We start from the raw sequence: 72,089 nt of genomic DNA on the forward strand, positions 1-72,089 counted from the left end.
AACTTCCACCTTTTGGTTCACATCCAAAATAAACCTTCAATACATGAATGAAAACTTGGTTTTCTGCTCCTATGAATAATCTTGGCGGCTTGTTTTGGCTCAGCTACGATTATGGCCTTTTCAATCATGACTTTTGAGTTATTCCCTTCGTTTCTTTTCTCTCGCAATAACTATGACATTAAAAATCCAAATGAATTGTATTCATCTTGACTTTCTTCCACGTTACCTTCTCTCTACTTTCAAATCGTAACTCTCTAATTTCAATGTGTTAATAAAACTTCTCCCTTCTCCTCTCATTATTTTCTCTTACAAATCAATATCTCCAATCTTTTTATTTGTTTTGTTAAAAAAATGAAAATAACTCATTACTTTCTCCTTTTCTCTCTCATTTCTTTATCTTTGAAATCAATTTCTGCAATCTTCTCATATGTTTCGGAAAACTGAATGAAAGTTCTCTCTTTCTTTCTCAGTACATCTCAGACTAACTAAACTTTCTCTCTTCTATTAAAATGTGAAAAGCATTTGTTTATCCTGTAATTTTGGAATTTTTGGGAATTGAAATTTCTCCCTTACTGATTTTGTATTCAGATGGGTTATTTCCCAAATGGCCCCCAACTTTGTGACCAGCTTCCTGCCTAGCCAGTTTAGCAAAAATACCCATATGGCCCCCTTTTTCAGTTACTGTTATAACACCGTTATCTAGTCATCACCTTCTCTCCTCCATCTCATCATCTCTCTCTGCCACCTCACCTTCTCGCCACTTCATCGTCTTCTCCGGCGAGTGCCTCCGGCAGACCAATTTTCCGACCGGCGACCTTCAAACATAAATTTTTTTTTTTTCTCTCTCTCTCTAACACTTCGGCGAAGGGAGACCTTCGCCGGAGGTCTAGTCCGTTCATGGACAGACCTTTATCCGGTCTGTCCATGAACAAACCTTCTAGGTTTGTCCACGAACAGACCGGATTTGTTCGTGGACAGACCTTTATCTGGTCTATCCATGAACAAACCTTCAAGGTCTGTCCACGAACAGACCTGATCTGTTCGTGGACAGACCTTTATCCGGTCTGTCCATGAACAAACCGTCAAGGTTTGTCCACGAACATACCAGATCTTTTCGTGGACAGACCTTGAAGGTCTGTCAAAGTCTGTCCATGAACATACAGATCTGGTCTGTTCATGGACAGACCAGACCTCCGGCGAAGGTCTCCCTTCACCGGAGTGTTAGAGAGAGAGGGGGATAGAGGAAGAGAGAAACTTTTTTTTTTAATGTTTGAAGGTCGCCGGTCGGAAAATTTGTCGGCCGGCGACACTCGCCGGAGTAGACGATGAAGTGGCGAGAAAGTGAGGTGCAAGAAAGAGATGATGAGATGGAGGAGAGAAGGTGATGACAAGATAATTGTGTTATAACGGTAACTGAAAAATGGGGACATATGGGTATTTTTGCTAAAGTATGGGGCTAGGCAGGAAGTTGGTCACAAAGTTGGGGGCCATTTGGGAAATAACCCTATTCAGATATAGTACTAAATTCTTCCTATGCATCTGTATTGTTCGACCTAATATCTATTATGGGTTGAATTGATATTGTATTACTCAATGCATGACTATCATGAGAGATTAAAGAAGGTCCAACTAATGTATTGGAGATTAAAGAACCGAACAATAGTCAATTTATTTAATAATAAATATAATAAATATGTATCTCAACCACATTTTAGCTTGCTGTTATGCTTATAGCAGAGAGTATGTGTCTCCTTTTTAGAGAAGATAATATTTTCTTGTCATTTTTATTTCAAATGGCTAAAAGTCAACGAAATTATCCGTGCCAAAGGCACGGGTTATACCTAGTCTATATAATAGGGAATTTCCCCCTCCTCCCAATGGCTAAGATTTGCTATCCCATTATGTCTCTAATGGTTAGGATTTACTCTATCAAAATTTGAGGGTTCAGATTTGATTAAAAATCAACCAAGGGTTGAGATTATAAGAAAGATCATCTTTTCAAAGATCCCATTTTTCTTTGTAAGACTTACAAACACCCATTGTTGTAGGCGCCTCATTTTACATATAGATCCCTTAAAATATTAGCTTTTGAAGGGCGCAAAGTGGGGCACGTATAGATCACTTCATGTGAGGCATGTGAAAAACGCCCGCGGGCACGGGTTATACCCACGTAACATAGAAGGGGTAATTTGTTGAATGTAATACTACAAATTAGGGGTTAGTAAAAAAAAAAAAAGGTCAACTTGCTGGGGCCCGGCGGGTGGGGAGTCAAAGTAAGAGAAGACCGAATTCCAGTCTTCCAGTTGTATCTTGGCGTTCGTAGTCACAACTCCCGAATCAAGAGAGAGAAACAAAAGTTCTGATAAAACGATCAAGTGTTTCTCGTTCCCTGATTCCCCCTTTTCATTTCCCTCTGAATCGAAACCCTCAAAATTTCGCAGCAAAATTATTAGATCCTTCCCATATCTATCAACGAAGAGGAAGAAGATATTTCTGTTTCTCCCTCATTTGTCCAAACCCTAGATCTGGTTTTTCTATACCTACTATAGCTTCTTGTTCATACATGAATTCCTGATTCAGTTTCTTGTTTAGATCTTTAAATCTTTGAATTATCTTGACAATTTCTGATTCTAAGGATTTATTAGCTTTCGATCCACTGGATTAGAGATGCCGGTGGCGGCTTCAGCTATATATTTCCTGAATCTCAGAGGAGATGTTCTCATCAATCGCCTTTACCGTGACGATGTCGGGTAATCTTCAATTCCAAGATTAATTCTTTCATTTACATCTATCTGTTGTTACAAGTTGGCAAATTTCAATTTTTTTATGTTATTAGTAGGTTTTCTTTACATTTATCCTTACTTTATGGTTCGAACACTTCAAATCAATCGAACTCTTACTTATAGACAAACTAATGAATAATCCCTTTTCTTACTGGATCTGGGATGAATATAATTTATTCAAAATGTTGACAATTTAGCCCTATATATTGTATATGCATGGTTGTTAGTTGAAATAATTCATGATCAATAACATCTGAGTTGAGGTGGACACTGAATGGCTTATAAGTGTAATGTGCCACACCATAGTATCCCTTGTCGAGTATTTTATAGGTGGTTTGATGTAAAGTTTGGTCGGATTTTTTGTAGACTGACCTGATAATTTCAATCCATTTTCCTCTGAGTTGATATGAATATTTCAAATCTTTGTTGTCGAAAAACAGAATGTTCGAAAGGATAGATAACCAAAACTGGTAGTTCCCAAAGCAGAGCTATTTAAATCTTCTCTAAACTTGTGTATTTTTAATAATATGCAGTCATGTCTTCAAAGTCGTTGTAAATCTACATTAATTGAGTTAAGTTACACATATGTGGAGTAGCCTCACAGCCAAAAATATCCTGTAATCACCTTATTTTATCCTCTCAACTATCAATTATATTATTTAATATTTATCTCTAATAATTTGAGATTGTATTAATCCATATGACCATATCGTCATCCCTCGTCTTTTTTCTTATCATACTTGCAGTGGAACACATCTCTCTCTCTATTACAATGCACAACATTGTAATTTAGTGAACGTAACCATCTACCCAGTTGAGCCATAGAAAATCATATTAAAGTTGTCTAATTACAATCCTACCTGGGCACCTAGTTTTCAAGTGGGGTACCATGCTACCATGTGTCTGTAAATGGGAGAAAGTAGATTCCAGTTCTCCGTATGAATGTACAAACAAGTGGATCAGCATTGCTTCTTTTGCCAGTTATTATTACAAACAAGCCACCCTTACCCTTAACAATTTATATATGCCTTTCTATACATGTTTCACACCACTGAGTTTCAAAATTTCATTTGTGCCATTGGGTTTTACCTAAGTAAGTGCTTGTAAGTCAGTGTTCTTGTTATCTTGTTTGCTGGATTATATGATTTTCATTTGACCTCTCTTTCTGGAACATACATACTTAATTTGTTGATCCTGATATTTTTTTTATCAGTGGCAATATGGTGGACGCGTTCCGAACGCATATAATGCAGACAAAAGAGCTTGGTACATGCCCTGTTCGACAGATTGGCGGTTGTTCTTTCTTTTACATGAGAATCAGCAATGTCTACATTGTGATTGTTGTCAGCAGCAATGCTAATGTTGCTTGTGCATTCAAGTTTGTCGTTGAGGTGCGCAATATTCTCTAATTCAATGTCTTGTTACTTTTGTATTGGTGTATGGGACTCCTTCCTTCCTTGCTGATTTCATGACCTACATTATTCTAATGCACATCTCTTTGCTTCTGTAAGCCATCTAAATGTCATAAGTAGATCTTAAATATTTTTTTCGTCTACAATGAACTTGTATTTCGAAGGCTCTATAGTGCACACAGTCTAAAGTGGCATGTGGAAACATGACATGTTTCTTTCATACTAATTTGTAGACGTGTAGGGTTTGATGTAAGGTTGCCATACTGTGGCAGAGGGGTAATAAAACACCTTAAGAATCTTATTATATTAGTAAAGGATCTTTTATTCTCTGTGCAGGCTGTTGCACTATTTAAATCTTATTTTGGTGGAGCGTTCGATGAAGATGCTATTCGTAATAACTTTGTCTTGATTTATGAGCTTTTGGATGGTAAGTATTTTAATCCACATTTTGTTTTGATCAGTACCACTATAGTTAGTCAAGGCTATCCTTTCCACGTTTGTAATAAAACGTAATTAACCTTCACTATTGGTGATTCTTTGTTAAATTGCACGGTTTCATGCTTTTATTTGTGTGTTGGCAATTTGGCATAGTAATAACTATTCGTGGAGTAGCTATGTGCTTTCTTTCTGCTTATGATATTGAGTCATTATGTTGCATAAGGTATTCACTTTCGACTTAGGTCTATATTTTGGTCGGTATGGAGATGAAAATATAGTAACTACAAATTTATAGAAATGATAAAAACATTAAGCAAATGATGAGATAATAATGTAATTCTATGAGACAAGATTAATGAACAAGAAGGAAGACAAAATGTATGTTACTTTACTCTAACCATAACTAGTGAAGGGTAATAAAGAATATTAGTAGCATTTTGTTAAGATTTGTTTTGTTATGATTATATATTTATCGTCTCTATCTGTGTATTACACTTTGGAATTGTTCCTTCAATATGCAGAAATCATGGACTTTGGCTACCCTCAAAATCTTTCTCCTGAAATTTTAAAGCTCTACATCACTCAGGAAGGCGTGCGCTCACCATTCTCATCAAAGGTTAGACTTGAGGCCAATGTTGTCAAATCGTAAATCGTATCGTAAATCGTTTTTCAATTTATTAAATCGTATCGTATCTGTAAATCGAAAATCGTAAGACTTATATATATATATATATTATAGAAAAGAAAGAAAAAACAATAGAAAACAACAAAAATATGTCAAATATAATAACAGAAAACAAAAACTATTATTGTAGTATTGATTTATAAAATTATATCACAAGAACAGTGACATTATTATAATAATAAAAATATAAATTTATTGTTAACATCAAACTTATAGTAGTTTTATTATAACATTACGATTTATATTATTATAATAATAAAATTAAAAAACAATAAACTGAATTTAACTATTAAGAGTAAGAGAGAGTCAGAGAACTCTAGAGAGAGAGAGAGCGAGAGAGAGAGAGGGAGAGAGTCATTCTATAGATAAGATTATCAGTGTAGTAGTACCCTTTATAATATTATAATAAAAAACTAAAAGAGAAGAACACTGGTTCTATAGAGGGAGAGAGAGAGTCGTTCTTGGCTTCTTGAGAACGAGAGAGTGAGTCGTTTCTAGAGAGAGAGAGAAGAAGAAGACAAACAAAGACCAGAAAATAAAAAAAGACTGAAGTGCTAGGGTTTTGAGAGAGAGAGAAGAAGAAAAAAGATGAAAAAATCGTACTTTTGTTGCTTGAAAGAAGATAAAATTGAAGGTAAGTCATCGATTTCTCTCTAACCCTTCAAGTTTTGGGTTGAAATTTGGATCGTGGGATTCATTGTGAATCCCACGATTCACAATTCCATAACTGATTTGGAATAAAATCCCACGATTCAAGCCTATTTCCTATTTCAGTTACGATTTGAATCGATTTTGGCACGATTCGATTAAATCCTACGGTTTGAATCGTAAATCCTACGATTTTAACATCACTGCTTGAGGCTTTCATATTATAAATTTCTAAATTCATAAGTCACCATTTTTAGCAAAGGGTGCACATTGTAGACGTCATGAGCTAAGTTTCTGATGCATGTGTTTAGTTGGTAAGTTTAGTTATCCGAGTCACACTTATGTTTATATTTGACTGATTTCAATTTTCTTTAACAATTGCAATGTCGTAAAATGGTAATTTAACAGCCTACGGATAAACCAGTTCCAAATGCAACTTTACAAGTTACAGGTGCTGTTGGCTGGAGAAGAGAAGGCCTTGTGTATAAGAAGAATGAGGTAGATTGAGCTGCCCATTTGTTGTGAATTTATCACGGCTCTTCTCAAATTCTGACCTCAAGTCATTACAGGTTTTTCTGGATATTGTGGAAAGTGTTAATCTTCTTATGTCGTCCAAAGGTTGGTAATTATACCACCATCTTTACTTGTGATGCTACAGAAATTTATTTTTTTTGTTTCTGATTCTCTTGAGTAATATGTGGTGACTGCAGGTAGTGTTTTGCGATGTGATGTGACTGGGAAAGTTCTCATGAAGTGCTTTCTCTCCGGAATGCCTGATCTAAAATTGGGCTTGAATGATAAAATCGGTCTTGAGAAAGAATCTCAGCTTAAGTCGCGCCCTACCAAAAGGTAGCTTCTGCGTGCGAGTAATACTTCCTTGAGCATTTCTTTGCTGGTCGATTATATCTTTACACCTGCAGATTGCATATCCTTTCTGGGGTTATGTAAGTTTTTAATTATGTTATATACAAAAGTGAGTACGCCCACCATGGAACTAGATCCGCTTTGCTTCAGCCGAGGCTACCCTACTTAGGGTTACGCTGGGGGGGGGGGGGGGGGGGGCGGCGGGGGGGATATTTATGTGACACATGGCTTAGCTTTCCATTCGCCCTATTGTTTTCCCTGTTTCTCTGCGTCCTATACTGTAAATCACCCCCATTTTTTAATATTAATTCAAGGTTTTCAAAGAAAAAAGGGGGAGGGGGTATCTAGTTCAAATATTTCCATTCTGCACTAGCTAGCCAGGGTTTGCTTTTATTACAAAGTCATAAACCTGCCCCCTCTACAAAAGTTCTGGTTCTGCGTCATGCATAACTTTCTGATTGTGTATATGTTTATCAAGACTTCTGCTTAATTTCCATTAGTGTTTGTTTATGTAAGGAGGAGAGTCAGATCACCTTGTTGGTAATGGTTGTAACTAATATCTTTCACTTATACCACCGTTTGGAGATTTTCATTTACAAGTTGCACTTTTTAATATTAATTCAAGGTTTTCAAAGAAAAAAGGGGGAGGGGGTATCTAGTTCAAATATTTCCATTCTGCACTAGCTAGCCAGGGTTTGCTTTTATTACAAAGTCATAAACCTGCCCCTCTACGAAAGTTCTGGTTCTGCGTCATGCATAACTTTCTGATTGTGTATATGTTTATCAAGACTTCTGCTTAATTTCCATTAGTGTTTGTTTATGTAAGGAGAAGAGTCAGATCACCTTGTTGGTAATGGTTGTAACTAATATCTTTCACTTATACCACCGTTTGGAGATTTTCATTTACAAGTTGCACTTTTGTTCTACTGGTCGACCTGCTTTATTTATGAAAGGCTTCTCTAGTTGCTTAGTGTCCAGATTGCTTGCTGAGGGATCACTTCAAAACTCATATCAGTCAGATGAGTCAGACTCCTTTACCTATTCTCTAACAATTTTTTTTAACTTATCACAGTGGAAAGACTATCGAGCTTGACGATGTCACTTTTCACCAGTGTGTAAACTTGACGAGGTTCAACTCAGAAAAGACTGTCAGCTTTGTGCCCCCTGACGGTGAATTTGAATTGATGAAGTAAGCTTGCCTCTTACCCTTTGAATGCTATTGAATTTCTTTCCATCCATCATTATTTAAGTTATTGATAGCTTCCGTTTTATAAGTTTCCAATTTAAAAGTTCACTTGTAGGTTAACAGCATATAATATTGATGTTTGCATCACTAATAGACATATCAGTTGTCGCATATTGAGTTTTCGCGTCAAATACTTTGCTGCCTCTTGAAATTTCCATACATGAACTGCTATCGTTGCACTTAGGTGTCAGTGTCAGCTATAAATCTATAACATTGTTTAAGAATTCTAAACGAATCTGGCTCATTTAGGAGCACAAAGTTATGATCCTTTATGGTTTTATGTTTCGTTTGACATATGCTTGTGCGTAGATACCATATCTGGTGGTTAATTTATGAATTCTTGAAAATATCTCGTTGATTAAGAAGTATGTTTTAAACAAAGTAAACCATAGGTTTTAGGGGAGAGTTGGCCGAGAAGTACTTTTAATGTACTATGTTGTGTTAAATAAACTTCACTATCAATACCTAGAATTTGTACCAATTTTAGTTGTTGAGATAACTTTATATATGGGGAATAATCAAGAAGAAACAGAACTTCTTGCAAAGAGGAATGACGATTCAAGTCCTTGGTGAAGAAGTCCTCACTTTAAATCATATAATTGTGGCCTTCACCTTGACATTAGAAGTATAACAATTGCATTGTTGATGCCATCTATGTTTATCACTTCACTCAATTTCGGGCTTGGAGGGTTGGTGGTGGAGTGTTGTTCTAGAAGGAATTTCAGGATTTGCATTTATCAGATTGTCTCGAATTTATTTGGCAGGAACTTCAATTGTATAATGGTCGCTTCTATTTTCTTAGCATTTAAGCTTTCGATTCCCATCTCCTTCCTCTCTAATGCAAAACTTTAATCTACAGGTACCGGATAACTGAGGGTGTAAACCTCCCATTTCGGGTATTGCCTACCATCAAAGAGCTGGGCAGAACGCGGATGGAAGTAAATGTTAAGGTTCATCTCCTCTCCGAAGAATGTAATTTGTAAGTAATCTTTGATTTTCAGTTATCTTACAGCCTTGATTCAATCAGGTGAAGAGTGTCTTTGGAGCAAAAATGTTTGCACTTGGAGTTGTGATCAAGATCCCAGTACCGAAGCAAACAGCAAAGACAAGTTTTCAGGTTACGTCTGGTCGAGCCAAGTATAATGCTTCTATCGATTGCTTGGTCTGGAAGTAAGTACTTAAGAGTTTCATGTTCAAAAGCACTTCATATCATACAGTTTTCTTATATTTTCTCATGCTACATCATCATTTTTGGTCATTGCTGTTGATTAAAAGAAATCCTACTTTTACAACTTTTCAGGATAAGAAAATTTCCTGGACAAACTGAGCCAACGATGAGTGCAGAGATTGAGTTGATTTCCACGATGGCCGAAAAGAAGTCTTGGACTAGACCACCAATTGAAATGGAATTCCAGGTTCTACTTGTAATCCCGAGTCACTGCGACTGCTGTTATTACCTTCAATATAGTTTTGGGTCAAAGTTTCGCATTTGAATATTATTTCCGGGCGGAACTGTAATTTCACAGGAAGTTTTGGAGTCCCATAATCACCTTTTTAAGTATGCCATTAACGATTGCTTATATACCCTTGATGTGAAGTCAATGGTTGAAGCTTCACCAGGAGTTTACTTCAAGACAACATAGATCAATTTTCAACTAATAATCTCTCTAAAACATAGTCACTAACAGCAAAAGATTAATCATTTAAAGCAACAATTAATTGGAGGCGGGCCTTTAGCCTGGCCCGTGGACCTGATGTTAAATTCACTTTGTGGTACCTTACAGACTAGTACTACTTTGCCATTGACACGATATCAATTGCGTTCCTTTGCAGGTTCCAATGTTTACAGCATCTGGTTTACGAGTCCGTTTTCTTAAGGTACCTAACTAACCATTTCCTCTTATATTACTGAGCTCTAAGCATTTGGAGGGGGTGGGGGTGGGATTGGCTCAGTGTCGTACAGGCCAGATCCCCGATCCATAACAAACATATCCACGAGTTACTCGGGCGAACATGTCAACCCCACCTGAACTGATTGAGCTACAAAATCTTATAAATGTACCTGAACGCCATAATACCCTTATGCAGGTGTGGGAGAAGAGTGGATATAACACTGTCGAGTGGGTTCGTTATATTACAAAAGCTGGGTCCTACGAGGTTAGATGCTAGAGAAGATCATTGTTTTTCTTCGTCTATCCAAAAATCTATTGTTTTGAAGTATACTTATCCAAATATGCAGCTTCTCTGTTTATGTGTATTATCATAGCAATTTTTTTTCTCTGGTTGTGCTTGGTTGTTTTTCATTTCTTTAGAGAAGGCTAGTCCTCTGTTTTAGGACTTAGAAAATGTGAGTGCAATTTCTATCCCGAGCATAATTGATTCATACGTCTGATTTTCGTAATTCTTTTTTCTGCTTTTTGTTTAGACAAATTTTTACTGACAGTATTGTTTAAATTCATGTGCTTCGAATTGATGTGGGCTAAGTTGTAGGATGATGCTAGACAAACAGGAAGAAGTAACCAGTGACCTCAGTGTCTCCGATGTCAATTTGGTTATATATCGCTGACCTTTATCTCATAATACGGTGTTCAACTGATTTAAAGATGGTGGGTGTTTTGGGGAAACAAATATTTCTGGGGAAAGGAAGACCATTTTGCGCAGAATATTTGCTTTCCCCTTTTCTTTTTCCTGATCTTCTCTCCTCTACCTACAACCACGACAGTGGCTGATGACATTCAGAAAACTTCTCTGCTACCTCTTCTCATCTTGCCCCCCTCTCTCTATCTTCAGTTGAAGGGGAGACTTGTCGTCCGAATCCTTGGTCTGGAAAACTGAAGGAAAGTTGTCTGTAAAAACTAGATGAATGTCTTCTTTATCTCCACAATCTAGATCTAGATGAAAGTTGCTCCGCCTAGATCTGGAACCCCCAATCGAGTTGAAGCTTTGTTTAGAAAACTAAACGAGGGTTATTATGAAGAGGCCTTCCCCTTCACCTGACAAGTGAAGAGAGAAGGGAAAAGAGAGAATAAGGAGAAGAGAGGAAGTGGAGAAGAGAGCAAAGAAGAGAGGAGAGAGAGGTTGGTGATGGTGGGGTCGGTGGTGATGGGAAGGGAGGAAGGAAGAATGAAAAAAGAGGAAGGGTGATTGATGGCTGTTTGGGAGAAACAAGAGGGAGTAGGTAGCAAAATTTCTTTTTTGCATTAATAGGTAGCTAATTTTGTCAGTTCAACAAAAAAAAAAAAAGAGAAAAACAGCAAATTTTGTCACCTCAAACTGTCTTTAGACTTGGAATGGATTGGAGTTCGGATATTTTAAAAGCATGTGGAATGTACTATTTTCAGCGTATGTTCAAGAATATACCTCTCTCTCTAGATCTGATTAGAGAGAGAGGACTCTCTAGATCTGATTAGAGAGAGAGGAGAAAAAAAAATTTAGAGAGAGAGAGAGAGAGAGGAGAGAAAAAAAAAATTAATGTTTGAAGGTCGTCGGCCGGAAAATTTGCCGGCCGATGACCCTCGCCGGTGAAGACGATGAGGTGGCAGAGAGAGAAGATGAGATGGAGGAGAGAAGGTGATGACTAGTTAACGGTGTGCTAGCGGTAACTGAAAAAAGGGGCCATATGAGAATACTTGATAAAGTTATGGGCTAGGCAGGAAGCTGGTCACAAAGTTAGGGGTTATTTGGGAAATAATCCCTATTTTCATTTGTGGGGTTACTGACATCCCAAATGCTTGACTTATTAGCTACTAAAGCAAATATTGATGTTGGTTAAATCTATCGCCAAGGGACTTACAATGCAATTTGGAGTCTCATAAGTTTTCATAGTTTGATTTAACTTAAGCTTGAAATTAAACTTTGCTATTGAATAAGCAACATTATTTGCCTAAGAAAAACAATACTTGAATTCCACTTTTTGAAGTTCCGCCTAATCATCTTGAATATCAGTAATAATAGCTCGAATTCTCCATGGTGCATTATCTGGGTGATTTGAACAAGATTTAATAACAGTTATGGCATATACTTCAATGATGCATCCATACTCAGGTATCCTTTTCGCCATGTATACCACCAACTGTGTTGCCCTAGCTTCAGCTTCCACTGTCGTTGAAGCTACACAACTTCTCACAGCAGCCATTATAAACTCTCCTTTGCCATTCCGACATGTAGTTGCCAACCGTGCTGCTCCATTCTCAAGAGCTGCATCACAATTTATTTTAAGTAAATCTAAGTTAGAAGCAGACGAAATCCCGCCCATGTTGTCTTGGTAAATTCTCTTCCTGTGTAGTTGTACTTGTGTTATAACCCGAGAATTCATGAAGCATTGTTTGAGCATCTTGTATTATTCTATAACTGTTCGGTTGTATCTTCTCAAAAGTACATCTACATCTGTTTCGCGCTTTCCATAAAGCCCATGTAACATATATTCTCAATACGATAACCTTCTCATCTTCATTACTTATCAGCCACTTGCATATTAGTGTTTTGAAATCTTCATCTCCATCAACCCTCATATATAATGGAGAACACATCCATGTCTCCCTAGCCCTACATGTACCGATTAAGTGATCAATATTTTCATCCTTCTCCTCACAAATTGAGCATTTCATGGATACTTGTGGGTTAAGCTTTAAGGTTCGCATTTTTGTTGGTAAGCCACCGTGTAAAATTCTCCAAATAAAGGTTCGGACTCGTGGAACTAATCGAAATTTAGTCCACATTCATTCATGATAATTCCTGCCGGTTAAATGAACTCGGTTTCTCTTTGTGAATAGTAGTATATAACGATTTAGTCGAGAAAGTTCCTTTGTCTGTATGTACCCAAATCAACTTATCATCCACTCTCTTCACATTCAATGGAATTTTAAGAATTTCTCTAGTAAATAATTCATTGGAAATATCTTCTATCACCCTGTTATTCCATTGTCCGTCGCACCAATAAGATCTTTAACAAAGAATAGATTTTGCACTCCGCGATCTTTCAAATTTGGTTTGAACCCCCCCTTAAGGTTGGTACGGTCGTCCCAAATTCGAATTGTATTTCCTTTTCGTACTTGATAACAAACCCCTTTTTCTAAGAATTTCCTCATCTCTAGTATGCTTCTCCATGTGGTTGCCGAGTCCGTATTTAATTCATAAATTCCATAGGCTACCTGTTTTAAGGTATTTCGCCTTCATTACCCGAACCCGCAAAGTGTCGTTGGTTCATTAATAAATCTCCAAGTGAGTTTGCCTACCAAAGATTGGTTTACTATTCCCATATCCCAAATACCCAAACCTCCTTCTTTCTTACTTGCTTGCTTGCATCTTCTTCCAACTAAGATTATGCATTTTCGGTTTCTCCATAATATGCCCCCACCAAATTTCTTTTTTAATTTTTGAGTTTATAGTCCAAAAAACGGGTCCTAATAGGAGATATAGTCCTCTATAATCCTATAAAGGGTTTCAAAACCAAAATAATAATATAAATGGATATCTAGTCCATTTGGTCTCATCTAGAGAGAAAACACAAATCCCTAGAATACCAAATAAATCATAATTCCTAATCTAACCTTACTCATATATTATAACTGATTTATCTTCAAAATCCATAAAGATCTTTTTCCATTTTTATTTCCCACATTCTCTCTCCAATCACGTTTCTAAACACAAAAAAATATATATTATAACTGATTTATCTTCAAAATCCATAAAGATCTTCTTCCATTTTTATCTCCCACATTCTCTCTCTAATCACGTTTCTAAACAAAAAAAATATATACTATAACTGATTTATCTTCAAAATCCATAAAGATCTTCTTCCATTTTTATCTCCCACACTCCCTCTCCAATCACGTTTCTAAACAAAGAAACGTGATTCATTATTTTCAGTAACCGAAACTTCCTTATTCTCTCTTTCTAAATCCGATTTCACATAACAAAACCTCCGTTAAACTCAGAAATCTTGTTTCATCTTCATTAGATTGTTTTTTAAACATTCGTCTTCTAATCCAATACACAAGCTCAGAACTCCATTTCCATTTATATCTCTTCATATCAAGTTTATTTTCAAGATCTACAGTTTCATCTTATTATAAGGTAAGGAACCATCTTTCAAATTTATATTTTCGCTTAACATCTTCTAACATTTATATGATTTTGTTTATAAATGGTTGTAATCACTTTATCATTGAATCATCATGTCATATTTCATTAGATTTAGTTTTCCTATTAATAATAAATCGTTTTAATTATTTTGTTTACAAACCAGATTTTAATCTCTTTCTAAAACCGAAACATCTTTCATTCTCTTTTTCATACAGACTTGATTTTCTGATATTAGGTTTTTTATTTTCTGACATTTCTTCACATCAGAACTTTGCATCCGTACAATTTTCTATCAAAATATTATTCCGTACGGTTTCTCCTAACATAATGTACATTATAAGTAATTCGTATTAAATTTTTCATACTTTAAAGTACATTACGCCAATTTCGGCCGTATTGCAATTGTATAACAGAATGTAAAATATATGTAATCTGTTAACAGCTATACATACTTTAGCAGCCTTATTTAAAAAGAATGTTTAATTATTCATAAAGTACGTATAATTGAGTAATATCTGAAACAGTACATGTAATTTATAGCAAATTACACATATTTGTGTTATATTACAGTGTCAATGTGATTCAAACTAAAATACTATTTATCTCCAACACATGTTGAAGTTTATCAAACATTATGGATAATTTATTCATTATTTAATGTCGTTTATGATAAATTATAAGTTTTTTTAACTAATGTACATATTTTTTTTCTTGTAGTAAACCAGCATTGATGGAATTTCCAACAGAATCATCATAAAAACTATAGAAGTATAAATTACGATGAAGAAGATTGTTTCTATGATCCTGTTTGGATAACGGAGTCTTATGTGAAGACTTACAAGGAACATATAAGTCCCGCCCCTAACTTTGATGAACCACGTACATTTAATGAAGAGTCAAATACACTACCATGTTTGATTCGCCGTAGACCTGGAAGACCAAAGACAGTAAGGATTGAGAGATCGGGCAACATTCCAACGGAGTTTGTTTTTAAGTTACCTAGTCTACTATGTTATTTTCATTTACAATAAAACACAGATTATTGTTCAATAAAATTTCATTTCAGATGTACAAAGGTTGTGTTATTTACTATACAGTATACATAATTTATATATACGTAATTTATGATAAATCACATACTTTATTACAAATAACATGATTTCAGATTTACATTTCCTAACATGTTACCATAATTTATGGTACATAACGGACATGTACGCGTAAAAAACAAGTAATTTATGTTAGAAAATAATCTGAGTATTCAATAGTACATAATGGACATGCCACACATACATATGATAAATTACGTTGTATACATGACAAACGATGGTTTCCTCGTCATAAATAACACATAATTTATGAACTTGTTTCATAATTTGTATTCGATGTGTATTTATGTATAAGTAAAAACGAAAGTTAAGTGAGAGAAAGTTGATATATATGTTTTGAATATTAACCCACAAATCACGCAAATTGATCTCAGAAAATATACTCTTTCCAAATCTGAAAGTTAAGTGAGAGAAAGTGATATATAGATTTGGTTTCCAAATCTGAAAGGATGAGAGAGAAAATCTGTTTTGGAAAATATCCATTTTCCAAATCTGTTTTGGAAAATCTGTTTTGGAAAATATCCTATCCGTTACTTCCTATAAAAACCCCCAAATCACGTCCAAATCTTGCTTTTCCAGATTCTTTCTGCCCCCAAACTAAAAACCCGTGAAATATGAAGGTGGGACATTGACGGGACTATGTTTTAGAAAGTGAGGGTTTTTATGTCTAAATGGTAAAAGGACTAAAAATCCATTTTTTGAGAAGATTGGATCCTAAACCCTTTTTGAACATTATTTTGGACTATACACCCATGGACTCTTTCTTTTTTGGTATTTTTCAATTTTTTCTATAACACCTTTGGGGACAATATTGGTAGATAGAAAATAAATGGCTATTAAGGCAAGTTCACTCTTCAAAAGTACCGTTTTGCCTGCATGCGATAATGAGTTCCTCTTTCAACCTGCTAGCCTTTTCTCTATCTTTTTAACAATAAAATCATAAGAGGTGATTTTATGTTTCGGTTGTAATAGATAGTTCCCCAAATACACATAATTTTTCTTCATCTTTTGAACGCATAAGATACTCAATAAATAATTCCTTTTTTCCGTCATGCAATTTGCACTAAAGTGAATCGATGATTTTTTGCAGTTGATAAGTTGTCCCGAACAACTCGCATAAGAATCCAAAATAATTTTTAGTTGCTCCACATTGAATTCAGATGCGTTCCCAAAGAAGAATAAATCATCATCAAATAAGAGGTGACTTACACTTGGTGCATATCTATTTACTCGAAATCCATTATATAAACTGTTTGTTTCTGCATAACCTATCAATTTGGTAAGTGTCTCTAAACAAAGAATAAATAAGTATGGACTACGCGGACATCCTTGTCGAAGTCCTCTTTTACTGTAAGAAACCTTTCGGTCTCCCATTTAATAAAATTGAAAAAGAGGTTGTCGACAGACAATTCATAATCAATGAATAAGTATTATCAGTAATGCCACACCTCTTGAGAACCTCACTCAGAAAATTCCAATCTACTCTATCACAGGCCTTGGCCATATCCACCTTCAATGCAAAATAACCCTCTTTTGCTGAAATATGTACAATTGAATGGAAAAGTTCTTGAGCCACTATTATATTGTTAAATATCTAACGTTCGAGTACAAAAGCATTTTGAACTGAAGAGATCAATCTATCTAGTAGAGGTCGAATTCTATTTGTCAGAATCTTCGTTATTATACGGTATATGACATTGCATAACGAAATCGGCCTGTAATCAACTGGTGTTTCTGGTGCATGCACTTTAGAAATTAAAGCAATAAATGTATGATTCAATTTACCTGGGAGCTTTCCTGATTCGAAAATTAATTTAATCTGATTTGTAACATCATCTCGAATAATATCCCAACATCTTTTGTAGAAAATGGCAGGAAAGCCATCTGGTCCAGGAGCCTTACATGCCTTCATCTCTTTAATTATCTGCCAAATCTCTTCCTTCAATGGTACCCTACTAAGCATTCAGTTTTCATTAGGAAGTATCGGTTTGTCTGACATAACGATATTACCTGGTAATTCTGTTACATGTTCTGCTCGAGATGACCTGTAATAGTGATTGGAAAAGAGGTTAGTAATAATATTTGGGTCCGAAGGCCAACTCTGAACATCTAGTTTGACTGCATCGATGTTATTTTTCCTCCTTCTATTTAACACCGATAAGTGAAAATATCTTGTGCTTCTATCATTCTCTTCTGCCTAGTGTTTTTCAGCTCTTTGTCTCCAAAAGCTTTCCTCCACTTTCCTCCACTCTTCCAATTTTCTAACCAACCGACTTTCTTCTTCCATACTATCCCTTGAAGGGGGTCGGTTTTGAACGGTCAGTAGCTCCTCTTCTAATTGTTTAATTTGATTAAAAATTTGGTCTACCTTAAGTTTACTCCATCTCTGTAATTTACCTGACAATTGGAATAATTTACTAGTAATTAAAGATCCACTTAATTGTTCCCATCCCTCAGATATAATTTCCGTGAACTCTTCATGTGTCGTCCAATGTGGTTTGAATCTGAATGGAATTTTACCTTTGATTTTTGCTTTCACGATATTCAAGATAGTTGAAGCATGATTACTATTTATTCCCGGTAAATGTTTTACTAATGCATCCGGAAATCGTAGTTTCCATTGAGGGTATAAAATTTTGGTTGGAAAATTCTGCCTAAACCTTTTGTTATCCTTGTGTTTCCCTGAACCTGGCGCCACCGTTTCTACTTCCACACAGGAAAGGTTCAACAGTAAATTGTCATTACCGACGGTCTTTAATATCTTTTGTTGAGAACTATCTCTAACTACCACACTTCGGTCCACCATTTCCATCTTTTTTTTGGTGGATTCTTTTGGGCATAAAGAAAAGTCTCTGGGACATAAAGACTTAGTCAATCAAGATTGACTTAGGGAGCATATTTTTGGCTGCTGTTTTGGGGAATAAAGAAACAATTTCGGAGAAGTTTTTTTTTCTACAAAATTGGTCAACTAAGATTGACTTTTTTATTTCTATTTGTTGCTATAGGGCTACCAATTTTTGGAGTTAAAAAAAATGAATTTTTAGAAAATCTAATAAAAGAATTTAGAATGAACTTTTATAAACTTAAACAAAATCTTTCTAGGATCTAAACCCTAAACTCTTTTCAAGTGTGTCTTCTTTTCTCCATCTTCTTCTCCAAAGCTTTGTTTTTTCTAATCACTAAATCCTAAAAACATGAGATCAAACCTAATATGTTTAGAAGTGATGAAAAGTATTAGGGATCAAAATTAACTGATTTCTAGGGTTTAGAATGTGTTTACCTCTGTTAGGGAGAATTACTGGATGAAGAAACTTGCTTTGGACATCCCATGGAAGATGTATTAAGAGCTCCAAGAGATTTTGTTTGATGATTTCTAAGGTTTAGGATGCTTTTTCCCTCTTTATCTTTCTAACATTATTTCTTATTTTAGAGAAGTAGGGGTATTAGGGGTTGGAAATTTTAGGGAAGATATAGAGAAGGAAGAAAAAAAGTTTAACTAGAATTTATGGAGGAGATGAGATGGATGAGTTTTCTTCCATAGAAGAAGAAAGAGTGGGAAAAGACTTAAAATAAAAAATTAAAATTTCTTACTTAAAGTTAATTTTGTAATTTGTAATATTTTTTTTTGTATTTCCCATAGAATGCCCAAGAGATTTTACAAAGAAACATGAAGTTCCCGGAGAATTTATTCCCCACAGATTTTTCATTATTCCCTAAAGTTACGGCCATTTTTTAGCCAAAAAATTCACATGAATGTTTTTAGCCTACTACTCTTCATCTCACATATCTTTCTCTCTCCCTCTTTCTCTCTCTTGCTGCTCATGATTCCCACTGTGTTATCTCTCAGTCTCGTTCTCTCTCTCTTTCTTTCCCTCCTAATGAGTATAATTTTTTGATATCCTTGTATGATTTTTGAATATAAATTCCAAATCGTTTTCTTTTTTAGTTTATCGAAAGCAATATCAAGTTCTTGGTGGAACACAAAACCTAGTTATCCCAGTCCACAAACCAATAACAGAATGAAAAAACTCCATAAATTATCATTGTGGAAGATAGATCTGAGTATAGTAGCACCTCGAACCAGAAACAATAGGTGGCCAATACGTGGACAACTGTTTTTTTATATGGACAACTATTTTCGGGTCCGGTGCGAGTCAATTATGCTTGACTTAGTTGACTTTAATTGAATAAGGTTCCTTAAAGTCTTAAATACTAATAGTTACTAACTTGTGGACCGTTAACAAAATAATAGTTCAAAATTGAAAACTTAAGTTGTCTTCTTCTTCTTCATCATCTTCTTCATCATCATCTTCTTCTTCTTCCTTCTTCCTTCTTCCTTCTATTTATTCTTGTACTGCTACTAAAAGTAAACTATAGTTTCTACCACTTCCTTTTGTTTTATATCAAACCCTAGATGAATGAAGAAGATAAAACTCATCAATCTTCACTTCCCTTATTTTTTAGTAAACTATAGTTTCTACCACTTCTCTTTGTTTTTTAGTGAATTATAGTTTCTACTACTTCCCTTTGGTTTTTTATCAAACCCTAGATGAGTTTTAATCAAACCCTACATTGATGAGGTAAAACTCTAACTTTTTTACATTTGGGTAGTTTGAAAGAATACAAAACGATTTCAAGGCAAAGAGTCGAAGTGAAGAAGAAATTTCCAGAATTTAGTGGGAAATCTAAGAAAATATGCTAGATTTTCGTGGCAAGTTTCCTTCTGTCTTGCCAAATTTTCGTAGGAAATCTACGAAATTGGCAAGTCAGTTTTTTTTTTACAAAAACTCAAAAATTAAGATCTCTCGTGTTTGTCGATTTTCCACGAAGCACGAGCAACTCTACTTGTTTGTAAAAAAATCTAGGGTTTTGAAATTTTTGATTTCTAGGTTTTAGGGTTTTTAGATCTGATCTTTCTGGTTAGGAATATCCTTCAACAATTCCCTTCCCTTTGTTTGATGTCATAATCTTCTCCAAAAAATTCTCTCTCTAGAAGTTTGGGTTGATGATGAAGATGAAGTAGTGGAAGAAGACCAAACTTACTTAGGGTTTACGAGAAAAGAGGGAGGTGTTAAAATAATACATCTAATTTTAAGAGGACTTCAGTGAAAATAATAGAGAGTTGTCCCCTTAGAAACTGGTGTCCATATAAAAAAATTAATGATTTTGGTTGTCCACATAAGATAGTCGTCCATATAAGAAAAACAGTTGTCCACGTATTGGCCACCAAACAATACCGACATATTTTCTCACCCACTCTCACCTACTTATTCAGATCTATCTTCTTCTAGTAAATCATTTTTTTAAGATGGGAAATTTGGTATTGGCAAGATTACTTGGAGATAAAAACATCACTTTTCAAGGGAAATACGTTTTCACTCATTGAAGTTCTTAAAGAGATTAGTGTCGCAGTTTGGAAGAACAATACCTTAACCTATAATGACCTATTTGGCTGTGGGAAGTAAATTTCTCAAAACCCTAACTTTTGTTTTCATCTTTGTAACTCTTTCTTTACTTCTGCTCCAAAAAGTTCTTTCCCGGGGTTTTGATGATGCACTATGGACATTAAAAACTAAAAGTTGGAGAGGGAAGGAGAGAAGACATGAGGAGACGAAGATCAGAGGGTTAAGAAAAATCATGTAAATTTTTAGGTTAAAAAAGTGTTTCCTAAGTTAATCTTCATTGACTAAGTCTTTATGCGCCCAAAGAATTTTCTTTATGTTCCAAAGTCATTGCCTTTTTAACTTCCTCTTCTCCATTTTTTTCCTACTCTCTCCAACTGTTTTGACGAAAGGGGAAGGCCCTCTTCAACGTAACATCGATCTAGTTCGTAAGATTTCCCTAAAACGATCGGCAGCTGGTTTGGTGAAAATTCTCCCATATTCTTCTTGGAGGAAATCTTCCTAAATCAATCCGTTTACTGGTTTGGAGGAATTCCACCCTAAAATTAGTGCGAACTGATTCTGGAGATTTAACTAGTGTTTGCTTTCCGACAAAGGGGACCCTTTCGTCGAGACAAATAAATAGAGGAGAGACAGTGGGAGGAAGAGAGAGAGAGGAAGGAGAAGATAAAGAAAAAGGAAGGAGGAGAGATACCCTAATGGTGGTGGCAGAAATTGGTGGTAGGAGATGTGTGAGGAGATGAGGAATAAGATAAAGTTTTGTTGCCTCTGAAAGAGTCAAAATCCACCAATTCCTTAAATAATTTGTATTTCGTTTTTTCTATAATGTTGCTAGCATTCACTTCTAATTCTTATTTATTCACCTCCTTTCTTGTCACTGTTGCAAGAGGCAACAACACGAAATTTTACTTTATTAAAAGAAAGGTACTTCTACTGCAAGAAAAAATACTTGTAGCTTTGGCTGTCAAACACTTAAAGTCTTGAAAGCCTCAACCTCAGTTAAATAGTTTCCCACATTCTTAAACCATTATTTAGACGATTCCCTCGATAATGTGTAACTAAGATAGTGTTTATTTTTTTCGAAGTCAAGTCTAAAATTTGACTAGAGGTGATGCTATGCCTGGCTGCTCTCCCGGCGGGATACAGTCGGGAGAGCGGCAGGGCCAGATTTAGAGAGAGGGTTTTTCACTTTCTCTCTCTAAATCTGGCCCGACCACGTCACACGACCGGGATTCAACCGGGAGAGTGGCCGGGCATAGCATCATTTTTGTAACAAAATTCCATTTACTAATAGAAATTATAAAAAAATCTAGACGTACAGACTCCCTGTCTATAAATATATTCTAGACCAGCGTTGGTTTGTAATCCGCACGACTTTCATAGGGACATGAATGAGGTAAAAAAAGAAACACAAAAACATTCTAGCCCAAAATATTTGTATGTGTAAAGAATTCATGCTTATAGCTTGCAAAGATAAAAAAGGAAGTCATGATTATAGCACTCCTCAAAGTAAAGTAGCACCCCAAGGAGATCATACAGTGTTCTGTAGGTTCTTTAACTCCTTTGCTTGTCTAGAAAGAATTAGATTGATTCTGCCTCTTCAGCCATCTATCTCTCTCACCTCTCTTTATCTATTTGTTCTTTTCTCCTGCAAAACTTGCCTTCTTATTTACTCAAAGTCATGGATCTTTCTATACAGGAAGCAATTAAACCGATTCAACTTGACCTCTTGATATATTAGCTTCATCAGCAATTCAGACTAATACGAGACTCATAAAGGAGACTCAAATTAGACAGTTCCCACCGAATAAAATTCGTCACATTGGTTATGGGTCCCATCATGTTTACATTAATGAGTTAAGTATCAGACTTCACTTTTAACTTGTTATAAGAATGGAATGAAAAATGAATGCAGGTCCAAATGAACTCTCTCTCTTTCTAGTTTAACTAGTATCTGTAAGATCAGTAATGAGGATGTTGGATGAAAAAAAATATGGGCGTATAAACTCAATACATGAGGAAGTATACAACTTAATCCGAGAGGATGACTGGAGAAAGATTATGGAATGGCTAAAAACATCACCTATGATGATCGAGATAATTATACAAGCGCCGAAAGAACTGATAAAAGAACCATTTCTAAATATGTTAATAGAATATGAATATACGGACCTAGTTCTCAATGTTATAGCAGAATTAGCCGAAGACGGTCTAAAAATGAAGAACTTCAATGGCGATACAGCTCTTCACGTAGCAGCTTCTAAAGGAAACATAGTAGTTGCAAATGCTTTGCTTGATATTAGCGCTGACCTTCGCGCTGACCTTCTTCAAGTTATAAATAAAGATGGTGAGACTGCACTTCATAGAGCTGCTCTTAACGGCCATTCAGCAATGTTCTGGAACCTACTCCAAGGAAGTAGTCCGAAGATAAGAAGAGCTGATGGAGCTACCGTTTTACACTGCGCAATCATGGCCTACCACTTTAGTAAGTTTATCCCTTTTCTAAGCATTTGGGATCGTTCGATCCATTCGAGGAACTAAGGGATCAGTTGTGTCTTGGGGGTAGCCCCAGTCGATCCCAAGGACAACCTCTTGAGTTACTTGGTATGTTGGAAACTTTGGGCTGTGGAGCTCAATTTCATTTCTTATAGTAAAATTTGTCGCCTATATATACATGTAAGAGTTAGTGAAAAGTCAGCCTCATTACTCATCTTGGGTCAGTGAGGATCAGGTTCAGCAAATTAACTTTTAGAGTAGAACTCGTCGCCTATGCATGCATATTTACATATATATATATATATATATATATATTAACTTTTAGAGTAGAACTCGTCGCCTATGCATGCATATTTACATATATATACATTATATACATTATATAAAATTAGTTAGTGACGCAGTGGAAATCTCTAAAAGAGTCTTAGATCTTCGTCTAAAGACTAAAGAACCGAAACTAAGAAGAATTAACTAAAAAGCTGAACTTTATTGATTAAAACTAAATGAAGAAAACAACTCTTAGGTCCCCCTTTAAATAGCCTTAGGGCTTCCTTAACCTAATCGAATTCAAATAGCAACTCCTAAGAAAATAAAACACTAAAATCTCAAGAAAATAAGAGAATACCTAAATTAAAAACACTTACTAAAAATAGTAAAAAAAAAACTACTAAAAGTCTGTTTTGAGGACCTAAATGATTGGAATTTGACCCTCAAAGTGGGCCCTGTTGTGGCGAAGCAACAACGAATGAGCGGAAGGTTATTTTGCACCATCCCTCAAAATTTCGTTCAATTCCGACACCCGTAGCTTCGGTTTTGTCCGTTTTAGTCTGTCACCTTTATACTTGGCCGCATCAATTTCTTCCATGTATTTTTCGGCCAATTCCTCTACATCAGTTAGTCAAAACTTGGCCGAATAAATCGTTTTGGATGAGTGGGAAAAAACTGACCCCTTGCTTGCTCCACACCTCAATTGATACTTGCTAGTATATATATATAATATATATAAAGCAATGGTGTTGTTTGAGTTCGGTCGTAGATTTATCGCTGGATATCGTGTCTGTCCAATCTTCATCTATAATTTTACAATCTAACGACTCAAATTGAGTTGGAAAACCACTGAACTAACTTCCTTCATTTTAACTCTCAAAAAAGAAAACTCCCTTCATTTTCTCTTTCGGAATACGTTTAAATTTAAATATGCAAGACTGCAACTTACGAAAACTACATGTGGATTTTAATTCCCTAAATTGTCTAAGAAATTACAGGTTAGGTTAACTTCAATATATATATAGTATATAATAGCTTGTTTTATCTTTCCAGATTAGTGGTTCAGAACTTCAGATATGACTTAAGCAAAGACGTTAGATAGTTCAAATTTATCTATCGCCAACTTATGGGTAAGATACTTTCGCTGTAACTTATCTTCGACGGTTCAAATTACAAGGAAAGAGGTATGGAGGGATGACGGAGATATTAAACGCAATTTGGAGGGTGTAAAGTAAATTATTAGAAAAATTGAGGGACCTAACCTACGAAATTTATTTCAAATCTAACCACAGCAGAGAATCCTCTTTTGAGTTAAATTCCTTTTTTGCCCCCTATAGATGACCAGCTAATCAAAATAGCCCCCAAAAAGATGACTAGATTCCAACTCCTAATTGAATAATCCACTAGGTAACTTAAACTTTTGAACTTTTCTTTGGTTTTATTTCTCCTTCTTTACACTTTCCTTCTTCAAAAGTAATTTTCAAAAATGACTCACCAGAAGGGGTAGGTAAGCCGTCATCTGTTGGCAAGTCTCTCTCTCTCTCTCTTTTACGGCGAAGGGGGGAAGACGAGAGCAAAACTGACTCGATACTTACTAATAGCTTGCTTTCCTTTAGTGTCATGTGACCCGTCGAGGTAGTTGCACACTCCTGTAATGCACTCAAGGGAGATTATACACACAAACGTAGAACTTGTTTTGACTTCCATAAATGTCATTACTGTAACGGGTAAGATGATACAGGTTACAACTACAATATATATTATGTCGTACATCCATAAGCAATTAGTTCTAACTTCTAACAAGGATTGGTTCAAAGGTTGATCTTTCTAATCTCAAATATATTGGTGTTGCAGCCCTGGCAGTTGAGATGATTGAAGATAAGCAGACGGCAGACCTAATATTCGCGCGAGACCAACTAGGATTTACTCCTCTTCACCACATGGTCTCTCTTCCAGATGCATTCTCAAGTGGGTGTGACCTAGGCTCCCTTGATTTACTAATTTACAAATGTAAGGATCTCTCTGTTGATAACTACTCTCAAAATTCTACTTCCTAGCTTCCTCTATCTTCATGACAGTTTAACTTCATTGAAACAGAAAGTCGTCGGTCGTCCAATAACCAAATATTATCGATTCTGAAATGATAACAAAATATTCCAGTACGAACTAGCCGAAGTCCTAATTGAATAATAATTCCTCTATGAAACACCTTATACTCTGGTTTCAGAAACTCATTAGATCATCTGACTAACTCGAGGACAATTTAACCTTAGTTACATATTTATCGTAAGTTCAGCCTACACAATACAGGCACAAAATGGCTTTAAACCATAAGTTATTATCACGAGTCGGATTCAGCAAGTAGCATATGAAAAAACAGACGGTTTAGTATCTTGCTCGAGTTGACTCCGACCGTATGTCAGAGTTCAGCCTACACAATACAGGCACAAAATGGCTTTAAACCATAAGTTATTATCACGAGTCGGACTCAGCAAGTAAAATATGCAAAAACAGAGGGTTTAGTATCTTGCTCGAGTTGACTCCGACCGTATGTCAGATTTCAGATATGAATCCTAAAAAGATACTAAACTAGACCTGGCAGAACTAACCTACCTGCACAAAGGTAAATAACATAGAAAAATATGGTGTAGCGAAACTGACCTCTCAAATAAATGATTCTTTTTCAGGTCTTCCTGCCGAGAAATTCCTTTCTTCTCAACAGAAAAAGAACCGGTCAAATGATAAAGATTCGGTGAAGTTCTCCATCTTTCATAATATCAGCATTTTGCAGAATGCAGCATTAAACTGTACAAGTAAAAAGCTATCAACAATCTAAAATAACGAAATATGTATAAAAGAGTTAAACAGCACGCAGTAGATACAGAAACATGGCAAGTCAAGTAGCAAGTGGCTACGAAAATAGAAGTCCTTTTTGATTCAAGTATCTGCCAAATGATCATGTTAAACTAAGAGCTCATAAAGTAACCATTATATATATATTCCTAAATCCTAACCTGTTATTCTGGATATCCTGAAGGCACCCAGACGGCCAATGGATGATGAACTTTTCGGTACCGATGAAGAATACAACCCTCCAGATGATGAAGAAGAAAACAAGACCTCGAGATCTCTAGGTAAACTGCACTAATACATTTTTCTGCAGGGATTATCAAGTGTGGTACACACGTAATAGTTGCCGAATGACCCATATCAAATATATGCATTTTGTGTGGTTTTACGTACCCACTTTATTATTATTTTTTTATTCACATTACAGTTCAGAAGCTACCCTTTAAATGGTTATAGAAAACATAGAATCAAAATATAAATTATTTACTCATAAAGGGTGGGTTTCTTATTGATTGAAGTACAACATTCACATGTTCATTTACTATAGCAGATTGGGGTTATCATCTAGATTAACAACTGGGAATCATCAATTAATAAACAATATGGCAAAAGACATAAGCAACCAAGTAACTGATTCTTCACGAGCAAATAAAGATGAAGCGTAGCTCGTAGTGGTTCTGACCTAAGCTTCCTACTCAACAAAGAAAACCGTAGATAATGATTACTAGCTAATAAGACTCGGACTTGCAAAATCAACTATGCTTACTTTGAGAGTCTGACTTTAAAACAGAAATTATCTAAGTGTGGGTCATTGGGCAAGCTTATATAGCTATTATGGGGAAACCTGATGCCATTAGATGTTAGTACATCCTTTTACTCCTGCTTAATCTATTTTTCGATCTAACAGTAATGACTCACTATTAGTAAAATTGTGTTTTGTAAGGTTGAATTACGTAGATACATTATTTACGTTTCAGTCTTCAACACGAATATATATATATATATATATATATATATATATATATATATATATATATATATATTAGTAACTTAGTAAGTAAATGAGTTAGATATGTTTGCGAGTTACAAATTTGTGCGTTTAAATTTGTTTGCAGGGCAATGCTTAGGAGCACTCGTTAACACCATCTATGAAAGTGAGACCTCTCTCTCTCTTACAAAAAAGATGGAACCATCTGATTCTTCACGAATAACTAAATGTTTGTGACACACCATTGTAACATATTTCAAAGGTATGCCAAAGTGGAAAAAAAATAGGGCAGCTCCATCCGATCCCGAAGAAGGTGAAGAGGACCAGTTGTTCGCATCCATCAGTTTCAAGGTAAACACTGAGAACTATGTTTAAGCTTCTACTTGGTGTTTTCCTAATTCAAAATTTTCTGAGGATGTAAGTGGCCGGCCCCAACTAAAGAAGCAACTGCTAATAATATTATCATCTCAGAAAAAGGATGGACAAAGGGTCAAAGCTTTGGTCAAGCTGGCTCAAGCGATTACTCAAAACGTAATATAGATGAGCCTGACTAGCTTGACCTACCCCGTCTTACCTCCCTATTTCTGAACAGTTAAACATTCCATGACGTATCATGATGATAAATATTGTTGGATGATCTTCACGAAGGGCACGTGAACATGAAAGCATTAAAACCAAAACAATAATGGGTAATATATTATACACAGCCACGAACCCAGACACATTCACGCATGATACATCAGTAGAACTTCTTTTCCATATTTCTGCTTGCAGAGACAACGAAGGCTTTTTGTGAGTGATGTCAAAGGTCATGAGACACAGGGGAAGAGCTACAAATTCTTTAGCTTTTTAGGTATAACAACAATCAATTATTCTTTTATTTTCTTTCTTTTAACTTAAATAAATTTCTTTTATTAGTTATCGTAGATTAACCAAAAGTCTATGCTTCTTATGTGTTCTCGTTTTGCAGTTAGGTCGATGCAAAATGAAATCTATGAATTCATGAACAGAAGTGAGCACTTATCAATGTGAATTCTATACTCTATATGTACTTGATGTAATCAGTTCTGATTTTGCCTAAAGGGCTCAAGTGCAACAGTTCAAACATTTTAAATAAATACGCAAAAAAAAAAAAAAAAATTCAAACCATACAAACACAATCTACTTAGGAAAACCTCCGAAGGTAAGAAACAAAAAAGCATAGGCGACGAAACCTAGCTTTTCATAAAAGCAACAGTTCTATTTATTGAATATGCTTGAAGCAAAATGATACCTTTATGCTAAGAGGTGACAAATACAACTATAACTCAACTGTAGAAAAAGACACTAGTACCTTTTTTTTTAAGTCAGATCTGACTCATCGGAGTGGTCTGATTCGGGTTGATTTCAGCATTGTTGTTTTTTGTCTAGCTTGTGTGTTTGAATGGCTGACTTGGGGCTGATTTAAAGTAGTTTGAGTCAGACATAAAATATGTCTAGATTAAAAGTCCATTAACTGAAATATCCTAAAATGACTATAGTAAACCTGACCATAACAAGTCAGGTTAGGACTAGTCAGATTCAGACGATTCATATCCAGACAAAAAACAAATACCACCCTTAGTTACATTCTCATAGTAGTAGTGGTTCCTAAACAGAAATCAAATCTTTAACTATTTTCCAAGATTGTTCATCTATTGCAGTAGAACCCCCTAAATCATCTCCTTATGGTTAACAACAAAACCACAAGACATTAAATGTACACAAAAGGTATTGATGTATCTCGTGGTACGCAATATTGAACATGGCATCTTAATTTATTGTGGCATGAATATATGTATGCATACTTGATGTGATCAGTTCTGATTTTGACTAAAGGGCTCAAGGGCTCAAGTGCAATAGTTCAAAAATTGAAATAAATATGCAAAAAGAAAAGAAAAGAAAAAGATTTGAACCATACAAACACAATTTACTGAGGAAAACCTCCGAGGTAAGAAACAGAAAAGCATAGGCGACGAAACCTGACTATCTTTTTATAGAAGCAACAGTTCTTTTTACCGAATATGCTTGAATCAAAATGAAGCAACATAGGTATTAATCATGGCATCTTCATTTATTGTGGCATGAATATATGTATGCATACTTGCTGTACACGTAGGTTTAATGTAACTCTTCATACGCAATATTAAGCAAGTGATTGTAATTTTATCGTGGCATGGATATATGTATGCAGAAAAATACAGGCAAGACCTTATTCATCTAAAGAAGAAACATGTAAGTGCGATTCACTTACTGTCTTCCATAGCTATGAACCGAGAATATTGGTGGTCTCTCTCTCTCGGAGGCATCCCTGAGAATCCCTCTGTATCAAGGCAACGAAATCAAGACAATGTGATGGATAGATGGATGGAGACTCCTCTAACTCTGGCTGCTTCATTGCGGCTCAATGACTTGGTTATAAGGATCCTAAAAAAACATCCTGCGGCTGCAACGTATCCCGGAAAAGAGGGAAAGAATGTACTCCATGTAGCAGTCGAGAAACGTGATGAGAATATTGTCAACTTCTTAAAACAAATTGGCAACGAGGATCCGCGGCTTCCCTCTCGCTTAAAATCATCAAAGGACGACAACGGTAATACAATACTGCATTTGGCTGCCATCTGCAACAATCAACTAAGCTCTCCATTGCAGATGTCTGAAGAATTCAAATGGTTTGAGGTACATATACATATATATATATATATATAAATTTATCATTTCTATCTCTTTCACGTTTTGAAAATCCAGCGTATTTTTGTTTTTAACAAAATATTTCTTTAAATAAAACAAGGTTCTAGAACTCCGTTATAATCCAATCGAGCACCCTCAACCGTTTCACTAAGAAGTTGCATAGACATACACATAGGTGCCTCCCAATCCAAAATAATATCTCTACAAAATTGATGCCGTCCAATATTTCCTCTTAGCCCTAAAGTACAACAACCTTAATATTTTTTTTAATACTATTGAACTCAATCCTAATTTACAACGGGTACTTATTTAAGTTGGGGAACTAACCTTGCCATCACTAATATGATATCCACGTTGACCACCGTCTGTGGTGCAAGATTTTATCTTAAAATGCATCTGGACTTCAAAAGTATGGGCGAGAATTATCAGAAAGCACTCGATACAAGATAGGAGATGATATAGCTTTATCATGCCTCCCTCTGCTCCATCAAAAATACAATCTCTTCAGGATCTTGTCTCCCTTGTAAACCTTTCTTTTCCTTTTAATTGAACCAAATCGTTAACAAAAACATCTCATAAGAGTTAAGTTATGTAGCTAGTCCGCCAAGTTGAAGACCTAAATTAAGTCAAAGATACTAAAATCATTTTGAGAACCTAGGAGTCTGTCTAGGAGATTCCGTACAGCTAATCGAGTCGGTCAAGTCGGGACTAAAGATAGCAATTAACTCAGAAGTATCAGATATAGCTCAAAAATTAGTTTTCAAATTTGGATTCCTAAGTCCTAACTGAAGCTTAATCTAAAGATAGCATTTAACTCAGAAGTATCAGATATAGCACCTATAAAACCTAAAACTGTTTGGCGTTTATTGATGCAGCAAGTGAAGGAACTTTTACCTAAAGATCTGGTGAACTACCGCAATAAGGACGGTAAGACAGCGAGAGAAGTGTTCACTGAGAGCCACATGAAGATGGTGGAGAGCGCAAAGACACAGTTAACAAACACTGCAAGCAGTTGCTGTTCTGCATTGGTAACTGCTGTCACATTTGCAGCCGGTTTCTCAATTGCAAAAGATAATGATAAGAAAGGGACAACCGCAAATGATCGTACTACGATTGTCTTAAATATCTTCTCCCACGCCTACATATTTGGGTTATCATGTACAGCTATTGCACTAGTCCAATTTATGGCTCTACTCATGGCTTCCTATAAAGAGGAGGATTTCAGACGATCATTACCTACACAGTATAGACTTGCCTTAGCCACTTTATTCACAGCTATGATGGCTATGGTTGTGGCTTTCGGTTGTAACACCTATATTAGTCTATCGACTAATCTTACTCCTAACTGGAAAGACTACCTACTTGTTGGTGTTGAAGTCCTTATCGTCCCACTTGCAATTTTACTACTGATGCGTTGTGGAGGCGTTAAATTTCGAATGAGGAAGATATAGTTCTTCGATAATGTACCCTGAAATAATTTCCATCATTATATACACAATGATTATGGTAATTTTCTAATTTGGCATTCCCTTTTTATGTTTATTTGGATGCATTATTACCGCCGCAGTACGGAAATGTGAAACAAAGCAGGTAAAGGATATTTCGTACATGAAACAGAGCATAATGGGTGTAGTAAAATTTTAGAATACCAAATGCAATTGCAACAATATCATCATGGTGTTCAAATGCAGGAGCATCATACCTGACATTACGATACCCTAAATGTTGTTCCATGTAAATGATGTTTTGATGTCCTCTTAAATGTCTATGGACTTTATCAATTTTTGAAAGGATAAATTCATAGACGTTTGAACTCGCTTAAAACCGGAAGACCCCATGTATCTCTCTCGCAACCTCGATCAACTGAAACCAACAAATAACTCGAACCCACTATTTCACAAATCCTGAGCAAAGCAGAACTCCACCACTAAACGCCTTAAAACGCACTTCCGTTCCATTATTAATTTCATAAGTCACAAGACATGACTATGTATATGTCAAACAAGGAACCCGTAACATGAACAACTACCATCCATGATAAAATTTAGAGGAGTTGGGCAAAACACCCAAAAACAAACCCACAATCGGAGGCCAGCCCAAGTCAAAGAAAAAATTAGGGGCAGGTCCTAGGAGTCAGAGTGGATGCTGAAAAGACGGAAAAGGGCATACTTTTTTGGCGAAATCACGAAAAAACCATCACAAAAATCTGACGCCCCTCCATTTTCTTCTGAATCTTACACTCAACCCGTCAACCGTCCCATCTCATCAATTCAAAATCCGAACCACTTTCTCTTTACCAGTTGTTTTTTTCTTTCTCTCTCCAAAAACGTCTCTTCTTCCCACATCTCTTCTTGACTGCCATTACTGCAAGAGTAAAAGCTTCACAAAAAATTTCAATGAAGTTGATCTCCTTCAATGCTACCTGGATTTGGGGAAGAAACACACAAAACTGTAATTATCCACTAAGATCTTAAACATCTTGTTTTTTTTCATAACCGAAAAAGAAAATCTTTTGTTGATTTGGGGAAGAAACTTTCGGATGGGGGTTTGAGTTTCTTAAAATGGTTTTTCCTTCTGTCTCATCAACATAACTTAAAGGGTTATTTCCCTAATAGCACCCAACTTTGTGACCGGTTTCCTGCCTATCCCCCTACTTCATCAAAAATACCTAGATGACCCCCTTTTTTAGATTCCGTTATAACACCGTTACCTAGTCATCATTTCTCTCTCTTCCATCTCATTACCTCTCTCTGCCACCTCATCATCTTCACCGGCATAGGTCGTCGGCCGGCCAATTTTCCGGCCGACGACCTTCATTAAAAAAAAAAATCTTTTTTTTTTCTTCTCTCCTCTCTCCCTCAAAAAAATATTTTTTAATGAAGGTCGCCAACCGACAACTTTCGCCGGTGAAGATGATGAGGTGGCGATAAGGTGAGGTGGCAGAGAGAGGTAATGAGATGGAAGAGAGAGAAATGATGACTAGGTAACGGTGTTATAACGGAATCTAAAAAAGGGGGCCATCTGGGTATTTTTGATAAAGTAGGGGGCTAGGCAGGAAACCGGTCACAAAGTTGGGGGCTATTAGGGAAATAACCCTAACTTAAATCACATTAACTTTCTTTAATGCTTTTGAGAATCTTTTCCGGGTTGATTTTTACTTCAAAACCCTAAATCGAAGAAATTTTTTGTTTGATTTTATTTAAGAACCCTAGGATCCATGAACACCAAAAGCCCCACTAATTTTTACGTATTATTATAACACACCAACATAATTTATCTCCTTATGAAATACTCAACAAATTTTCTTTTTACCTATTTTTTCACAACTAATCAAGTCACCTCAAACCATAACAATTTAACCCAAAATATCTAAAAAATTTATATTCATACTCTAAATAGGAAATTTACATACAACTTAGTCAAAATAAACATACTAAATTGATCACTCTCCCCCTAGTAGTTGTTTATAGTGCAATCTCATATCCTATGTGACCTTGTCTCCAAAATAAAGTGCATGCATCAAAAGAAAACCCCTCCATTACTAATCTATCACAGAAAACTCAAACTTAAAGAGAGAAACTAAAATTTTCCTCACCTAAATCTTCAAAAATCCATGTTGATTCCATTTCCCAAGGTTGCTTCTTCAACAAAAACCTACCTACTTTCCTTCAATTTCCTCATCTTCCATCCTTATTCCACCTTTTCTCTCACAACAAAAAGCCCTAGACTGAGGTGAGATGCTTAGTGCAGTTGCTTTGATTGAAAGACACGTAGCCTCTCCCGCGTTCTCCATTACATCCACTGTCCATTGAAAAGTTTAGAGTTAATTCCTATTTGGCCCCCTACTTTGTGACCAGATTCTTTTATGGTCCCCTATTTTCTGTAAACTCAAATACGACCCCCTTTTTTAATGTAATTGTCTTAAGAGCATCCCAACGGCCCTGGGTATCACCAAAATTTGGTGATACCCAGGGCAGTTGGTACCCAATGGCACGGGAGATCACCAAAGATCTCCCGTGCCATGAACAGTAGCCGGCCATATCTGGCCGGCTACTGTTCCCCTTCACCAATTTGGTGATATGGTGGGTCCCATAGTTTTTCATATATAATTCATCCTCTTTTGAATTATTCTTTCCCATTTAGTCCCTTTATTTATCTTAATGTTTGTATTTGGTCCCATATAATATTTCTGTTTGGTCCCCTTAAAACAATAAAATGTCGTAATGATCATAATATGTAATTTAAATCTTATAATTCTAATTACTATTTTGATATATTATTTTTCATCTTATTTTATTTAAAAAATGAGTATTAAAAATGATAAAAATAAAATCTAGTGTAATGAATAGTGATTTGGTGGGAGTTTTAGTGTTTGCCTTTGGGTTCAAGAATTTGAAAACACCAAATAATTTGGTGAAGATTCTTTTTTGGTGACTAATTTGGTGCTAACCATTGGGGATGCTCTAACTACCCTTCCTTTAAATAGTTGTTCAAAATTAAAATTAAAAATAAAATCTTAATTCCACCTCAATTCCCTCTCAAGTCTCAACCAGACATCTATCTCCACCTCACCTCTCTTCCCAACTCACCCCTCTCTCTCTCTCCAACTCATCCCTCTCTCTCTACAACTCACCTTCATCTTCTCCGATTAAAATCGCCGCCCGGCGACCTTAAAAAAAAAAAAATTTCCCTCATCTCTCTCTCTCCCTCTCTAAAAACTCCGGCGAAAAGGGTTTCCTTTGCCGGAGTCGGTCTATTCTTGAACAGACCTGAAGGTCTGCTCGTGAACAGACTTGAAGGTCTGTTCTTGAACAGACCTAAAGGTCTGCTCGTGAACAGACTTGAAGGTCTGTTCTTGAACAGACCGACCCCGGCGAAGGAAAACCCCCTTCGCCGGAGTTTTTAGAAAGAGAGAGAGATGAGAGAAAAAAAAAATTTGAAGGTCGCCGGCCAGAAAATTCCGGCCGGCGACTTTAATCGGAGAAGATGAAGGTGAGTTGGAGAGAGAGAGAGGGGTGAGTTGGAGAGAGAGCGGGGTGAGTTGGAGAGAGAGGTGAGTTGGGAAGAGAGGTGAGGTGGAGAGAGAGAGAGGTGAGGTGGAGAGAGAGAGAGGTGAGGTGGAGAGAGAGAGAGGTGAGGTGGAGAGAGAGAGAGAGAGGTGAGGTGGAGAGAGAGAGGTGAGGTGGAGAGAGAGAGAGGTGAGGTGGAGAGAGAGAGAGGTGAGGTGGAGAGAGAGAGAGAGGTGAGGTGGAGAGAGAGAGGTGAGGTGGAGAGAGAGGTGAGGTGGAGAGAGAGGTGAGGTGGAGAGAGAGGTGAGGTGGAGAGAGAGAGAGGTGAGGTGGAGAGAGAGAGGTGACGTGGAGAGAGAGAGGTGACGTGAAGAGATAGAGGTGACGTGGAGACAGAGAAAGGTGACGTGGAGACAGAGAGATGTGTGGTGGAGAGGAACATGAGGTGGAATTAAGATTTTATTTTTAATTTTAATTTTGAAAAAGGATTTAAAAGAAGGGTAGTTAGGGCATTAACTTAAAAAGAAGGGTTATATTTGAATTTACAGAAAATAGGGGGCCATAAAAGAAGTTGGTCACAAAGTAGGGGGCCAAATAGGAATTAACTCAAAAGTTTATGGTGCCGTTTGGCAACCAAAAGTAGACTTTCTTTCACTTGTAGTAGAAGTTTAAAACTATTTACAGAGCCATTTTGGCTTTTTGGAGAGCCCAAAAGCTGGAATCTTTTCACTTTCTCTGTAAATAAGATTTTGCTATTTACAAAGCACATAGAGACTAAACTCAAATTTTGATAAGGATCAAACTGAATATATATTATATATATATATATATATATATATATATATATATATATATATATATATTGATTATAGAGTAGAATATATTTTGTCTCTTTCATTCCTAAACCCCACCACCAATCGAGAGTATGGGTGTCCCTGGTCCGGACCAATGGCGAAGCTAGAAACTTTTCTTTGTGGGGGCACAGTTAAACAGTAAAAAAACGAACACCATCATTAATGACGAATTGCGAGCTTCATTACTAACCTCTATCAAAATTAGTTATAAGACTAAATTACAAAAAAAATCATATGTTGTTCAAACCAATGACTTCTATATATCATAACAACACTATAGTCTATCAACTAATTAGGCTACAACTAACCGTGACTTATTTTGACTAAAATCTAAATATAAATAAATAACATTTGCAATTAAATTAAATAATGTTAGGAAATATACATAAAAACGAAGAATTAATAGGACATAAGGGTAATACGGGAGTGCAAATAACTCTATCGAAAGTTGGATGAGTTTACAAAGAAATAGGAACATAAGAAATTTGATAAAAAATAAGAGTTCAAAAGAAAATTTGATGTATCAATTAGATAACTACAGAGATAGTAGAGGCAAGAATAAATTGGAAAGTTTAGAAAAGCCCCTTATAAGTATTAATGGTGCCTCCCTCAAGACAAACATGAGAGAAAGTCTGTGAAGGAAGGAAGCGCTTTTAACACAAAAGCAAGGCACCTTTAAAACTTCTCACAATAAAATACTCAAGAAAATCTGAAAAAATATAAGGAGGTGGGATTCAACCCATGACTTGCCGAGTGCACAACTAGTGCCGAAACCACTAAGCCATCTACAGCTTTGTGACATAATATAGCAATCAGTTCTATTTCACTTAAACTCGGTCCTGAAATTCTCATACCTGCAAAGGCTTTTGGCACGGAGTCGTGGGGGCATTCACCCCCACGGGCCCCTACGTGGCTCCGTCCCTGGTCCAGACGACCTCCCTATTTCCTTTTTCTCTAAATGTTGGGATATCATTCGAGAGGATCTTATGTTGATGATTGAAGAATTCTTAGATACCGCGCAGATGGATTGGAGGCTAAACCAGACCTTGATAGTCTTAATCCCTATGAGGTCTAATGCCGAGCACCTCGCGGATTTCAGACCCATAAGTTTGGGGTGGATGCTACAAAATAGTTTGTAAGATGTTGGCTTCTAGACTCAAGTTGGTGTTGGATGATCTTATTTCGCCGTATCAAGGAGCCTTCATAGCCGGTAGGCAAATCCTTAATGGGGTCCTTATAGCGAACGAGATTATTGATTCCAGAAGACAATCGGGACAGCAGGGCCTGGTAGTTAAGATCGGCCTGGGGAAGGCATACGATAGAGTTTCTGGGGACTTTCTATATCAAGCCATGGATAGGATGGGGTTCAGATACAAATGGAGATCCTGGACTGACGGTTGTATTAGCTCAGCCTCCTTTTCTATTATGATCAATGTCGTCCCGACGAAGCCCTTCCAGAGTTCGAGGGGGATTAGGTAAGGGGACCCATTGTCTCCTATGCTTTTCCTTTTAGTCGCGGGAATTCTTAGTCACTGTATGAGAGTGGCGAAGGATAATCGATGGATTAGTGGCTTCACGGTGATGGAGGGTGGTACCCCAGTCAACCACCTTCAGTTTGTAGACGACACCTTATTCTTTCTCGAAGATTCCACGGTGCAACTTAGGAAACTCAAGGAGGTGTTCATCTGGTTCGAACTTTCATCGGGTCTTAAAGTCAATTACTCCAAGTCAACCATATTCCCAGCCCTGAAGGATTTGATGGCAAGAGGGTTATGGTCGAAACCTCCATTATTGGATGTAAGGTGGGAGAGTTTCCCACGACGTATCTCGGTCTTTCGTTGGGTTAGATTACATAACCCTTGTAGAGAGCAACAATACTTTCAACCTATTATTGTGTCGGTGCGACTAGACTTACAAGTAGAAGACTTTCAGACACTACCCTATCTTGGATGCATATTGATTGTAGAAGTTGTAAGCTTCATCAGGAGATTCAAATTTCATGCTAACATACAAACTAAATTCATTTATCTCATTTTGAATATAATCATATTCTTCTTCTTCTACATATCTATTTAATTCTTCATGTTCTTCGTTGATTCTATGACTTAATTTACATTCGTCATCTCTCTAATGTGTACCTTAAATTTCATAAATTTCATCATTTTTCTCACTGTCAATATTTATATGTGAGATACGATAGCAACGGTGAGATACCGTAGAGAAGAAATATTTTTTTGTATAGTTAAAGTTTAAAATTGTTTTGCAATTAAATCTGATGTGATTTTTTTGTTAAAAAAACTCCCTAAAATAATGAAAAAGAAGAAAAAAAATTCTTTAAATTAAAGAGACAATAAAATCTCAAGGTTCTATATAGGAAAATACTTCATATTTTACAAAATAAAAACTAAAAGCGTAATAAAAATCTCAATATCTTCCCCCAAAAACTATCTCTCTCCTGCTGTGACTAGCCAAAAGCAATTCAACCGCAAAAACAATTTCCCGCGAAAGTGAGGCATGGAATTGGGTGGGTGAGAGTTGTTTACATAATTTAGTTTCAAAGGAATGTATTAGGTTCAATTGCTATAATGTTGGGAGAAATTAAAGGACATGTGTTGTCCTCAGGGGCGAGGCCACATAGGGGCATGTGCCCCCACTAGGGATGTCAACGGGGAGGGTTTGGGATGGTTCATCCCCTTCCCAACTCCGTCCCGTTAGTAACGGGTTTTACCATAACCGTCCCAATAATTAATTGGGGTGGATATTCAATTACCATAACCGTCCCAATTAAAAATTGCTAAACCATTACCGCCCCGCCCCGTTTAATATAAAACGAGTCGGGTCGGGTTCAAAGTATTTTGTTTCACAAAAGTTATTTTAGTTTGAAGTAACATAACAATTGTTAACAAAATTTTGTAAGACTTTGAGTTTATCAATCATAAACACTACAACTACTTAAATAATATAAAACCTAAAATAATTAAATTGATAATATAAGATTAAAATTTTAAAAACATAACCTTAAATAATACATATATTTAATATATAACACACTAATCGGTTCGGGACGGAGTTTACTATCTAATACCAAACCAGCCCCGAACCCGATTAGTTTTTTTAACTTCATACCAAACCCGAACTGTTTAATTAACGGGGCGGTAAAACCCGTCCTATTAGGGACGAGTTTGGGAAAAAACCCACCGGTTCGGACCAAATTGCCACCCCTAGCCCCCACACGCCCAAATGAGGTATCCCTTTATGATTACACCCAACCAAGTTAATTTACTAATAGTTTAAACATCCCTCTTAAGATTCAAGCCAGGCCACATAACAAAAGCCTCATGTCTGCCCAACTAACCACAATTACTTTTTCCAGACCAAAAGCAATTTTGATCTTAAACTTGGTCAATGCACAACTCTTCGGACCAACAACAAAAAAAGTAAATAAAAAATGAACAATCGCGAGGTAAATCTTTTTCCAGCAACACAGATAATGATCAAAAGAAATAAAAGGAGAGTGAAATCAATAAGCATGGACGAAGGGGGAAATTGTCAGATTAAAGATAGAGATCGTCGGATTTAGGAAAAAAACGAAAGAGTAAAAGAGAGAGAGAGAGATATAGAGAGAGAGAGAGATGGAGAAGACACGTTTGTAGAGAACCCCTTTGTCACATGCAACAAAGAAATCGAGAGTTAATCTCTTTCTCACTCTTTATCTGTCCATACCTGATCTCTGTGGCAGGCGAGGAATCCCCTTGTTGACGACATTCTTTTATTTTTATTTTTGTTATGTTATGAGTACAAGTAATGCATGTGTACCAAATATTAAATGATTTTTCTTATGGGTTCCTTATAAATGAGTAGGTTTGTTTATGTATATAACTTTCCGTTCCACTAACCCCAATGATCGTAGAATAATTTTTTTGACATATAGTTATGTTTATTTACTATCACTAAGACGTGCCCTGACATAGAAAGATTTCTGGCCTCCTCACTGGTTGTCATGTCCTCCTTAAGACGTGGGAAAAGATCTTGTTAAGATCTAATAGTTACAAGCTGGAGCTCACACCTTGGGCTATGAGCTGGAGCTCATTAAATCATCACTCTTAAACAAAGTAGTATCTTTTAAATTTGTGAAGTTTATTCCAAATCCTTTTGCTTAGAAAAGCTGAATCCTTTGTAATCAAAATCTAAAACGAAAAGCCGTATAGGTAATTAGATGGCCTTTGTTATTTCCACGCTCGTCTGAATTTGACTCACCCGACTCGTCTGACTAATGGACCTAAAACAAGCCCACACACACTATTGAGACAAAACAGACATCACTGTCTAAAAGAAACAATCATTTTGAAATCTAATTCGAGTAAATTATTAGCTGGAGTTAGATTTCAAATGTGACTTTTTTTTTGTTGCAAGAGATTTCAAATGTGACTTGAAAACCAAGAAAGACTACCTTTAGTTTATGTATAATTGCGTATGGAACTTCTTTTTTAACTAGGCCTCCCATACAGAAAGAAGTTTAAATCACCCAGGTTTTTTTTTTTGTTGAGGTACAACCGAAAAAACTAAAAAAACTTATACAATTCCCGCGGAAGATCTAATAAAGAAAGCCACATCCATGTTCCTTTATTTCTTCTACTCCATTTTGCCAAATGATCCGCTTTATAGTTGCCCTCTCTGGGAATATGAGTATATAACACCTTTGTGAAATTGGCCTCCAGCTGTTGCACTTTCTCTATAATCTTTTCCGACTGCCAAGATATGTCTATAGATTCCTTGTTGTGTTTTTGAACTATATTTAGGTTATCACTTTCAATATGTAGGTAAACAATCTTCTTTTTAAGAGCCCATTGAAAAGCTTTGAAGATCGCTCCGCATTCACACTCTTCAGCGTTTTGACCCCGAAAAGTGAAAGCTGCTGCTGCGAGGAAATTCGCCTGGTCATCGTGCATAATGCACCCTATCCCCGCCTCATCCTGTACTGCTATAAAGGAAGCGTCCACGTTAATTTTAACAAAAGGATTAACAGGTGGAGACCAACCAATAACCTTTTCAATTTGCTGATGAGTATTCTGAAGATTAGTACTACTTTTGATAGCATCTATGATCATCATCGGGACAGGATCTTTAGACTCAAAACATTTATCGCATCTCGCTTTCCATATATGCCACAGAATAATCGCAAAACGACTACTAATGTGATCTTCTATATCTTTCTATGAGATGATCCAGTCTACAATGTTACCGATATTACTCGAAATAACGTTAAAGTGCAGCCAAATAACCTTAGCTAAATCGCAATGTAAACAATACATGAATCATAGTTTCTTGCTCTTGACAGAATTCACAGTGATAAATATGACCAATATATTTTCCAATTCTGTCTCTAACAGGTAAACTGTTGGTACAACATTTCCAGAGGAATAGTTTGATTTTGGGCAAAATTGGCAAATGCCAAATAAATGCCCATTCTTTCATATCATGAGGATAGTGTTCTGTACGTAAATAGTAGTACATGGATTTTATTGTGAACTTACCCGATTTCGTTAGAGACCATCTCGCAATGTCATCCTGCTGATCCTGTATATTAATAGCATTGCAGATATCACGATTAAAGCATTGGTATAAAGTATTCGTATCCCATTGATTATTCCTGATAAGTTGCGAAACAGTCGTAAGATTACTATTATTTCTATTGGTCAGAGGAGGAGGGTAATTAGGTATCCAGAAGTCCTGCCAAATATTAATATTCGTACCTTTATTAATATCCCAAAAGGTCAAATTGGACACTTTGTCAACATAATTGGAGATGGATTTCCAAAGCCAAGAGTGATGATTTTTAGCCGATTTAGGTTTATGATCTTTAGTGAAATACTTGGCTTTGAGAATAGAAGCCCAAGGAGAATTAGGATTCTTATTGAGACGCCAGACAAGTTTACACAAAAAAGCTTGATTATCAAGAATTGGGCAACGAAAACCAAGACCTCCCAGTTTTTTTGGAAGACATATGGCGGACCAATTAATAGTATGGATGGATTTGGGTTTTCCCCACCAGAAAGCTCTTTGAAGAACTTCTATCTGATGGATAGGTATGTCTAATCTAATATGTGATCCCATATGAGGGAAAAGTGGGTCTAAAATTTTCATATAAAGTTTTTTTATTCAACTTGGTAGCCCTTAATTTTAGTTATTCTATTATCAAGATTTCAAAACCTAAATAGAAAGACTCACTCAACATGTTGTACTTGTACCTAATTAGCAATCAAATTAAGAAATAAAATAAACAACTCTGCCACTCAAGATTATGAGGAGCCTGAAGTACAAGTACAAGTTCAAGCTTAGCAATACATTCTAGAAATAAAAGTCTATATAAATTTGTTGGGTTTGGATTTTTTTTTTTTTTTTGTTGTAAGTGTTGGGTTTGGACTTGGAAGGCAAATGTGGAAACTATATAGTAGGAAACTAGTTATACCTAGGTATGGGAAATTGATTTAAATATCTGATAAAACCTACATAAATGATAAAACCAATTGTTTATAGAAGTAAGAAATGTAAGGATTACACATCACTTGCTTGTTTTTTCCTTGTTGAGTGTACAAATAAATGACCTAAGTTTGTCTTGGAAAGAAACCACCATCACTCTTGAAAATTCAAAGCTACTGAGAGTAGCTATTGAACTACTCTCATCTAACTTGACCAACCTATACCATAAAAAACCAAACATTCATCAAACTAGTTTTAAAACATTCTTGAGAGGTACTAATTAAGCTTTTCCTACATCTATTATAATTGTTAAAATTCTTTCTTGAGCTCCTTATCGATTTTCGCCCGTCTTTTCCAACCCTAACTTTTGTGGGAGAAAGAAATGAGGAAACATGGAGGAGAAGGATCATTAGGAGTTGTCACTGCTCTTTACAAAGTAAATTTGCATTGTATTCAATGTGCAAGGGAGATTGAAAAACCTATTCTAAGAACCCAAGGTGATGAAGTTTAACTTACATATTCTTAATTTTCTTTAAGATAAGTAGTACTCAATTGTTCTTATATATACAGTATTTAAGAGCTACTAGGATAAAAAAAAAATTACTCTAGAGCAAAATGTGACCAAGATATTGTAAAATACATGCAGGAGTTCAGATGGTTCATGTCGATTTCGAAGGTAGTGAAATCAAGGTAAAGGGTCAAATGGATCCAAATAAAATTCAAGATCAAATAACTCGGATAAGCAAGAAGAAGGTTGAAATGGTAATTCTTCCGGGAAACGTAAATGATGGTACATCTGCATCTAGTAAAGAAAAAGGAGAGGAAAAGATCAAAGTTGAAGTAAGGTTCCTAGCTATATATAGTACCCATGATCAAAGTTGAAAATTCATAATAGATTATGACATTCACTATTACTAATTCATAACTAACATTTGTGTTTGTTGCACTGTCAGCCACTTTCGAAGATTACAACGCTTAAGGTTCATTTGCATTGTATTAAATGTGAAGAAGAATTGACAAGGAAGATACTAAAACGGAAAGGTGAACCAATTTAAGAAACAAATAGATATTTGATGTTCGAAAATACTCATAAAGATATAAATAATGCTCTTACAATCAATTAATGCAGGTGTTTATAGTGTAAAATCAGACAGCAAAGCACAGACTCTAACCATTGAAGGAACAATTGAACCCCAAAAACTTGTTAAATATATCCAACAAAAGGTTCACAAACATGCAGAGATTATAGAAAAGAAAGAAAAGGTGAAAGGAGTGGATGTCAAGATTGCAGAATCGAAGAAGATTAATGAGGGAGAAGACAAGAAGGGAAACGTAAAAGAAACAAATGTCAAGGTCATTCAATCGAAGAAAGTCATGGAAGAAGAGAAAGAAAAGATGGGGAAAGTTAGACAATTTGAACCAAATAACAAGTTTGTAGAAGGATGGGAAGATAACCAAATAGAAATGAAATATATGAAAGAGAGCAATGCTGTTCCTTACATAGTTTATTATGGGTATGCACCTCAGTTGTTTAGCGATGAAAATCCAAATGCTTGTCTTATAATGTAAAAAGATTCAATGGATCATGAAAATTTTCAACTATGTTATGAGTGGTTATATATATATATATATATATATATATAATTATGTACTGCGCATATATGATTTGAATATAATCTTCTTAATTTATTACATAATCCTATAATTAAGTTGAAATTAATTTAGATCGAGCTTTTTTTCGAATAAGATGTATGAGTGTGTGAGTTGTAAAAAGTACTAACTCGGGCTGATTTAGGCCCCATCTTTTTTCTTTGATCAAAGTAGGCATTTGCCTAAAATTTATTAAGAATTAGAATTCAACCTAATGTTAGCTTTGTCCCTCGCCAACACTTACAATGCAATTAAGGACATTGGGTAATTCTCAAGTCTCATTTGAATTTAAATAAAATGCAGATTTTGCTAGTATATGAACTACTTGGTTTACCTTTTATAGACAGAAGGAAACCTGCAAAGTGTCAAAGGAGATGTCTGCGCTTTCCATATCTTCCACAATGTTCCTTGTCTTCCAAGGAGGAGTTTCGTTTTTATCCGAGCAAGCATCTGCCACTAACTTTACATCACCTTCAATAATACACTCCCCAGAACACCTTTGATTAGCTAGATGTAAAGCTAACCTTGCCACCTCTTCCGCCTCTAATGCATTTAGCACCATCACCACTCTAGATGTGGCTGTTGTGAATGACCCATCATGGTTTCTTGCAACCACAACTATTTCCGCTTTACCATCTTTACAAGCGGCATCAAAGATGAATTTCGTAACTTTAACCATGGGAGGAGTCCACAATCCATCCATCTCATCTGTTTTTCTGTCCACCACATCATCCTGTTCAGGCTCATTCATGGAGAAGTCATTCATCATGTTGATAGCATCCCAGACAACCATTGACTTACATGGATTGATCCCCTCATCGAATACCATCTTATTCCTGGATTTCCACAAAGACCACAAGGTGTGTATCCTTGTCTTGATTGAGCAGTCAGTGTCCTCTACTGTGAACCACCCACTAACTATGTCAATGAAACCCATAATTGAGGACAACTCCAGATCTCCTTAGCAAATTTACATTTTCTAAAGAGGTGCTCAATATCTTTTAGTTTTTCATCATACGTAGCACATACCTTTGAAGCTTCATCATTAAATAGAAGGGCCCTTAGTTTTGTGGGCAGAACGTTACATAACAATCGCGAAGGAAGAGTTTTACCCGTGGAGCCACCTTCAATTTCTTCCAAAATCGATGCCAAGTTAGACCACGAGGCAATACCAAAGTCTATGAAGAGAAGGACAAGTCCTTCTCAATAACTTGTAAAGTGATTTTCATGAGAATGATTCATTTTTCGTAATGAAAGGGCATAAGGCAACTTCTAATCAGGAGTTTCCAAATCGATAATGATCCATCTTCTCTTTCTAAGATTTCAGATCAGGGTTAGAAGTGATGTTTGGTGAACTTGAAGTTGTTTTTTGATTTCGTTCTCTCGGAAGGAGAGATTGGCTTATCCGCGCCTTAAAAGAGGGAGACCATGAGCAATCAAGCCTTGTGAGTTTCAGATTTGTTCTCTTAGAGTGTCTTTTGCTTTCTCTTTATGTCTTTCTCTCTCTCTCTCTCTCTCTCTCTCTCTCTCTCTCTCACACACCCATACCCATTGTCTCTAATCTCTATCTCTTGCTCTTTGTCGCTTTCTCTCTGTCTCTTTCCCTCTCCATCCCTTGGTTTTGTTTTAGGGTTTTCGACTAATCCAATTAGGACTTCAAAACAAACCACTACTTCCAGGTACTCTTTTCTTCCTAAGTCATTTTGTAACAACTCGATTTAGGGTTTCAATTATTAGATTTGATGAACTATTAAGAGTTGTAATGAACTAGATTAATGGGTATCTTCTGATTCTTGAAAGTGAATGTGGTTTATATTTTTTGTGAATGTTTATTTTGATGATTTATAACTGAAATTAATTGATGGCAAATGAAATGGACATTTTCAACAAAAAAAAAAAAAAAAAATGAAATGGACATGTTGTTTTGTCATATTTAAGAACGGTACATGTTTAGGTGTCTTTTTGTTTGTTTAAATTTTGAGGTTTAAAAACTTAAAACAAATTAATTCCCCCCAGATGAGCAAAAGAAATAACGTGATTTTTTGCACTTGAATAGAAAATAGAATTATAATCCCATTACTTCAACAATTATGCTAAAACACAGGAAAGTTGACATAATCCCCCTTTATAAATATAAGAAAGTTTGGTTTATTTCTTGGGTTGAATTCTGTCCACTTGATTGGGTTCTCCTCTGCATATTTTGACATATTACTCTCTACAATTCATGGTTGGTACTTATTTTTTATCGTTGAAAACACCAATGCAAAGTATAGACCATCTCATGCAGATGCACCTTAATGATTTTCATTTTATTAAGAATTTTTGGGTATATGGCCCAAAAAACAGCCCCTAATAACACTTTTAATCCTCTCTAATCTCATAAAGGGTTTAAAAACCAAATTATTTATACTAATAGACATCTAGTCCATTTGGATACATCTAGAGAGAAATCACAAATTCTTAGAATACTTGATAAATCTTGATACCTAAACTAACCTTCCTTAAATATAAAAACACATTTATCTTCTAATTCACCAAATATCTTTACCATTTTTATCTCCCAATTTCTCTCTCCAATTACGTTTCTAAACAAAGAAACTGTGATCTTCATTATAAATCTGTAACCGAAACCAAAATAATGGTTTTCTTTCTCTCTCTACATCTTAATCTTCTGAAAATGGTCCATTAAATCAGAAACATTGTTTCATATTCATTAGAGCTACTGCAATCATCTTCTTCATCGTTTCATATTCATTTGAGCAGCTGAAATCATCTTCTTCATCAAAAAATCAAGCTATTGAAATCATCTTCTTCATCGTTAATTAGGTAAAACACATTATTGAAGTCACTTTTCGTCTGTTTTATAAGTTTTTATATTCTGTTTTAGTTTATTATAACAGACTATCTCTCTCTAAAGTTGATCATATATGATTTTGAGTAAAAGTTTCAAAGATTTGTTTACTAATTCATTATTTTTCGAATGTTTGATGTTTATTTTTTTTTTCTGAATCCTTCAAATCGAGTATGTTATTATTGCAATCAATCATCATATCATATATCTTTAGATTGTTGTTTAAGCTTAATGATATTCACATTTGTTCTTCAGATCTCATTTTCAATTCGTACAGATTTATGAAACCGGCGTTTTTCCATACGGTTCCTCATAACAGAATGTACATTATATGTCGTTTCTGGTAAATTCCCATAATTTATAGTAAATTACTCAAACATCTTCCGTACGATGTTTTTATAACAGAAAACATAATATATGTATTTTGTAACAAGTTATCCATACTTTATCAGGAATAACAAAAACATTATATTAATGTTAATAAATTATGGGTAATTTATTGAAAATTACACGTACTTTAAACCCAAAAGTACTCATTTCATTAGTAGAACAACTTCGCTTCACTACAAAATCTCATGTACTTTGAAATAAATTATAGGTAATTTACAGTAAATTTGCATACTTTCTAGTACATTACGCAAACATCTTCCGTACCATGTTTTTATAAGAGAGTGTAAAATACGCGTAATTTGTTATACATTATATATAATTTATAATAAATTATAAAACATCGTATAAGTGCACATAAATTATGTATTATTTATTTACCAATACGCGTACTTTTCACCCAAAACAGTAGCCTTGTTAAGCTTACCAAACCACTCAAACCCTTCAAATATTGTTAAAATTTGACAAACATTATACATAATTTACGGAACTGCACATGTAATTTATAATACAATATATGATTTTTTGTTTAACGTATGAGTATTTATGTGTGTAGATTTGATATAACAGGTGGAATTTCAAACAGAATCATCAAATCAAAGTAAGTCAACGAAAATAAAATCGGATGGCTGGGATAAAATATTTACTGAAGTTGGTCAGTTGTTTCCTGATGGTGCAAAAGCATTTGGATTAGCTCTTCGACATATAGTGTAACTGTTGTGTGTCCTGCTCAAGACTACAAATGGAGAGTACATGGATGGGCACCATTTCTGAACAAGAGAAGATCTTGTATTTTTTTTGTAATAGAATGTAAACGATGTGTAATGCAAAAGAAATTATGTGTAATTTATTTAACATGACCCACATACATATTATAAATTACGTTGTCTACATGACAAATGATGGTTTCCTTGTCATAAATAACACATAATTTACGTGTTTGTTTCATAATTTGTATTCGATGTGTATTTATGTATGAGTAAAAACTAAAACAAATGCTGCTATAATGTTCACAAAAAAATTTACTATTTCTAAATCTGAAAGTTAAGTGAGAGATAGTAATATTTACGTTTTGTATATTAATCCCCAAATCACGCTTAATTGATTCAAGAAAATATTCTATTTCTAAATCTGAAAGTTAATTGAGAGAAAATTGATTTGAACCGAAAAAAAAATTACATAGTAAGAGAAAGAAAATTGATTTAATTTCCAAATCGGTAAAGAAAGAGAAAACTGATTTGGTTAAGAATTTTGTTTTGAATCGATTTGGAAATAGATTTGCTTTCCAAAACGGTTAGAAGAGAGAGAAAAATCAATTTCGAATTTATACGTTAGCTGCTTTAAATCACGCCTACATTAGATGTAGTTTCCAAATTCTCCCCGGAAAATTATAAATCTCGCGATTTTTGTAGGAGGGACATGGACGGTAGTTATTTCATAAAGAATGGGTTATTATGTCCATAATGTAAAAGGACTAAATATCCATATTTTGGGAAGATTGGATCATAAACCTTTTTTGAACATTATTTTGGTCTATATACCCACGGACCCTTTATTTAATTCAATTTATGTTTATGTTTATATTTGTGAACTGATACATATTTGAACTATTAATACGTCGCACATGAATTAATTATTTTACCATCTTCAGACAATCATTAGGGATCCCAAGTTCAAAGGACAGGGTGAAGATATATTTGTCGATCACACATTGGCTCGAACTGAAGCCTTCTATGGGTTTCAGTTTTTACTGTCCCAATTAGGAGATAGGAATTTGCTCATCAAGACCAACCCTGATGAAGTTGTGAAGCGGGGTAAGATACAGTTTTCATTGATAAAAAATAGTCAAGTATACTGCGATCATGATATTTGTTAGGGCATTGTTAAAATTAATAACAATATGAATGTGCAGATTCTTAAAGGCGATAAATAATGAGGAATTCTGATATACTAGTGCCATTCATGGCAGGAAAGTTATACATACATTTCACTGTGAAGTTTCCTGATTCTTGGACTCCAGACCAGTGCAAGGTGTTGGGGTTTACATGTATCTAATACATATCTAACTAGTGTTGGTAGCGAAATCTCAAACATCTAATGTTTAACACTAAGTTATCCAGGATCTATACATAAACTAACTATGAGCTAGAAGGAAGCATAATACCTTTAATCGCTTTCCCATGAACTAAATTCCGACCAGTATTCGGAAGATAAAGAGCTTCAAGTGTAGCTCCTCTACTTGAGACACCGAATTGTATAACTCGAACTCCCTTCTTTCAGTCAGCTAGGACCTTCTTGAAAGTTGAGATGAAGAATTGCTTCTTCTAGACTTGATAGCTAGAATGAGAACTTTTTCTCTAAAATCCTCTCTCTCCAATAGTTGTGTGAAGAGAATAAGGAATCCTAAAGTCCCTTAGAAAAGATAAGTACAAGTTAATGTTAAACTAACTTGGACTCTTAATATGGGAAAACCCTAATTAGGGTTTCCCCATGGTGTGGCCGGCCAGAGTAGCCCTTAATGGGCTTACTCTGCTCGGCCCACCCCCTTAATAAGGCCGTCCAGGGATCTCTCCTTAAGGGAATCCCTTGTTGCCCCCTGAAAGTGAGTTTTTGCCTTTTCGGACTTCTCTTTCCAGCCCGATTCTTTCTATCTCTTAGACTGGATCATATCCATCTATATACTAGTTCCCATCAGTCTATTTCTCACTGGCCGAGTTACCAATTCTTATGTGTAACCCGTTTTAGGATCCGGTCTATGTTAGCCGTGGATAACCGAAGTGACCCGATAATCGTAAGCGGCTTCTAGCTAAGCATTACGACTCCTAATTGGACCGGATTGATTGATTATCCAATAAAGTCATATTATCCTATGAGCCAAATCATACGCATTGCTATCTTGGTCGAAGAACATTCCTTCAGAAGGATATACCTTCAGACTCCAAGGACATATATCCTTCAGTCTCCCACTTGTACTTAGAACAAATGCAATGCTCGATTCCCATGTCTTTCATATCTCATCTGATACGTCATACTTTATCAGACTTTCTTGATCGGGAGGACAGACTGTCAAATCAAATGATTAACTTTTAATCCATTTGAGCACGGCCATGCATTTCTAGTTGTCACTCCTCAAGTGGCCTAGAGATACTTTATCCTAACTCTCGTTAGGAAGACATATTCCATTCTTGTACTCCCACTCAGCTTCATGTCTATCCTGTTTCACTCGGCCTCCGTTTTTATAACCTCCTTTTACGGCGCGGCATTTTACGGGACCAAGACTTGACATTCCTTACATAAGATGAGTGAGTACTCATGTTTTGAGGAATCTCTTTGATTTGCTAAATGAGAGTTATGACGTTCATATCTTCAACTTCTTGAAGTACTCTCACTTGGTGGGTTCCAGTGTAACTTATACACCCATGAAGTTGACTTGAATTCTCTAATTCCTATAGCCCAATAAACAGCGTTATCTTGTAAATCACACATGCTAGTCTTCTTAAGTCATCGTTGTCCAATCGATGTCCTGGACAAGGGTTATTTTATATAATGGAATGCTTCCATGTTCACTTAGCAGGGTTTCTTTCATTAGATCACGTATCTAATAAATCTGCCTGGAACTTTCCATTATTTTTGAACTGTCGTCTAAATTCTAAACCACAATTTAGATGACGAAATAAATTTAATTTATTTCGGATAACAAGAGTTTGTAAAAGTGAGTTTCCCACGTAAACTCTTTTACGTGCCCAGTTTTACAGGTCTCTTAGGCAGTCTTTCATGACCCTAACTCCTTAGATTTATACATCTCCCATGTTTGATCTAAGGTGACAGTTTAGTTTTGTGGATTCAATCCACTATTCGTTTTCACTTTGCTTATCATCATTATTATGCTGAAGAACGTCTTCGTCAGCTTTTACAATAATTTCAGTTTTCTTAAACTGAAACTAACACTTCTTAAGTCCTAATTTTACTTTCTTTACGAATAAAGTTTGCAACGACTCCCACTGTGGAAAAACTTCTTTTCACCTGGTTGTCCTTCCTAAAAGATTCATATCTTTATTTTCGGAAGATTGCTTTTATGACTTTCTTCAACTTTTACTTTCAGAGACACTTTTTTGGATACTCCAAGTATCCTAGGAACTTCTCCATTGTTTATGGGCGACGACATCAAAATACTTATGTATTTCCAGATGTTCGGGTAAACATCGATCATCTTCATAATCAATCTTATGTCTGGCGACATTAGTATTTTCCTCATGTGTGCTTTTGCTCATAAGGACTTCCAAAATTCTGATTTCTTGCTTAGAAGTGATCCACGAGAGATGGGTAGAATCTCTCTCTAAGAGTATTTCTAGTTACACTTTTCAAAACTTCTTTTGAACGAGTCTTATCATCTGTTAATCTATAACTCTATAGATTTCGATGCCCAATTTATTTAATTATTTACTTATTTACCCTCGTCAGGTGTCTTATTTAGTCAGTTCCTTAACTGTTTTTCAATTCTAGTATGTCTCGCATACAGGACGTGAAACTAACTTTTTTCACTCCCACTTACCCTCTTGTCGAACAAGAATCTAATCATTCTTTTTCAGGAAATCAACTCTTGAATTTCTTTCATGAATGTTTAGATACCAACTCTTACTTTTGATCCTAAAATTAAAAGACTATTTTAGAATCTTTCTAAAATCCACACTAACATGGTATTATTTCATTTTCTATAGCAGCTATAGGTTTAGTGGTTATGCAACTTGTATTTAGACACTATCGTTTCGGAACACTTGTTATGAGTGAGACTATTGATCTCATCAATATTTTTAGTCATTTCGATTCATTACTGGATTTAGGTTAAGTTTCTAAAACTTTTCTAAATTCGAGTACTTTAGATGATTCTAGTCACATTAATCATAATCTTATGTCTTACATAAGTCTTAGTGATTAATTGACCTCTGTTTTGTCATAAGAGATCTTGTCAGACAAGTCAGTTCGAGCCATGTTACTCTTTCGAATTTCATGTTCATCCTAGTTCTCTGACTAGGTTTGAATAACTAATTGAATCGTTCGGTGTTAATGTTTGTAAGTTGAAATGGGCACCTTTCTTAGAACATCATAAAATATGATAACCAAATATTTTATTTCTCATAAATCCAATTTCAGAGTGATGTTCAAAAGAAAAAAGAAAAAATTACTAATATCTAATAAAAGTAATGCCTATAGGAGACTAGAATCCTTCATGAGCCTTCTCAGCAACCATTGCTTCCTCTGCTCTTGATGGGTTCGTCTCCTTTCAGTTAAATACTCTAGCTCCCACTTGCTCTTGTCATTCATAATGAAATGAGCGTTAGGTATCCAATACCTTTAAGGGAAGTGTATTTAATTGAATCAACCTTTTAACATTTTACCTTGCCCGGAGTTTCCTGCTCCGTTGTTCATCTCTTCTAGGTAGCGTGCGCAATCTCTTAACCGCATATGAGATTTGCTACCATAGAATATACAACTGTTGTTAGGAAGGATGGTTCTAGGTTTTGGGACTCGCCTGCCCCTTCTTTTCCTAGAGTGTATCCTTCTCCTAATTAACGCCTTCCGTTCCCGGATTGGTACCTTCTTGAACAATAAGAATTTCTTCTGTATTTTCAAGTATTCCATTTTTTGCATTCGGCTACTTCCAGAGTTGTGAGCAGTCTTTCGAGGGATACTATTCCGAACTTTTTGTCAAAATTGCATCTTACTTCATTAAATCCATCATGTAATGAAAGTTAGATCAAGTCAACTGCAAAGTCGACTTCCATAGTTGCTCCCAACCACTTCAAGTCTTTGAAATGATCAATCATTTCTAAAACATGAAGACGAACAGGTTTCCCGTTTTCTCGTCGCATTTTCAGTACAGTTCTGGATATCATATATCTTGATATTGTGTGCTAAACACTTCTCTTAGTTGTCGAATAATGCTATAAGCATTCATGTCAATAAAATTATCTTGATATTCCTTTTTCATGGAAACTAGCATCAGTCCTGTGACTGGTGCTGACTTTATTTTGATAGTGTCAACTTGCTCACGTTCCTCTTTAGAAGAGGTTTCTGTAGGTACCGGGATTGGTGTGTCTAATACTTCTTCTCTTTTCCCGAGAACCTTTCTCAGATTTCTTTCCCGTTGAACGTAATGTGTGTCATTAAATTTTTCTATTACCATCTAGAGGTTGAAAATATTGTCGAATGTCATAATTAAACTACATGTAAAGAATGCAAAGTAACTAAAACTTGTTATCCTATCAAAATTCTAATTTTGTCATATTATTCAAAATTCTTATCCCCGGTTTGAATAATACTATTTCAAGATCCCAATTCTTCGAAGTTAAGCGTACTAGGGCACTGCCCTTAACTCCGTCGTCTTGGATGAGTAGCATCTTTACTGATCATACTCCTATGATTCTTGGTTGATTAGTTTCACACAAGAGTGTCAAACTCAATCCTTTGCCTCGAAATCCAAAACCTTTTTACTGACTCGTTGAGTAAAACTAGTTTAGACGCGTAGACCTCTTCATAAATCTACCCGTATTGTTCCGAGGTAAAAGTTGGCACTCTGTGAAGGCAGACCCGCCATCGATGAACAAGGGATCAACAGGAGTCTTATTTCTGGGTAGGCTTATACTCAAAATTCTTTTAGGGATTATTACGTATTTTATCAGGTTTGCGTTACTGTGAACTCTATCGTAATCATTCGTGACTTTTATACGTAAGTTTTTATGTGAATTCTCGTAAGGTTTTATAAGTAAGTTTTTATGTGAATTCTCAAAATTCTTTTAGGGATTATTACGTATTTTAGTTTATTCTTGTTCGCCTAATGGTTCTTTTGGATTTAATCCTCGAACCACCATTGATTACTCCCACTCGAATCATGATCTCATCATCCAATTCAAATGGCTTTTCTAGACCCTACACTCTAAGCATTATTCGGGCACATACTCGTTTGTACTTAAAAACAAGAATAGTTTACTTAACTAAAGGAAATGCTATACTATGCATTCACATATACATACAAAATATATGACAATCATAAATAAAGTATGTGACCTTGATTCGTTTCTAGGTTTTGCTATGTTCCGTATAGCTAATTATGGGATATCGTGACAAATCTATGTCTAATGGGTTTTCTAAGTCTATTTTCGTAAAATTCGGACTAATGGCCCATTTAGTTTCTTCCTTTCAGATAGCTCGGGTCAATGTCGGAAAAATAATGTTTCGGAATCAGAAGAAAAAGTAAGAAAATCTTCCACTCGAGTCAAGACCCAATGGGCCCAAGTCAAACTCGAAAAGACTCAAGTCAAACTTGGTCAAAAGTCCCTTTAACTAGTCTTGGTCAAGGCTAGTTCAACAGTCTGAACTTTTCGGATATGGGTCCTAGACCATGTCAGATGGCACGTGCTAGTCGCGTCCTAAACGTGGTCTAGCACGTCATGGCCCTAGGCCATGCTCGATTGGAACAGGTTGGACATGAAGAATGTCTCGGACTCCAAGTTTGAGACGTGCCTGGACGTGCCAGACGCGTCCTAGACGAGTTTGGATGCTTCCAAACGCATCTAGATGCATCTGGACACACACCCCTGGTCTCGGTCCTAGACCGAGACCAACTGGGAATCCCAGACGCGTCCAAGATGCATCTAGGATGTCCGAGATGCGAACATCTCAGACCGTCCTAGTCCAACTCGGACTGCGACTTTCCAGACGCGTCCTAGACGTGTCTGCGATGTCCGAGATGCGAACATCTCGGACTCCCAGTCCATCCGGATTAGGAATCCCGGTCCTAGACGGACCGGGACTTCCTGTCCCGTGTTCTATGGTCTCTGGACTCTGTCACGAGACCTACTGGACCATCCGAACGCGTCCTGGCCGGTCCGGCCATAGGTTTTTGGAATTTCCAAAAACCTATTGTCCAACCATCTTCTTCCTTCTGGTTTTAATGGCGTTTAACTGCTGTTTTTGCATTATTCACCACCCAAAATCCATGATTTTGAAACTCGTTTTTTAAAAGTTTTGATCCGTTAGATCTGTTTTCGAAAACTCTTTACTAAAACATAAAATTTTAATGATTCTATGCATTGAAACCCTTTCAGATACATATTTGATTGTGTTTAAAAACATTTCAAATTAAAGTTTTGTCCAAATCTCTATTCAAACAAATCTATCTATCAATCTTAAGTTCGAATCTAATTCGTTCTAGCCAAAGATAGTTTCATGCAAACGGCTCGTTATGCCACTGTTGGGTTTTACATGTATCTAATACATATCTAACTAGTGTTGGTAGCGGAATCTCAAACATCTATTGTTTAACACTAAGTTATCCATGATCCATACATGAACTAACTATGAACTAGAAGGAAGAATACCTTTAATCGCTTTCCCACGAACTAAATTCCGACCAGTATTCGGAAGATAAAGAGCTTCAAGTGTAGCTCCTCTACTTGAGACACCAAATTGTATAACTCGAACTCCCTTCTTTCAGTCAGCTGGGACCTTCTTGAAGGTTGAGATGAAGAACTGCTTCTAGACTTGATAGATAGAATGGGATTTTTTTCTCTAAAATCCTCTCTCTCCAATAGTTGTGTGAAGAGAATGATCATTTTCTTCAGAGAAAATTCCACACCTTTTCTGAACTCATAATGGGTTTTTATATAGGCATTACCTTAGTAGAGTTCTACTCAAATAAGGAATCCTAAAAGTCCCTCAGAAAAGATAAGTACAAGTTAGTGTTAAACTAACTGGGACTCTTAATATGGGAAAACCCTAATTAGGGTTTCCCCATGGTGTGGCCGGGCAGAGTAGCCCTTAATGGGCGTACTCTGCCCGGCCCACCCCCTTAATAAGGCCGGTCAGGGATCTCTGATGAGCCTAAAAAGTTTCCTAAATAGGTCTACACCCACAAGTGCACGGGTGTCAAGTTGTAAAATTCCGGTAAGACCGGTTCGTTCCTCAGAGACTAAGTCAAATTTCAATTCTAATCTTAAAACTATTATGTCTTCAAAATAGTGGTTTGATTGGTAATATTTTTTTCAAATAATAAAAACATAAATAGCAATTAAAAATTAAATAATACTAAAGTTGATATTCAGATAAAGGGAGCCTAGGATTTTCGAATCCGTTCTTATAATAATTCTAACAATGATTCATTATGATTTAATTAACAAGTTCGTTATATAACTCAGATTTTTGGTCCATGAATGGTCTAAAAATCCGGGAGATTTCATCATGAAAAACAAGAAAAATTATTGACAAATCATATCGATAAAATTATTTATGAAGAAGTTCATCTAAGACCCTAGATAGATAAGATTAGTTACTCATAGGCATTATGTAAAAAGAATTGGAAAATAAAGTAAAGAGAGGGAGAAGAAAACTTAACTTTTTCCGCTATTTCAAAACCAAACAGGGCCTTAGGGAAAGGATTTCCTTCTGTTTTCCCAGAATTCTGCCAAACGCACCCCCAGGGAAAATTATTTTCTCGTCTTCCCGAAAACGATTTCCAGGTGAGAAAATAATTTTCCTTCCCTGGTTTTTCTCTTTCCTTCTCTGTTTTCTCTTTCTTTCTCTAAACAAGCTATGAACACTCTATACTATTTTTATAACCGAACCAATGAAGAAAGAAGAAGAAGAAGAAGAAAGTTTAATGAAGTTTTATAATTTGAAATAAATCTCTTTCTCTCTCTCTCTCTACAATATCTTTCTCTCTCTTAACTCTCTTAATCTAACCTTCTCTCTCTCACTAAGATGAAGAATCAGAAGAAGAAGAAGAAAAGAAACAGAAATAAACACTTCAAATTTCTCAGTCTCTCTCTAGCTCTCGGCTCTAATGGTGGAGAGATGCACTTCTTTTTTATCTGATAATAATAATGGTGTACTCTTGTTTTCTTTTATTCCCAGCCGAGAGAAGATGTTATAACCGTGGCCCCCCTCATCCTCTCGGATAGTCTCTGTTTATAAAGAGCAATTGCAATTCGAAATCTCCTTTCCTTTCTAACTTTCATCTTCAGCCGAATCTTCTCTTACCATCTCTGTCTTTCTTTGATTTCTGTTTGAAGGAAAGTTTGAAAAACTTCCCTTTCCCTCACTAGAATCTCCAACTTCCAATCTTATTCTTTCCTTCTCTGTTTCTCTTTCCTAATCTCCATCTTTAAATGCAAAGAAAATGGCCGTTAAGATAAGGAAGGAAGAAGAAGTACGTGATCGGCTGTCTTAGTTTGATCAAGTGCTTCTCGGCCTGAGTTGGATGCTTGCGCCAGAGCGTCAAAACCGTGGGATCCACTAGATAGTTTCGCAGCCGTCAGATTTGAGAAGGAAAGACTCAGGTGTGTGGTAAGAGTTTGTCTGCGGTTGTAATGAATCTAAAGCCCCTGGAATCCCTGAGGTACACCCGTGTCTGACCGAAACTAACCCGAGCTCTATCCGAGCCGTTCAGATTGAGCGGGCCACTGAAAGTTTCTGGTCCATGAAGTACCAGATCATCTGCCTAATACTCTGCTGACTTGGTCAAATTGACTATACTCCCAACTTTGACTTGCTCCAATTTGATCTTCTGGACTCCGATTTGACCTCTGTTTCCGCCGTTGGACTCGTCTTGGGCTCTACTTTCATCCGAGCATCAAAAATTGATCACAACTCGCTGAAAATTAAAATGACCAAAATGCCCCTCTTTCATCTATTTTTCGAGCCCAATTCCGTTGAAGATACCTGAGAAAGAAAATCAAACAAATCATCAGTGTAACCGCTCGAATCGGACTAACTGACCCGAGTTAAGAGATTCAGATGGGACATTTTCATGTCTCATCAAACATCCCCAAACTTAGATTTTGTTAGTCCTCGAGCAAAACAGAAAAATAAAACTAAGCCCAGTTCACCACTTTCGTAGGGAATCACGATTGCACTTAGCTCGTGCAACAAGCCGTTAAACCTCTAGGTTACCCTAGAGGACGAGTTTTGTCTCGTGAGGGTTTGCAGTGAATATACCCACAAAATTCAAAAATGCAGAAGGGTCTAAATATGATATGGACTAAAAATGTTTATCTGGTAAACTTTCGAAAGTTAATAGAAATGAAATCCAAGCTAACCAAACCATACAAAAGCTAAAAATCCCTTCACTAGTAATCTAAACTCAAAGTGCACGTGACCAGCCAATATGAGTATCATTTCGGTTCTGAAAAGACAAGACCTTGATTACCTTCTCAATACATTTCGCCTCGACCACTGCCTCACGGTCATACACTCAAAAATTAAAAGTCACTCAGAAATGTTTCACTCAATGTTCGAGTATGAGCATGAAGAAAAACTCAACACATTACAAAAAACAGACTAAAATTTTTGATGAACGACTGATCTCATAGGAAAGAAACAACCACTAATACGGAATGGGGAAGCTTACCAACTCTTCTCACCTGATCTACTATCTAACAATGCTTCCTAGAGGTCAATAGACTATAATGATGATGTGACTAGAACTCCTGAGAAATCGACATCTTCAAATCTTCAAGAATTACTTCAAGGGATAAACACTTAAACAAAACTACACAAATGCTTTTTTTTTTTTTTTTTTTTCTGGTTATACAACTCAAAATACACATCTTACTTTCTCAACAATTTCCTTGGGTATAATTTTCTCCTCTTTGCTTCATGTCTTATTCTCAGGGTTCTAAATGATGGATGAGATCTATTTTCCTCTAGTTGACATAGCTTTCAAGTTTCTCAGACTACAAGAGAAGGGTTTACTTCCTGATGACATCCCTAGTGGTTGTAAAATTTGAACTCAGGAGATCAAATGAGTTCTAATGAATATTGCGAGGTTAAGTCTCCACTAATGATTAATCAGGTTTTCTCAGAAGTGTCTACTCTTCACCTATCTAACACTCACATGGCTAGTGCAAAACAACTCCAAGACTCGAAATTCGTGGAAGAACTTTCAGCAAAAGCATAGTATGACCAACTAGACTCTATTACTATTAACAAGCAAAAACAACTAGACTCACATTTTCAATCCAAAAATTAAAAATTTTGAACCCTTTTGAATTTTTGAAATAAGGACTAAAAATTCAATCCCCTATCCCCAAACTTAAACCTAACATTGTCCTCAATGTTCTGAAGACTATGCAAAAATAATAGGATATAAGGAAAGATGTTACCAGATTTAGAAGTCCTATGCATGGGTTGCCTCCCAGAAAGCGCTAAGTTTAACGTCTTCAGCCAGACGAAACTGATCATTGCAGATCAGTCTGGATAGACAGGATCTTCGATAAAAACATCCTCTGTATCGTTCAACATCTCTAAAAATGGTTTTAGCCGTTGTCCATTCACTTTGAACACACTACCATTTTTGTCTTCAATGTCGACCGCACCATAAGGGTAAACAAAGTTGACCGTGAAAGGTCCTGACCATCTAGAACGGAGTTTCCCAGGAAATAAATGCAAACGTGTGTTATATAATAAAACTTTCTGACCCGGTGAAAATGTTTTTCTTAAAATATTTTTATCATGAAACATTTTCATCCTATGCTTATACAACCTAGCACTTTCATATGCATCATTTCTCAACTCCTCCAACTCACTGAGTTGCAACTTTCTCTCTCTACCCGCCTTGTCAAGCGAAAAATTCAACTGCTTGATAGCCCAATATGCTCTATGTTCTAACTCTACGGGTAAGTGGCATGCTCTGCCATACACTAGTCTATATGGAGACATTCCAATAGGGGTCTTAAACGCTGTACGGTAGGCCCATAGTGCATCGGTTAGTCGTAAAGACCAATCCTTCCTATTGGTGTTAACCATTTTCTCCAGAATGCGTTTAATCTCCCCTATTCGACACCTCGACTTGACCACTAGTCTGTGGATGATATGGGGTAAACACTTTATGGGTGATACCATATTTTTTCATTAAAAGCTCAAACTGCCTATTACAAAAGTGTGTTCCACCGTCACTAATGATTGCCCGCGGTGTACCAAAACGTGAAAATATGTTTTCCTTTAAGAAATTGATCACAACTTTGTGATCATTCGTTTTGGAAGCAACCGCCTCAATCCACTTTGACACATAGTCAACTGCAACTAGAATGTACAGATTTCCAAATGAATTTGGGAAGGGACCCATGAAATCGATGCCCCACACATCGAAGACCTCAACTACCAAAATAGGATTAAGGGGCATCATGTTCCTACGTGAAATGCTTCCCAACTTCTGGCATCGTTCACACGCCAGACAATATGCATGGGTGTCCTTAAAGATAGACGGCCAGTAAAAACCACATTGTAGAATTTTTGCGCCGTCTTCTTACCACTAAAATGCCCTCCACATGCATGATCATGACAAAAGGAAATGACTTTGGACTGTTCACTATCAGGAATACACCTCCTAATGATCTGATCGGGACAATACTTGAACAAGTATGGATCGTCCCAGAAGAACCGTTTTACCTCAGATAGAAATTTATCACGATCTTGCTTGGTCCAGTGTTTGGGCATTTGACCAGTAGCAAGATAGTTCACTATATCAGCAAACCAAGGTAATTGGGAGATACTAAAAAGTTGCTCATCAGGAAAGCTCTCTCTCATGGGTAACTTGTCTTCTACAGACTCGACTACAAGTCTAGACAAGTGGTCTGCTACTAGATTCTCGGAACCCTTTTTGTCCCGAATCTCTATGTCAAATTCTTGTAGCAGTAGTATCCATCTAATCAGCCTAGGTTTTGCATCCTTTTTAGAAAGGAGATATTTTAATGCAGCGTGATCAGAGAATATGATGACCTTAGATCCCACAAGATATGATCTAAACTTCTCTAGGGCATACACTACAGCTAACAACTCTTTTTCAGTGGTAGAGTAGTTTAGCTGTGCATCGTTCAACGTCTTACTAGCATAGTATATAACGTGAAGAAGTTTATTCTCATGTTGACCTAACATGACTCCAATGGCATAATCAGATGCATCGCACATGATCTCAAATGGAGTACTCCAGTTGGGAGGCTGGACAATAGGGGCAGAAGTAAGCATAAGTTTGAGTTTCTCTAAGGCTTCTAAACAAGGCTCATCGAAGACAAATTTGTTCTCTTTTGCCAAAAGATTACAAAGAGGTCTAGATATCTTGCTGAAATCTTTAATAAAACGTCGATAAAATCCAGCATGTCCTAAAAACGATCGAATATCTTTGACCGTTTTAGGGACTGGAAGGCTTTTTATCAACTCTACTTTAGCCTTATCTACTTCAATGCCTTTTTCAGAAATGACATGCCCTAAGACTATTCTTGAGCGAACCATAAAATGACATTTCTCCCAATTAAGAACAAGGTTCTTCTCTTTGCATCGAACCAACACAAGTGTGAGGTGATGCAGACACTGATCGAATGATGAACCAAAGACTGAAAAATCATCCATAAAGACCTCGAGAAACCTCTCTACCATATCTGAAAATATGCTCATCATACATCGTTGAAATGTAGCGGGTGCATTACACAACCCAAAAGGCATCCGACGATAGGCATAAGTTCCAAATGGACAAGTGAAAGTGGTTTTCTCTTGGTCCTCAGGGGCTATCGGAATCTGATTATAGCCAGAATAGCCATCTAAGAAACAATAGTAGCTATGCCCAGCTAGTCTTTCTAGCATCTGATCAATGAAAGGAAGAGGAAAATGGTCTTTCCTCGTGACCGTGTTCAATTTCCTGTAGTCAACACAAACACGCCACCCAGTGGTCATCCTGGTGGGTATTAACTCATTTGACTCGTTCTTGACTACAGTAATGCCTGATTTCTTGGGTACAGTTTGAACAGGGCTGACCCAAGTACTATCTGAAATAGGGTATATGATACCCGCTCCTAACAATTTCAGGACTTCAGCTCTAACAACCTCCTTCATGTGAGGGTTAAGTCTACGTTGCATTTCCCTTGACGGTTTAGCATCTTCCTCTAAGTAGATATGGTGCATGCAAACAGAAGGACTTATACCCTTTAAATCAGCTATCGACCACCCTAAAGCCTCTTTGTCGTTTCTAAGGACATCTAGCAATCTACTTTCCTGTTCTTTTTCTAACTCAGAAGCAATGATGACAGGTAGAGTTTCAGATGGGCCTAGAAACGAATACTTTAAGTTCTCAGGCAAGGGTTTCAATTCTAAGGAAGGTGGTTTCTCTGTGGATGGAGGCAACTCTGGGATAGAAGGACCACTGGACTCACTGGTGGATGATAGTTGATTCGTCTCTACAGTTGGCGAGTCAATTGGCCCGGACTCAATGAGGGGTTCAGCTTTTGCTTTCCACTTATTAGTATCCAATAATGGGGTAGAATCCAACAAAGCATTCACCTCATTGATACTTCCCTCCTCATCAAAGTCTAAGCCAACATGAGCCAACAATGTTTCTAAAGGATCCTCGGATAAAGTCTCAGATAAAGAATCCTGAACGAACATATCTATAAGGTTCATCTCATTAAACTCATTAACATCATCAAGGAAAAGTCCAGCCTTAAAGATGTTCATCTCTACAGTCATGTTTCCAAAAGACAATCTTAAAAGTCCACTCCTACAGTATATGACAGCATCAGATGTAGCTAAGAATGGTCGTCCTAAAATGACGGGAATTTGGTTTTGGGTATCACTAACTGGTTCAGTATCTAAGATGATGAAATCTACCGGAAAGATGAATTCACCAACTTTTATTAAAACATCTTCCACTATCCCACGTGGTCGCCTAACAGATCGATCTGCCAACTGGAGAACTATAGAAGTGGGTTTTATTTCTCCTAACCCTAACTGTAAGTAAACCGAGTAAGGAAGTAGGTTAACACTGGCACCTAGATCTAACAATGCTCGTTCGATCTCATGTTCCCCTATGGTGCATGGTAAGGTAGGGCTTCCTGGGTCATTATACTTAGTTGGAAGGGTTTGCTGGAGAATAAAGCTGACTTGATTAGTCAAGAAGACTTTCTTATGCACATTCATCTTACGCTTCCTAGTACATAGGTCTTTAAGGAACTTAGCGTAAGCTGGGATTTGTTTAATAGCATCTAATAATGGAATGTTAATACTAACCTGTTTGAACATTTCCATTATCTCCTCAAACTGATCTTCTTCTTTAGTTCTACCAAACGCTGAGGATATGGGGCTCTAGGAACATACGACTCAGGCACAATGGGTGGGTCTTCAGACTCATGAGCCTTCTCAGGCTCTTTACTAGGGACACTAGTTGGTAAGGTGGGTTGTTCAGAGTTTAGTTCACTATCTTCGGGAACTCCTACCTTATTGTCAATTACCCTACCACTTCTAAGGGTGGTTATTGCATTGGCCTGGTCCATCGACTGTTTACCCTTCGGGTTTGGCTCTGGTTGACTAGGAAACATACCCTGATCTCTTTGCCTAAGGGCTTCTACCTCGGTTTTTAGACTAGAAATTTCCTTGGAGGTTTGTTGCATAAATTTAAGCATGGTTTCCTCTAAAGATCCCTGTGGAGTATTTTGGGTATTAGGCTGACCCTGATTTTGAGCATAAGGATTCCTAGGAGCATTAAACCCAGGAGGGTTCATGGAGCTACTAACCTGACCCTGATTTTGACCCTTGGACCAAGCAAAATAGGGGTGATTTCTCCAACCCGGATTATAAGTGTTCGAATAAGGATCATATTTCTGACGGTAATCTTGCCTAGAGTTTAGGTAAAGAGCATTAGCTTGCTCTTTTTCGTCAGAAACAAAGAATAGGGTACACTTATTCCCTGTATGAGATGGGTCTCCACAGATGGAGCATGGATAAGAGATGGATTCAGAAGAAGAATCAGAAGAAGAAGAAGAAAAGAAACAGAAATAAACACTTCAAATTTCTCAGTCTCTCTCTAGCTCTCGGCTCTAATGGTGGAGAGATGCACTTCTTTTTTATCTGATAATAATAATGGTGTACTCTTTTTTTCTTTTATTCCCAGCCGAGAGAAGATGTTATAACCGTGGCCCCCCTCATCCTCTCGGATAGTCTCTGTTTATAAAGAGCAATTGCAATTCGAAATCTCCTTTCCTCTCTAACTTTCATCTTCAGCCGAATCTTCTCTTACCATCTCTGTCTTTCTTTGATTTCTGTTTGAAGGAAAGTTTGAAAAACTTCCCTTTCCCTCACTAGAATCTCCAACTTCCAATCTTATTCTTTCCTTCTCTGTTTCTCTTTCCTAATCTTCATCTTTAATTGCAAAGAAAATGGTCGTTAAGATAAGGAAGGAAGAAGAAATACGTGATCGGTTGTCTTAGTTTGATCAAGTGCTTCTCGGCCTGAGTTGGATGCTTGCGCCAGAGCGTCAAAACCGTGGGATCCACTAGATAGTTCCGCAGCCGTCAGATTTGAGAAGGAAAGACTCGGGTGTGTGGTAAGAGCTTGTCCGCGGTTGTAATGAATCTAAAGCCCCTGGAATCCCTGAGGTACACCCGTGTCTGACCGAAACTAACCCGAGCTCTATCCGAGCCGTTCAGATTGAGCGGGCCACTGAAAGTTTCTGGTCCATGAAGTACCAGATCATCTGCCTAATACTCTGCTGACTTGGTCAAATTGACTATACTCCCAACTTTAACTTGCTCCAATTTGATCTTCTGGACTCCGATTTGACCTCTGTTTCCGCCGTTGGACTCGTCTTGGGCTCTACTTTCATCCGAGCATCAAAAATTGATCACAACTCGCTGAAAATTAAAATGACCAAAATGCCCCTCTTTCATCTATTTTTCGAGCCCAATTCCGTAGAAGATACATGAGAAAGAAAATCAAACAAATCATCAGAGTAACCGCTCGAATCGGACTAACTGACCCGAGTTAAGAGATTCAGATGGGACATTTTCATGTCTCATCAATCTCCCCTTAAGGGAATCCCTTGTTGCCCCCTGAAAGTGGGTTTTTGCCTTTTCGGACTTCTCTTTCGAGCCCGATTCTTTCTATCTCTTAGACTGGATCATATCCATCTATATACTAGTTCCCATCAGTCTATTTCTCACTGTCCGAGTTACCAATTCTTATGTGTAACCCGTTGTAGGATCCGGTCTATGTTAGCCGCGGATAACCGAAGTAGCCCGATAATCGTAACCGGCTTCTAGCTAAGCATTACGAATCCTAATTGGATCCGGTCTATGTTAGCCGCGGATAACCCGTTGTTTGATTGATCTTCCAATAAAATCATCATTATCCTATGAGCCAAATCGTACGCATTGCCATCTTGGTCGAAGGACATTACTTCGGAAGGATATACCTTCAGACTCCAAGAACATATATCCTTCACAAGGCACTGGAGACTTTCTGCTAGGACAATAACACAACGGATAAACATGGAGTTGGACGAATGGAAGGAAACAACAAGCATGATGTGAACATCAAGGAATAGATGGTCCCTATGTACCAAACTCAAGGTCAATAGGCATATGAAGAGTATGAAGATGTGTTGGTGGTAAGAAAGTCCAATGTGCTCCGCAATAAAAAAGTTTATGAATTGTTTCTGACTATTTTTTCGGCGTTTGTTTATTTGAATTGATTTTGAGTGTTTAGCTCATGTTTATCTCGATAAATATTTGAGATTGTATGTTTTGCTCTGTGCATTTGAAAGACTTTCCCATGCCGCACGGGAATGGGTTTCACCCTCGTTTTTGTATATAACAAAAGATATGCTCGTGCTTCGTTGAAAATCTCAGAAAAAGAAATAAGTTTCGTAGCAAATTACAAGAAATTTGCCTACAATTTCGTGGAAAAGCCCCAGAAAAAGTACTAAATTTTTGTGGGTTTTCCACGAAATTCTGGTAACGTCTCTTTTACAATGAATTTTGCTCATGAAATCTTATTTGATTCTTCCAAACTACAAAAATGAAAATACCAAATAAAATAAGTTAGGGTTTACCTCATCAATATCATTAATTCCAACTACAGAAAATTCTGAAAACACTTCTTTAATTGGGGTCACGGGCCCCCACGATCCAAAGCGAATTTTCAATTAAATGAGGTAAAACCAGTTGTAAAAATAGTCCAAGTACACTTTCTATGCAAGGATTAGGTTTTAGCCCAGCGGAGCGAGAGAGAGAGTTGCATGCGCGAGAGGCAGGGGTCCGACTCTTTCCACCCCCATCTTTATTGTTTTTTTTTGGCTAAATTTGTTTGTGGCCCCTAACTTTCAATGTATTATCATTGGATCCTTGTATTTCTTCCTTATGACTCCATACTTTCAAATAAGTTCATGTTTGGCTCATTTTGTAGTTTTGCGTGACCTTTGACTCCATATTATAATTATGTCTTCTTTTTTTGTTTCATTTTTCTTACATATATATATATATATATATATATATATTATTTCAGGTTATATTTTTAACTTAGTCACTTCTCTCTCTTTTCTTAATTTCTTTAAGAACGTAAAATGTGGTGATTATTATCATTTAGTCATTGTATTTCTCCCTTATGACTCTATAGTTTCTTTTTATAATTAAAAGTGCCCCCACAACATAAAATTCCTGGGTCCGCCACTAGGTAAGAAAGTGGTTTAAGAGGTAAACTGGACAAAGCTTGTTCCACCATTAATTACTGTATTTTTTGCGTGAGAGGTAAGATAACTCAATAACTCTACATGCAAAAAAAATGCACCCAATTGTCAATGAATTTAGTGCATTCTGAAGCACTATATAGTGTTTTAAGCTTGTTCTTTTGTTGAATTGTTCAAATGATTTAAGATCAGTTTCCAAGCTTTATACTTCATTAAGTATTCTAGTTCCTAGTTAAGCATTTCTCAATCAAACACTCTTTAAAACTGATCTTAGAGCATATCCAATGCAAAACTAAAAGATAAACTCAAATTGTCTTATGTGTCAAGGTTCAATTGAGTTTCTTTTTTCCTAGATGTCAATATTGAGATCCTCAACTCAAAAGACATCTCCAATGTAACACTCTAAACTTAAAAATAACTTAAGTGTCATTTTCTAGTTGGGTAGATTTGCTTTTAATATTGAGTGGTCAATTGAGATCCTCAAAAAAATCTCAAATATTGAGTTTCTTCTTGAGATATCTCAACTTTAAATGATGCCACATCATTTTGAGATCTAAATTTAGTGTTGCATTGGAGAGAGTTTTTTTTTATAAAAAACTCAAAAAATCTTAGATGGCACTTTGGGTTTTTCAACTTGAGTGTTGTATTGGAGATGCTCTTAGCTAGTGCAAAAACACAGTGATTTCAAAAACAAAAAACATCACTGATCATTGCAAAAAAGTACAAAAAATAAAACAATTGAACGAAAATCAAGAGCAAAAATCGTTTAGATTAACTTACATGAAGACAATCCATCCAATAACTGATAAAAGTAAGAACATGAAGAGAAATCTGACAGGTGAAAACGCCATTCCGACCAAACAAATTATCTATCTTACTTAATTGATCTTCAAAAATCGTTTCATTAGAACACAAAGAAGAACCAGATGAAGTAAAACTCATCCACAACAACATTCTTCATATCAATTATCAAATAATAACTTCAAAAACCTAATTTCATTTCTGGGAAATCCTTCCAAGCTTCTGAGGAAGTGTTGATAATAACGAAGCGTGATATCATTTCAGTAAGTAGAGATCGAGAAGTGATAATTTTTTACGATTATAGAGAGAGAGAGAGAGAAAAAGTAAAGATAGAAGGTAAAGAATTATGGAACCGCAATTTATAAACCAGAAGAAAATGATTTTCAAAAACTAGTTCTTATTTCGTTGCGAATTTGGATTCAGTGGAATTTTAGATCTGGTTTGGTTTGGGTACGTACATTAGTTCTTCATTTTCGATAAAAGTGCATTTTGTTGTTTTAATAAGAAAATTTGCTTCTGCTAGAATGGTTCTTAATAATCTATTTTTCTAAGAATTTTGTTTGTAAAGCTGTAATAGAAGCCTTTGGAAGTCATTTAACAAACAAGTACTCGGAAGAATTGCCCCTTCCACCCACTAAGATTAAATGAGGTTACTGGAAAGAGAGATAGAGAGAGAAAGAAAGAGTTGTTTGATTGATTTTAAAGAGGGAAATAATTTGGGGAAGATGATGTAGAGAGAAACAAATCGAGGAAGATGAAGAAGAGAGAGAAACAATTTGATTGATGTGAAGTAATTAAAATAAGAGTATTTCTGGGAAATCCTAAAAGAAGTTAACAGTCAAATTGACTGTAATGGTCAAAGAGGCTCATTTGGGTATTTTTAATAAACTAAGAGGCTACGGGGGAAGCTGGTCATAACTAGGGGGTCATTTGAGAATGACCTTAATAACAATAGGCCACAGCTTTAGGGAAAGCTAAACAGTCTCTGGGGGTGAAAAACCAAAATAATTCAATCCAAACGCTCATTTATCTCTCTTCTCTCGCCTCTCCTCTCCTCTCTGTCTTCCCTCTCTCTCTTCTCTGTATCTCTTTCTTCTCACTCTCTCTCCCTCTAAGTTTCGGCGAAGGGAATGGTCCCTTCGTTGGAACCCTTCGTCTGGATCTGGACTCCATATCCAGGCGAGCTTCTCCTGGTTCTACCAGACAACTCGTCTAGTTTTCCAGATGATGGTCCTAGAAAGGTTACCCTAAATAGGTCTACACCCGCAAGTGCACGGGTGTCAAGTTGTAATAATTTCCGGTAAGACCGGTTCGTTCCTCAGAGACTAAGTGAAACCTATTCTAAAACTTGAAAGTAACTCGGTTTTGAAATTGATTTTGGTTTTGGTTTTGAAAATAAATAAATAAATAAAATATTAAAACGATTAAAAAGGTGAAACTCAAATGGGGAAGAGCCTAGGGTTTTCTGAATCCGTCTTCCTAACAATTCTAACGACAAATTAATTTTGGTCTGATTAGATAGTTCTTTATATAACTCAGGTTTTCAGTCCATGAACGGTCTAAAAACCCGGAAGATTTTATCGTTAAAATGGTAAAAACTTTAATAAATTGTCGAGAAAATGATTATTACGACTTCATCTAAACCCTAGATAGAAAATTAGTTCTTCATGATAAAGGATGAAAGCTTAAATATATGGAAAAAGGAAAGAAAAGTAGAAAAGTTGAATTTCTTACTAATTTTCCAGCCAAACAGATCCCTAGGGAAGTGATTTCCTTCTGATTTTCCACTGTTCTGCCAAACGCACCCTCTGGGAAAACGATTTTCTCGTCTTCCCGGAAATATTTTCTCTGTAGGAAAATTGTTTTCCCACCTATTTTCTCATCTTCTCCAACTACTTTCTACTGTTTCCTTTCTCTCTTTTAATCTCTTACTTATATAAATAATGAAGAGAAGACAAAAATTATCCGAATGAAACAAGCAAAGAAGAAGAAAATTGAAACTTCTATTTAATTTCTCTCTCTCTGTAATCACTCTCTCTCTCACTAAGAGAATCAATACAAAGTGGGTCTGTTTTTTTATCTCTCTACAAAACAATCTTTCCTTCTCTCTGTTTCTCTCTTTCTAACTCTCTGTAAATGTTCCTGTTTAACCGTGGAATCCTCTCTTTCTCTCTCTAAACCGAGATGATGAAGATGATTGAACTTTTTCTCTTTCAGCCGTGATCTCCTTCTCTTTTAGCAGTCGAGTGATGATCAAAAATGATGGAGAAGCTAAGTGTTTCTTTTGATAATGGTATACTCACTCTCTCTCTCTCTCTCTCTGATTTTTATTTAGGTTGAGCTCGAGAGGATAACCCCAAAAACCCAGATCCTTTTCAATGGCCGTGATGTTGTTGTAATATAGCCGAGCCAATGTCTCTCTCTCTCTAGCTCGTTTCCATCCTCTTTCCTTTTCTGTTAGAAAGAGAAAATAAATCTCTCTCTCTCCCGGTTCTTCTTTCCTTTTTTTCTTTCAAAATCTTGCCTTCTCTCAATCTTTCCTTCTCGGTTCTTAAACTTTCCCTCTCTATCTTTATTTTGTTTCTACTAAATATAGAGAGGAGATAAAGAGAAATGGAGATACAAATCTGGTGCCAACTAACCAATTCACGTTGTGTAGGAGATTAGGAGTGATATGGTGTAGCGGGGAGCAGTTTAAGAGTGTGAGACGTACTTATACAAGGCGTCGGATAGCAAGGATCGCGCAGATGCCGTCCGATCACAGCGTGCATGGAGATGAAGGGCTGGAGCACTTGGGACTATCATGGTAAACTGTTTTCACGTGTATGGGATCGAAGACTCTTATGCATCCCGAAAGTCTACCGCCTACGCCCAACAGTGCACCGAAAAATCTCATATTGACGTTTACATTTGTGCCACGTGTCTCCGAAAATCTATGTTGACTTATAATCAACTAATTCTGACCCAAACTTTGACTCGCTTTATCTTTCTCGTCCGGACTCCGATTTAACTTCTGTTTTCACCAACGGACTCGTCATGGACTCCACTTCTCATCTGAGCACTAATATTGACCAGAATACCCTTGTCATTAAAATGACCAAAATGCCCCTCAAGTATGTCTTTATCACGATGTTTTCGCCTCGAACTCCGTAAATGAGACCTGAGAAAGAAAATCAAACAAATCATCAGAGTAACCGCTCGAACTGGACTAACTAATCCAAATTAAGAGATTCAGATGAGACATTTTCATGACTCATCAAAACATCCCCAAACTTAGATTTTGCTAGTCCTCGAGCAAAACAGAAAAATAAAACTAAACCCATTTCACCACTTTCGTAGGGACTCACGATTGCACTTAGCACGTGCAACAAGCCGTTAAACCTCTAGGTTACCCTAGAGGACGAGTTTTGTCTCGTGAGGGTTTGCAGTGAATATACCCACAAAATTCAGAAATTTCAAAATGCAGAAGGGTCTAAATATGATATGGTCTAAAAATGTTTATCTGGTAGATTTTCGAAAATTAATAGACACAAAATCCAAGTCGACTAGACCATACAAAAGCTAAAAATCCCTTCACTAGTAATCAAGTCCCAAAGTGCACGTGACCAGCCAATATGAGTATCATTTCGGTTCTGAAAAGACAAGACCTTGATTACCGTCTCGATACATTTCGCCTCGACTACTGCCTCACGGTCATACACTCAAAAATTAAAGTCACTCAGAAATGGCTCACTCAATGTGCGAGTATGAGTATGAAAGAAAACTCCACACATTACAAAAGATGGACTAAATTTTCCGTAAACGACTGATCTCATAGGAAGGAAACAACCACTAATATGGAATGGGGAAGTTAACCAACTCTTCTCACCTGATCTACTTTCTAACAATGCTTCCTAGAGGTCAATAGACACTAAGGATGGACTAGAACTCCTGAGAACTCGACGTCTTCAAATCTTCAAGAACCAATTCAAGGGATAAACACTTAAACTAAACAAACACACTTTTTCTTTGATTTTTCTATTTCCTTTTTTTTTTCTTTTTTTTCCTTTTTTTTTTTTTTTTTTTTTTTTCTATTTTTCTATTTTTTTTTTTTTTTTTAATACGCTTTTGGTAATAAAACTCAAAATACACAACATACTTTCTTAACACTTTCCTTTGGTATAATTCTCTTCATTTTGCTTCATGCCTTATTCTCAGGGTTCTAACAAATGGGTTTCTATCTTCCTCTAGTTGACATTGTTTTCAAGTTTCTCAGACTACAAGAGAAAGGTTTACTTCCTGATGACATCCCTAGTGGTTGTAAAATTTGAACTCAAGAGATCAACTGAGCTCTAATAAATGTTGCGAGGTTGAGTAGCTCTTCATTCTACTCGGAGTTAATGCAGAAGAGATTACTCAAAGCAACAAGAAAGGCTCAGAATCTCACATAGGTTAAGTCTCCACTAATGATCGATTAAGTTCTCTCACAAAAGTCAACTCTTCACCTATCTAACACTCACATGGCTAGTGCACAGACAACTTCAAGACTCGAAATTCATGGAGAAGACCTTTAGCAAACGGATAGTATAACCAACT

At 36.4% G+C, this 72,089-nt stretch overlaps 3 protein-coding genes and 1 long non-coding RNA gene across 4 annotated transcripts; 3 read left to right on the plus strand and 1 right to left on the minus strand.

Moving 5' to 3' along the window:
• Positions 1-2,174: 2,174 nt before the first annotated feature.
• Positions 2,175-10,500, plus strand: LOC147544407 (Clathrin adaptor complexes medium subunit family protein). Its single transcript, XM_086673823.1, has 13 exons — positions 2,175-2,750; positions 3,997-4,174; positions 4,532-4,622; positions 5,155-5,249; positions 6,375-6,464; positions 6,536-6,584; positions 6,677-6,815; positions 7,903-8,019; positions 8,936-9,026; positions 9,104-9,246; positions 9,377-9,491; positions 9,910-9,954; positions 10,165-10,500. The coding sequence occupies exons 1-13, from the start codon at positions 2,668-2,670 to the stop codon at positions 10,243-10,245; spliced, it is 1,317 nt and encodes a 438-aa protein (XP_086529949.1). The 5' UTR covers positions 2,175-2,667; the 3' UTR covers positions 10,246-10,500.
• An 11,529-nt stretch (positions 10,501-22,029) lies between these two features.
• Positions 22,030-31,499, plus strand: LOC147544408 (uncharacterized). Its single transcript, XM_086636472.1, has 10 exons — positions 22,030-23,156; positions 25,289-25,444; positions 26,122-26,186; positions 26,472-26,568; positions 27,400-27,438; positions 27,535-27,623; positions 28,047-28,125; positions 28,243-28,284; positions 29,485-29,969; positions 30,857-31,499. Exons 1-10 carry the CDS (start codon positions 22,640-22,642, stop codon positions 31,430-31,432), a joined length of 2,145 nt encoding a protein of 714 aa, XP_086492598.1. The 5' UTR covers positions 22,030-22,639; the 3' UTR covers positions 31,433-31,499.
• LOC147544409 (uncharacterized) lies at positions 24,380-33,801 on the minus strand. Its single transcript, XR_015223745.1, has 7 exons — positions 33,577-33,801; positions 31,684-32,403; positions 29,545-29,946; positions 26,449-26,573; positions 26,096-26,239; positions 24,839-25,731; positions 24,380-24,557 (listed from the first exon to the last, which is right to left on the minus strand). It is a non-coding gene; the product is annotated as an uncharacterized LOC147544409 (long non-coding RNA).
• Positions 33,802-42,606: 8,805 nt separating this feature from the next.
• On the plus strand, positions 42,607-43,893 carry LOC147544410 (Heavy metal transport/detoxification superfamily protein). Its single transcript, XM_086637065.1, has 4 exons — positions 42,607-42,821; positions 42,971-43,164; positions 43,278-43,365; positions 43,454-43,893. Exons 1-4 carry the CDS (start codon positions 42,707-42,709, stop codon positions 43,891-43,893), a joined length of 837 nt encoding a protein of 278 aa, XP_086493191.1. The 5' UTR covers positions 42,607-42,706.
• The last annotated feature ends 28,196 nt before the right edge of the window (positions 43,894-72,089 follow it).

Source organism: Eschscholzia californica, unplaced genomic scaffold (genome assembly GCF_041429995.1).
Source record: "Eschscholzia californica isolate CP2 unplaced genomic scaffold, dmEscCali1.0.p SCAF_4, whole genome shotgun sequence".
Taxonomy (NCBI): domain Eukaryota; kingdom Viridiplantae; phylum Streptophyta; class Magnoliopsida; order Ranunculales; family Papaveraceae; genus Eschscholzia; species Eschscholzia californica.

What these genes read in the sequence shown, in the direction of transcription:
- LOC147544407 (XM_086673823.1), top strand. Translation starts at nt 2,668, where the DNA reads ATGCCGGTGGCGGCTTCAGCTATATATTTCCTGAATCTCAGAGGAGAT. An exon ending in CATTCAAGTTTGTCGTTGAG is followed by an intron (nt 4,175 to 4,531) that starts GTGCGCAATATT and finishes TTCTCTGTGCAG; the next exon opens with GCTGTTGCACTATTTAAATC. An exon ending in GGATGGAAGTAAATGTTAAG is followed by an intron (nt 9,027 to 9,103) that starts GTTCATCTCCTC and finishes TGATTCAATCAG; the next exon opens with GTGAAGAGTGTCTTTGGAGC.
- LOC147544408 (XM_086636472.1), top strand. Translation starts at nt 22,640, where the DNA reads ATGAGGATGTTGGATGAAAAAAAATATGGGCGTATAAACTCAATACAT. An exon ending in CAAGACCTCGAGATCTCTAG is followed by an intron (nt 26,569 to 27,399) that starts GTAAACTGCACT and finishes ATTTGTTTGCAG; the next exon opens with GGCAATGCTTAGGAGCACTC. An exon ending in CGTTAACACCATCTATGAAA is followed by an intron (nt 27,439 to 27,534) that starts GTGAGACCTCTC and finishes CATATTTCAAAG; the next exon opens with GTATGCCAAAGTGGAAAAAA.
- LOC147544410 (XM_086637065.1), top strand. Translation starts at nt 42,707, where the DNA reads ATGAGGAAACATGGAGGAGAAGGATCATTAGGAGTTGTCACTGCTCTT. An exon ending in AGGAAAAGATCAAAGTTGAA is followed by an intron (nt 43,165 to 43,277) that starts GTAAGGTTCCTA and finishes TTGCACTGTCAG; the next exon opens with CCACTTTCGAAGATTACAAC. An exon ending in GAAGATACTAAAACGGAAAG is followed by an intron (nt 43,366 to 43,453) that starts GTGAACCAATTT and finishes CAATTAATGCAG; the next exon opens with GTGTTTATAGTGTAAAATCA.